The sequence below is a fragment of the Peromyscus leucopus genome, chromosome 3 (assembly GCF_004664715.2).
Source record: "Peromyscus leucopus breed LL Stock chromosome 3, UCI_PerLeu_2.1, whole genome shotgun sequence".
Lineage (NCBI taxonomy): Eukaryota > Metazoa > Chordata > Mammalia > Rodentia > Cricetidae > Peromyscus > Peromyscus leucopus.
Window position 1 is genome coordinate 18,590,308 of NC_051065.1, and position 72,089 is coordinate 18,662,396.

Here is a 72,089-nt window from a genome sequence, read left to right on the forward strand (position 1 = left end):
AGAGATCCCACCTTCAGGAATATGCAGTAGGCAGGGAAACTTACTTATCTGGAGTCCATTTGACCTATGACAGATGGATCCAAGTCTCATGACTCCTTAAAGCTTACATAAATTTTTAGGAAAAGCATTTTTAAGTCTATACTTAGAAGACAATGAAAGGAAATTTATATCCTGAAATACAATTTACAGCACAGTTTTAAGAGATTTTTTTTTTTGAGAGCAGAGAATAGAGAAATAATAGAAACAAAAGAATTTTAAGAGTGGGAAGTAGAAAAACCTTAGAGCAGTGGTTCTCAACCTGTGGGTCATGTCCCCTCTGGCAAACCTCTATCTCTAAAAGTATTTACACTATAATTCATAACAGTAGCAAAATTATACTTATGAAGTAGTAACGAAAATAATTTTATGGTTGGGGGTCACCGCATCACGAGGAAGAGTATTAATCAGTCGCAGCATTAAGAATGTTGAGAACATTATTTTTTTTTGAGATGAGGTGTTTAGAAGGTAGAGCAGGACAAATTCAGACATAAGAGATTTGGGGATCATTTGTTTGTGCAGTGGCAGAAGTTGTTACCATAGCAGAGGATTTGAAAATCGAATGTGCCAATCTTTGGCCATTGATCGGGACTGAGTCAAGCAGTAGTCTGAGGAGGAAAGAGGGAGGGAGGGTAGCAAAATGAAGCTCTCCTGGAGGGGATTTCTCTAAGCAACAAGGGGAGCTGAGAGAGCACAGCGGCCCAGGGACTTTTAGGAGGGAGCTGAGAGACAGAGACCATGGTTGCAGGGGACTGCAGTGGGAATGCAGGTGATCTCCCGAGGGGATGCAGGGGGACTGCAGGGGGGAATGCAGGAGAATGCAGGGGGGATGCAGGGGGATGCAGGGGGGATGCAGGGAGGATGCAGGGGGATGCAGGGGGATGCAGGGGACTGCAGGGGGGAATGCAGAGGGACTGCAGGGGGAACACAGAGGGATGCAGGGGGACTGCAGGGGGGAATGCAGGGGACTGCAGGGGAATGCAGGGGAACTGCAGGTGACCTCCAGAGGGGATGCAGGGGGGAATGCAGGGGGACTGCAGGGGGAATGCAGGGGATTGCAGGGGACTGCAGGGGGACTGCAGGGGGAATGCAGGGGATGCAGGGGAACTGCAGGTGACCTCCAGAGGGGATACAGGGGGATTGCAGGGGACTGCAGGGGACTGCAGGGGGAATGCAGGGGATGCAGGGGGACTGCAGGGGGACTGCAGGGGGGAATGCAGGGGATGCAGGGGGACTGCAGGGGGACTGCAGGGGGGAATGCAGGGGATGCAGGGGGAATGCAGGGGGGCTGCAGGGGGGATGCAGGGGGACTGCAGGGGGACTGCAGGGGGTGCAGGGGGAATGCAGACCCAAGGTGAGGCCAGAGAAAGAGCTGAGTTGAAATGGATAAAGTGTGATGATAACTTGGTGTCCCCAAGTGGAATGGGAAACTTGTCAAAGAGAAATGTTCCAATCACAGAGGAAAGGTCTCCCTTGTCTTTGTGACTGGGGTCCAGCGGGGGCACAAGGAGCTTCCTAGCATACCAGTGTGGCTTTTGTAGTAGTAGCAGACAAAGCAAGCCGCTCCAGGATGACATTACCCAGTAGACAAGGAGAGAAGTGGCTATAGCAGGTAGAGAAGAAAACGTCTGGAGAGGGAGACTGGAAGAAGGTTTTGAGGAAGGGGAGGATTTTACAGAGGGATAGGAAAGCATCTTAGGATGGGGAGGTGCCCAGATGGGTGTCCAGGAGCCAGAGAGACTTACTGATAGTGGAAGAGAGTTGGAGGATTAGAGCAGGTGCAGGGGCAGGGTGGGGGAGAGCAGGTGAAGAACTGGACTCTAGAATTTGGAATAAAATTTGGTGGGTGGCAGAAGCCAGCAGAAGCAAATGATCCATACACACCTTAGGAGAGTCAAAACCGCAGCTTGGTTTGGAGTGGCCGAGTCATTGGAAGGGAACTTGTTGATTCCACTCCCAAGTTTTAACAACAGATGAAGGAAAAAAGGAAAAAGAAGGCGGGCACGACTGCTTCTAAGGGGTTGAAGGTTTTTATTATAGATACAAGAAAGAATGCAGGCAGTGACAGAGACATTTGAGAGAGTCCACAGTGGACATGACCAGCAGACTGGACCTGGCCATGTGAGGCGATGAAGAAGGGGGAGGGGACAGAGAGAAAGGGGAACATGGAATCAAGAGACCAAGAGACCAAGAGACCAGAAAATGACTGATAGCCAAAATGGCTGAGATATGGGGAGGAGCAGCCTGGTGGAGGGGTAGCCCAGTCCCTGGGCTGGAAAGTTCTGGGTACAGGGCTGGGTATGCCAGCCAGAAGGATCCTGTAACAGGTAGGGACTGAGGGATGATGGGAGACTCTGAAGGGCTAGCATCCACTTTGATACGTTAATGGGCACCTCAGCCATTTGTCCCTGGTTTGAGACCTACACAACCAAGTGTTAATCTTTAATATAAAAGTAAACAAGCATATTCATCTCATAGTGTGCAAATTTGTTTTAGTTTTTAAATTTTTATTACATTTTGTTAAATTTATTAATTGAGTGTGTGTGTGTGTGTGTGTGTGTGTGTGTGTGAGAGAGAGAGAGAGAGAGAGAGAGAGAGAGAGAGAGATCAGGAGGGTGAGATAAAGAAGACAATTAATATTTTATTATGAAAAAATTTAGGCATAAAGATGAAATGGCTGTGGAACCTTTAGGAGGTGAAGCCTCACTGGATGGAACTAGTCCCTGAAGGCTAAACTGGAGCCATAGTAAATGTTTTCTCTCTTATTTGCTTTTATTAGGCATTTTGCCATAGTAACAAGAAAAGAAACAAGTACATTATTCTATTGTTATGTATTGCAGATCTGGTGCCTACATGGAAACACCTTTGATTATTATTCCTATGTATTTGCCAAAAGTGACATGGTAAATGTATTTTTCAAAAAACTTTCTGATACTTATTTTCATAGAAAATTACTTGCTTTATCAAAATTTTCTAAATTTGCCTCATTTTTTTGCCAATAGCGAGCAATCATTTATGATTTTTATTGTTCTTGTTTGATTGCTCATCATAAACTTGGAATTTTGAAATGAAAGATTTTTACAACCTTCCCAAGCAGCACTACTATCTGGGACCATACATTCAAACATACGAACCTATGTGACATTTCTCATTCAGACAAATGGATGATCCCAATAAATTTCAAATGCATAGATAAAACAACTAAGAGTTTGAGATGAGCACTACAGTGTTATCAAAACCTTATATTCACCATACTTTGTGTGGATATACCACATAAATACACATACATACATACATACATACACACACACACACACACACCATGCATGAACACAATAACATATAAATAAAATTTTAAGTTAAAAATAAGATAAAAATGAAATCCTAAAGTAGTTTGATTTGCAATGGCTAAGGATGTTGAACTACTTTGAGATTTCATCTTATACCTATCAGAATGGCTAAGATAAATAAAACAAGTGACAGCTCATGCTGGTGAGGATGACAAAAGGCATTCATTTGTTGTTTTTAATCTAAGTTGTTCTATTTATCTAAGACTCCATCCGAGTCTTTATTGGTAATAGAGGAAAACCTGCTAGATCAGAGAAGCCAAGAAGCAACCAGCTGGCCTTCCGTTTTGGCCAGAGACACAACATAGCAAGAAAGCGCCTCTCCACATCATCTCAAATCAAAATCTAAGTCCCCTCTTCTCCTTCCTGTGTGACTCTCTGTTTTCCCAGGTCCTCTGCACACTATATAGATAATTCTTGTCAACTAGTCACTGGCTCCTCCTGATCCAAAGTTAATTTTATTACCACAGTTTCAGAGTTTCACAGTGCTATCAAATATCCTGAAACATCCATTGCTGGTGGAGTATAAACTGCATAGTCACTATGGAAATCAGTGTGGTCTCCTCAGAAAGATGTGTATAAATTACCTCAAGATCCACTCTTGAGCATATACCCAAAGCATGCTCCATCTTACCACTTGCTCAAGGGGCACTTGCTCAGCCATGTTCATTGCTGCTCTGTTCATAATAGCCAGAAATTGGAAACAACCTAGATGTCCCCCAGGAAAAGAGTAAATTTTAAAAGTGATACATTTATACAATGGAGTTTTACTCAGCTATTAAAAAGAATTAAAGTTACAGGTAAAAAAAAATCATCCTGAATGAGGTATCCCAGACCCAGAAAGACAATTACAGTATGTATTCACTTATATGTGGATATTACTGATAACCAAACTACAATCTATGGAACCACAGAGGCTAGGCATAGAGTAAAGGGCTACAGGGGAGAAATAGACCACTCTAGGAAATGGAAGTAGACTAGTTATGGATAGATACGGGGTGGGGAAGGGCTTGACTGAGAGGATCAAGTTGGGAGGGGAGAGGGAGATGAGGGAAGGAATATGGAGAGAGACAGCTAAAATTAAGAGCCACTTGGTGGGTAGTATGGAAACATAATACAGAAGAAACTTCCTAAAATATATACATACACAAAGGTGATCTAAGTAAAATTGTCAAATAATGGGGGGAGACAAAACCTCAACTGGCCATCTCTTGTCACCAAATGAAACTTCCAGTATTGGAACTGGGTTACATCCAATTGAGTTGTAGGCATAATGGCGCCGGAACAATAGATTGTCTTCCACAAACTGACACCAAGGCCCTGTTGCTGAAGACAGCACCCACACAACTCATTGAAAATGGGGTAGAGCTGATGCATATCTAGAATCTTCACCTCTACATTCTAGCATCCTTGGTGCATGCTACCGAAAGAGAAATGTAAATTCTCCAAGCCAGCCACAAACCCCTTGGCCTATAATGGTGCACCACCTACAAGAAATGCCAGGGCAATGGTGGTACAAAGCTTATGGGAGTAACCAACCAATATCTAACGTAACTTAAGACCCATTCCATGACATGGAATCCAAACTTGACATCGCTTGGGTGACCAAGAACCAGAGACTAGATATCCCAGAGACCTAGGGTAACAACAAAACAAAACAAAAACATAGTGATAAATGTTTCCTAATGACATTCTGCTCTGCTCATAGATCAGTGCCTTATTCAGTTATCATCAGATAACCTTTCTCCTGCTGCAGATGGTAATATGAGACCCTGACTTTACACAGAGTGTGAGAAACCCTGGAACACTCAACTCTAAATGGGATGTCTCCATCAAATCTCTCCCCTCAGAGCTCAGGGAACCCTGCAGAAGAGGGGGCAGAAACAATGTAAGAGCCAGAGGGGTTGGAGGTTACCAAGAAAACAAGGCCTTCTAAGTTATCACGAGCAAAGCTCTTATGAGCTCATACAGATGGAAGCAGAATGTGCAGGGCCTGTGCAGGTCTGTATCAGGCCCTCTGTGTACATATTATGGCTTCTAGTTTAGTGTTTTCACGACATTCCTGAGTGTGCAAACAAGTGGGTTTCTGATTCTTGTGCCTTCTCTTGGGCTCTTTTCCTTCTGTTGATTTGTTTTGTCTGCCTTTGATGTGATAGTTTGTATCTTACTAGATTTTGTTTCATCATATTTAATTATTATCTCTTAGAAGCCTATTTGTTTTCTAATGAGAGACAGAAAGGGAGTGGATCCAGAAGGGAGGGGAGGTGGGGAGATACTTGAAGGAGTAGAGGGAGGGGAAATATTAATCAGAATATATTATGTGAGGAAAAAAACTGTCTCCAATAAAAGGAAAAAGTATAAAAAGAAAAGATAAAAATGGGATTAGCACAGAAAAATAGCCTGCTCCCTATAAATGACAAAATCTGTTAATTTTTTTCCCATATTAAAAGTTTAAACGATAAAATAAAACTACTTCCTTGAGGTGAATCTGTGATGTTATATACATGTACAATGGCTCTTTTTTCTATATTTATGTATATATGTATCCTGTTTTGAACAAAAATGATCTATAAATTCTAAACATGATAGGGCAGTTTGAATATGGGTAAGATAGTTTACGATATTAGGAAACTGCTGCTAATTTTCTTGGTGATAATGTTGCGGCCATTTAAGATAATCTTGTTAGGAGATTCACATTGAAGGGTTGAAAGATAAAATGTCATATTTAAAGCTTAATCCCAAATTACTCATTAAAAAACTATATGTAAAAAAATCCTACCTGGGTCATGCATGTACAGTTGTATTATTTTCATCTTTTATGTCTAGATTTTTTTAGTAATAAAATTTATAAAGTAAGTAACAATGGAAAATTTGCAATACAGTTTTGATTAGTATTACATTTGATGCTTTCTCTTTTTTTGGTTGGTTTAAATAATTGGATTTTCACATTTAAAATTTTTACCATTTGTAAGTTTTTTTTTTTTTTTTTTTTTTACTCTTTACATTCCTTTATTGGGTCAAGATTCCTGATGATACATCGATGTAGTTACTAAGCAGAGTCCTGTGCAGAAATTACACATTCTCCATCTACACACATTTTAGTTACCCTTTGTTCATGGATGGAGTGGTTCCATTTATAAAGTTCTATAAATCAAAAAGCTTTGACTTTGATCATTCTATTAGTCATCTCTGAAAAAGTCATGTTGAATTTTAGCTCTTTTTTTTTTTTTTTTACAGCATTAAAAAGCGTATGCCTCAGATAGCTTCCCCAAACAGTATTATCTGCAGAGTGTCGTGGAGGACAGAGCTCTTGATCCACCCAGATTCATTCACAGAGTCACTACTGAGAGCTTCTGCTACATACCGGGGACAGAGCACTTCTGACCACATCACAGACTGCTTCCTCTGACAGCCCACCCACCTTCTTGGCCAGTTCCCACTGCCAATGAAGAGATGTTAGCAGCTGTCCTTCACACAGATGGCAGTAGAGGAACAAGTCTGTGACACTGGGAGTAGGTGCTGTCATAATGTCCAGGTAACTAAAGGGACATTAAAAAATATCCAATTGAGATATGATACAAATCCCTTTAACTCAATCTCAAAGCCCTGAGGTCATCTTACAAACTATGCATCAGAAAATATGACATTATGGAGACAAAGTTTGACATGATGTCATTAGGCAGGTCAAACTTGGAAGATCATGTTGAGCATCGACCCTCCTGACAGAGAAGCATCTAATCCTTTGAGCACACAATGGTTTCTTATACACTTCAACAATTAAAATGAGCATTATTTCCTTACAGTAAAAGGCAAAATAAATAAATAATAAACTTACAATAAAGAATGTTAACTCTAAATAAAACCCTACAGGTTCTGCTGATCCTCCCAGTGAGTGGCAAGGCTCAAGTCATCATTAGGGAAGAATTTTATTTTAAAACTGTCATCTTATAAAGCACAGGGACAAATAGCCCAACGAGTGGAAACACATGAACTATGAACCAAAGGCTGAGGGGCCCCCAACTGGATCAGGCCCTCTGAATAGGTGAGACAGTTGATTGGCTTGATCTGTGTGGGAGGCATCTAGGCAGGGGTACCAGGTCCAGTGCTCATTGTATGAGTTGGCTGGTTGAAACCTGGGGCTTATGCAGGGATGCTTGGCTCAGTCTGGGAGGAGGGGACTAGACCTGCCTAGACTGAGTCTACCAGGTTAATCTCAGTCCTTGGGGGAGGCTTTGCCCTGGAGGAGGTAGGAATGGGGAGTGGGCTGGGGGGAAGAGGAGAGGGGCAGGAGTGGGGAGAACAAGGGAATCCATGGCTGATATGTAGAACTGAATGGTATTGTAAAATAAAATAAAAGGAAAAAAAAACCTGTCATCTTAAACTGCAAGGATGCGGGTGGGACATCACAATCAATGTGCTAAAGGCGAAGCCATGTTGTCACAGTGCCCACTCACCTCCCCCCACCCAGGCACCTCAAACCCACCCTTGCTGACCTTTTACACCCTCTCTTTTCTTTTTACTAAACAAGAGAGAGGAGACAGATACATGCTGGTAAATGCTAACCGTATTCACATAGAGACACAGTGTGATCTGTGAGACCAATATACAGAGAAAGGAAAAAAGCTAGAATCCAATGCACTACTTCAGGAGCCTGGCACCCTCCACCCTCCAACAGAGCCAAGGTGGCAGGAGGGCTTTTATTCTTTCCCACAGAGCACAGTGGTGGTGTTGAATCTACAGTTTTTAAGACAAGAAAAGATCAAAATGAACTTAGAAAAGTGGAGATTCTTTTCCCGTTGTATTTTGCTCAAGGTGTCCACCCCCCCCCCACCAAAGCAAGTTGAGAATCATGGTGTTGAGAGAGACCTCAGAAACAGGGTGACTGAGCACTAGAGGGATGGGGTGGGAATGACTGCAACTTGCTCCCAGGGACTGGAGAAAATTAAAAAAGAAAAGCAAAAAGATGGGAATGCATCAGTCTTCTGTGCTTAGTCATCTTTGCCTTCATCCTCCTCTCCCTCCTTCCTCCTCTTCATCATCATCTTTGTCTTCTTCACCTTCATTCTCATCCCCTTCATCAATATCTTCCAGTCCTTCCTCCTCCTCCTCTTCTTTTTCTCCTTCTCCTTCTCCTTCTCCTTCTCCTTCTTCTTCTTCTTCTTCTTCTTCATCTCATCTTCCATCTCTCCTTCCTCATCATCCATATCAGGAACCAAATGGTACTGCTATTTGACGACCTCTCCTAACTCATCTGCACCTGATTCAGAAGGGTCAGTAAACTGGTAAAGCCGCTCTCTGGCTCTGTGTGCTGTGTCTTCCTGCTGGCCTCATTCTGCATCTGACTAGAGCATTTTGTCAAATCCTTACCAGACTTCCATTTGATTTCAGTGGACTTTGATGATGGGTTGCCACTCTGAATCAGATGAAAATCTTTGAACAGAACTTCATTTTCAAAGTAAGGATTTCCATCAAAATGAAAATCTGTTCTGTAACCTGATTTAGTGTCTTCAAATTCTGTTGTGTCTGTTATTTGGGAAATTGGACGTCTTATAGCCTTCTGGAGTTTGTAGCCGTCAGCATGAGAACTCACGCGTCTTTGTCTTGCCTTTGTGCATGTGACCTGCACCTGTGGAGGCCTAGGTCTTCATTTTTCTGTATACATTTACTTCTCTTCTGGTCCAATAATGCAGGACCTCTTAGTCTTCTTCCCCAAGCGGTGCAGATACTTGTGGATGGCTGACAAATGCTGTTACCACCAAACTGGGATTTGGTGATCAATTCTGACCTCTTTTGAAAAAAAAAAAAATGGTTGGCAGAGTTTGTTATAATTTTGTTCTACTTTCAGAATGTCCTCACTGGCTTGTTCATCAAGTCTGCCTCTTTCATGTTGTACTTCATCCATATGTTCAGTTGCTTCTTGCTGTTCTTTTCCCCCTTCAGCAGGCCAGGAGAGGCCGGTGTGTCCTCCAGCTTCAGGGCAGGAGCCTGTCTGGGTCTCTCTGGCTGAGGCAGGAGCACAGATTGCTGTTGTAGGGCATGGCACCAGGGACCAGCCAGAAGCCAGAGGGCAGAGGCCAGTGTTCTCAGCAGGAATTCACTCACGGGAACTAGTAAATAATTCTTAGTAACTTGTTCCTGATGCTCTTTAGGATGGTTATTTTTGTTTGTTTTTTTTTTTCTAGCTTTTTAGGCAGGATATTTAAATTAGATGATTTTTATTATTAATTTAATTTAAATTTAATGTAATCAATTTTACTGTGGTCAGTGCCTTAATTGTACCTGATAGATTCTGATATGTAGACTATTTACCAATATTCCTTAGAAACACTGAAATTACAAGTGTGTATTTTACTTTGATCCAAGAATTGTATAACATGGCAAGGTTATATATCCAGGTAGAAAGTGTTTACATTTCTAGTGTGAGCAGATGGCTTACTGTGTTGAGATTTGGGATATATTTGTTTATCTCTACGTTGTCGAGACTTTGATTTTCTTTGTGAAAAGAAAAATGATGTGTGCACTTGGGAAGCAGAGTGATGTTATATAAGTGTTTACCATTCTTGCTTCTCTTACAGCTGCTAAGTTTTGAAGGCTGTTCTGTTATTTGGGAAACGAGGTAGTCTTATAACTTTTTGTAACTCATAGCCGTCAGCATGAGAACTCACGTGTTCTTGTCCTGCCTTTGTGCATGTGACCTGCACCTGTGCTGTTGGAGGCCCAGGCCTTCAGTTTTGTTTGCATTTTTCTAGAATAGCTGTTTCTCCTTGAATCTTCCTGAAGCTCCAGCTTTTATGAATCACCTTAAGTGTGTCTTGTGTTTAAAAGTATGTTTTGCTTCCTCGTGCATCAATGTGAGCATCTGCAAACACTTTTTTTAAATTATAAAAGCAGTGTGTGCTTCTTTAAGTGAGGCAAATAATAGCTACACTGCCCACAAAGGAACCCCCAAGCTCTTCTAGTTCTGCTCTGCAAGGACAACTGCTGTTAGCATTATGCTGTATTTCATTTGGTTATTTTCTGTCCCTTAAAAAGTTCGGTATGCAATAGTTCTACTTTTTGTCACCTATTTTAAAAAGAATATTATTTTTCAGGGCATAAATTCCACTTTCTACATGTTTTCAGAACCACTCAGCTCAATATATTCACATTTTCTGTGTTCCCACATCCAGCTATTCTTAATATCCACTCATGTATTTGTACTAAAGTTCAGACTAAAGGATAAAGAAAAAACCTCCAACTAGATTTTTTTCTCTGAAAATTTCAGTTCTGTAAAGTTTGTTGTTACACAGAATATATTGTCTGCTCTGGTTTGGCTAACATGTAGCTCAAGATGAGCTGGATGAGCATATAATGTAGGCTTTAACTTGGAATATTGGAATGAAAGGAGAGCTATTAATATTTATCTCAGGATAACAGACTTTAACTGAGGGTGTTTTGAGCAAACTAGATCTACATGTGGGCTTCCATCCTCAGGACCCCTGTAAGGTCTCTCTCTCTCTCTCTCTCTCTCTCTCTCTCTCTCTCTCTCTCTCTCTCTCTCTCTCTCTCTCTCTCTCCCTCCCTCCCTCCCTCCCCCATCCTTATCTAGCTAGCTGACCATTTCATTGAATTAGACAAGAATCTTCTGCTTGCTTTCAGCATTCATCTTGCCTTGGTGTTCTTCAGCTTCATGGTCTTCATGATGAATGTAGTTTGAGTCAATCTTAAGAACTAACTGGTGGAGCTGGAGAGATCAGTGGTTAACAGTGTTTGCTGCTCCTGCGTACATCCCAGGTGTGGCTCCTAACATCCACACCAGGCAGCACACTGCAACTCCATTTACAGAAGATCCATCATCCTTTTCTGGTGCACATAGTACTAATAGTTAAAATACCAAAGATTAATAGGAGTATCAAAGCATGGATGGGCCAGCTCTCTCAGATGTTGTCTGGACATTTGTACACAGGCCACAACTTTCTCAATGTTGATGTTGTGATTTATCTTCTCATTATTGAGGAAGTCCTGAAAAAGCTTCTGATTGGTGAATATGGGCAGAGTCACTAAAATGGGATGGGCCTATGATTTATCTTTTTTTTTTTTTTTTTTTTTTTTTTTTTTGGTTTTTGAGACAGGGTTTCTCTGTGTAGCTTTGCGCCTTTCCTGGGACTCACTTGGTAGCCCAGGCTGGCCTCGAACTCACAGAGATCCGCCTGGCTCTGCCTCCCGAGTGCTGGGATTAAAGGCGTGCGCCACCACCGCCCGGCTCTATGATTTATCTTTATTAACACCATGAGGAGATTTCACCACAGAGTCCATCATACCACAAAACATATCAGCATTCAGGTATCAAAATGGGAATGAGCAAAAAAAAGCTAGTGAGAAAAAGAATCTCCCAGGTTTTTTTCTGGATCCTGTGAGCATGTGTTTAGGGTATTTAGAAGTGTTAGAGGAAGAGGCTGGAGAGATGGTTCCGTGTTTAAGAGCATTGGTTGCTCCTCTAGATGTTTCTATTCCCAGTGGCTCACAACTGTCTGAAACACCATTTTCAGGGGCTCCCACACCCTCTTCTGGCTTTTACAGTCACCCACCAGGCATGCATGTGGAGCACAGAAAGACATGCAGGCAAAACACCCATATACATAAAATACATTAATAATTTTTTAAGTATCAGAGGAAGCAAAATAGACATCTTGTTATTCCCTAATCCCTAATAATTTTTATTATTTTGACCCTAAGCCTGTCTTAATTATGGTTTCCGTTGCTGTGATAAAACACCATGACCAAGGCAACTTACACAAAATTTATTTTGAGGTTTACAGTGCCAGAGAGACAGGAGCCCATCAGAGCCTGGAGTAAGGGTGGCGGGCAGGCATGATATTGGTACAGCTGAGAGCTCACACCCCGATCTGGAAAGAGGAAGCTGAGGAAATACACTGGGGATGGGAAGAGACTTTTGAAGCCTACCCCAGTGACACACCTCCTTCAACAAGACCACGGCTTCTAATCATTTTCGAGCACCCACCAGTTAGGACCAAGTTTTCAAATAAAGGAGTCTGTGGGGGCCATTCTTATTCTAACCACCACAAGCCAGAAGCTGAATTACTCTTCGACTGGTTCAGGCAAGCCCCTCTACTGGCACAGATACCCCCACCTAAAGACGGGACTGTGGGCAGAGGAAGAAGCCATCGAAGTCCAGAGTGAAGGTGTGTTGGTAACAGGCACACTGCTCCATCAAGGACCCTAGTCTCAGACCCATGGATAAATGGCAAAGGTCAGAAGGATGGCAAGGCCTTCCTCTGGTCCATGTGTGTATTTTGAGAGCATGTGCAGAAAATATTTACCTAGCTCGCTTCCCCTGCCCTGGATATTTATGGCCTGAAGACTCCTTATGTGTGGAGGGTACTCCTACTAAGATTAGCTAAACCTGTTTCCTTCATCCTGCTGTGTACCATAAACCGCACCTCCTTGTTTATCTGTACCTAGTAACTTTGCCACCTTGTCCAGCTGTGACAATTTATTGACTCTGCACTGCTCTTCAGTCGTCTATAGGAAACGCTCTGAGCTTCTCCCCGAGAGAGCCCAGCCCACCTGACCCCAGCCTTTCTGCATCTGTGTGTCTGTGTTTGTCTTTTCCTCATTCCCCCATCACCCAGTGAGGTCTGTCTCTGGACTGTGCAAGGATGTGGCATTGAACACTGAGGATTTCATCTTCAAGACTCAGGACGAATGCTGTAAAAGTGCCGATGAACTCCAGGGTTCAAGGTCAACATGCTGCATCTGGTAGCAGCCATGCTGTCCAAAGCACAAACGATGGCAGTGGCATTGGGCTTGTCATTAGTAAAGAGATCAGGGATGCTTCTGGTATTGTTTTTGCCCAGACAGTAAAAGTTATGAAAGCAGCCGGATGGTGGTGCATGTCTTTAACCCTAGCACTTGGGAGGCAGAGGCAGGCAGATATCTCTAAGTTCAAGAGAGCCTGGTCTACAGAGAGAGTTCCAGGACAGCTAGAGCTACACAAAGAAACTCTGTCTCTAAAAAAAAAAAAAAAAAAAAAAAAAAGAATTATGAAAGCTCTGGTACCATGATGATAATATAGCACACCAAAATTAGCCTCTGTAATTTTATGCATCTCTTCTCACCAAGCTGCAGATAAAATTCTTTCATTTCCTTCTTATGAAACCTTTGGTCTTTGGCCTGATTGGCTTATTAAAGAAACAAATAATCAAAATGTTCTCTAGTCCTACATTTGACAACAAAAGTCATATTTTGGTATTAACTGTAACTGGCAGTGATCCTTTGTATCTGTAAATGTAACATAGCATCAGTGATGGCAGTGAGCTGGGGTCTACTCATGGGAGATAACCTCCCAGGAACTCCTTGTATCAATGCCAACTCTAAGTTTCTTCCACATGACTCAGAATAGACTAATAGCTCATTAGAGACAGACATAGAAGCCAGAGCTACTGCTGTATTCAACAAGCAGTATTATTATTTTAATACATAGAATGTGGAAACAGATTTCCTGTTCCCTACTGCGGCTATCCTTTAAGTTTGGTATAATGAGGCTCTTCATGCTCTCAGTCTTGCTCTTCTTCCTTCTCCTGTTTTGGAATTCTTCTGAAGTTGAACCAGCAGTGACTTGGATGCTTTCTGATGACTGGTCGATAGTGAGGCTGCGAAGACAAGCCTTTGATAATAACACCAAAGTTAGAATTGGTGACACACACCTGGGAAATAACCACCCTGTAGGCAGGATGTTGACTTTCAACCATGCGTTCTTGTCCTATATTTCCTGTGGGATCAAAATTTTATGTTCCAAGGAAATGATGTTTTCTTATTGCCCAAGATCCATTGCAGACCAATGTTGGATAGCTGTTATAAACTCCAGGTGGTTGGCTTTGTTCAGAGGCTTAAGCTCTCATCTCTGGTGCCTTCTGGAATGAATAGGTGTGATGTGAGTACCTTGAGTGACAGCTCTCAAGGAACAAAGGAAGTGCAGCCTCAGCTTCCTTATGAAGTGAAATCATAAACTTGATTTAACACTGATGCCTGTGTTAAGACTTTCTTCCCCAAGATTCGGGAGCAAGCAGTGCATACTTTTTTGGGGCTCAGTTTCACTAGTAGTTGTTCTGTGTATCCTGAATGAGTAATGGCACATATTGCCTGTTTAAATGCTTTCTGGAATTTGGATAATAGACAACTCTAACATGATATTTAAACTTTCTTAATGAGTTAATTTCAATTGAAATTGCCACTAGAATGTTGTATGTGAAGTTATTATATCTTACGTGGTGATAAGTAAGAAAACAAGATATAGGCATAGGCAAGGACCTTCTTAGTACATCAGTCATTCAGGACATAAAGCCAGCAACTCACAAATGAGACTTGATAAAATTAAACAACTTTAGTACGAGAAAGGAAGCAGTTCACCCGGTGCAGTGACTCTTACAGAAGTGGTCAAGGAGTAGAGAGAGATGGACGAACACTTCTCAGTTTGTTTATTTTATGTGGTCCAGGGTCTCCTGACCAGGGAATGGTGCCACCTGTGGTGGGACAGTCTTTTCATCCCAGTTAACATAATCAAGACAATCCCCTACAGGCATCTCCCAGGACAGTCTCCTGCTGACAATTACTCACTCCTTGTCAAGTTGAGTCTCAAAACTACCACTGTGAAGCTTAAAACCTCCACCTCTTGCTTTCAAGGGCTCAGGACCATTTTATAAAGGGAATTCAGTCCACCTTCAAACATCCTTCAAACTATCTTTAAAAATTCCGGAGTCTAATTAGTGAGAAAGAGGAGGGTTTATATGAGCGAGAATTGTTGAAGCCAAGGTTGGACAAAGCACAGGGACAAATAACCAAATGAATGGAAGCACATGAACTATGAACCAAAGGCTGAGGGGCCCCCAACTGGATCAGGCCCTCTGAATGGGTGAGACAGTCATTTGGCTTGATCTGTTTGGGAGGCAGCTGTGCGGTGGTGCCGGGTCCTGGGCTCGTTGCAAGAGTTGGCTGTTTGAATCCTGGGACTTATGCAGGGACGCTTGGCTCGGTCTGGGAGTGGGGGACTGGACCTGCCTGGACTGAGTCTATCAGGTCGATCCCGGTCCTCGGGGAGACCTTGATCTGGAGGAGGTGGGAATGGGGGTGGGCAGGGGGGAGGGGGAGGGGGCGAGAGGGGGAGAACAGGGGAATCTGTGGCTATTATGTGGAACTGAATGGTGTTGTAAAATAAAAATAATAATAATAAAAAAAAATTCCAACACTTTAAAAGTCCAAAGTCTGTTAACCATGAGCTCATATAAAAGTAAAAAATAAGTTACATACTTACAAAATCACAATAGCACAAAATAAACATCATATTCCAAAATGGAAGATCCCAGGCATAGCATGGATCAGTCATACTAAATCCGACAGCTCCAGGTTCCAGTCCTCCAGCTCTGCTGCCCTCAGCACAGTTTTTCCTGGGCTGGCACCGTTTCATTACTTCAGCTTTCCTTGATGCATGTGTGATGGTCCTGGGATCATCATAACAGCTCTCCTCTTTTCGTCGAAGCTTCACACAATTGGCCTCTCTGATACCATGGACCTGAGACTCCTGGACCCCATCAACCCTTTCTCTTCCATGCTTGCAAAACCACAGGGATCATGCTGCCAACCTCAGGCCGCTCCCGATGCAGCCTGACGCAGCTGGCCCACGGGTGTTTGAGCTTCTGTATGCAGACCTTGATGAAACACATTCCTAGGCAGCTGCTTTGGAGGAGCTTGGAATCCCTTCCGTTTAGGTTTCCTTCTGAAATGAATTCGGGTCATTATTAGGTAGCCTCTGGATGGGTGGGGTTTTGCCCCGGGAATAGCTTTTTTGTTCTCTCGGTGCAGCACAAAAGGCTTCTTTTTAGTGATTCTGACCCTTTAAAATAATTGCAGCTGCTTTTTCAGCACTGATCTGAATGTTCCCCTGTCTTGAGATTTCACCTGGCCAACACGCCAGTCTATTCTTTTTAAGTTCAACTTGACTTGGGTTCTCAGGACACAGGAAGAGTGGAGGCAGATTTTTAGACATCGCAGGATGACACTGGCCCCGAGTCCAGTTCCCTTTAGAGTCCTTGTTCTCCTTTGAAAATCACGTGTGGGGCTGCCACTGCTGTGTTTCAGTGTGACTGTCTTCTATCACGGGGGTGGTGGGAGTGTCTCAATGCACTGTGTGTGTGTGCGCGCATGTGTAAGTGCACATGTGTGTGTGTGTGTAAAATGCCCATATGTAACATAGTATTGTATAAATTGAATATACACAATGAAATAAAAAAGAAGGAAAGAAAGAACTACAGGGCAAACCTGACTTTGAAATTTAGTGTTTATTGCTTGGTATCTTCTACTTGGGTTTCCCACTCAGACTTCTGTTGATCGGATTTACCTGTAGTGATATGTGTGGTCTAATACATTCACTGTGTCATAGCCTTATGTTGTTTGAATAGATCCAAACTAATTCATTTCCCCATTTTTATAAAGATATGTTATTAGGATGTTTCCTTTTTTTATTACAATGAACAATGCTGCTGTGATCATAAAAGCAAAGATAAATGCATTAATTATATTAAAATATAAACTGCATTGAAAAAGAATCTTAGGAAAGCAGAAAAGGCAATTTGTGAAATGTATTTTCAGTGCATACGACAAACAGAGGGCTGGTATTTGGGAATCTTAAACAACCTATATAAATCAATAGGAAGACTATAAAGACAATAACAGTTAGAAATAGTCATGGGATGATTTACTGAGGAACAGAAGAATAAACCTGAGTGGCCAGTAAACAGTAACAGATGTCTCACAGCACAAAAATGCAGATTAAATTTACAGTAGCTACACCTATTACTCTGTAGGAAGAAGAGAAAGAAGGCATGCTTAGAAGCTGTGGGTTGATGAAAACACATTTTTTCATGGCTTGGGAAAGTGTAGATTGGTACAATTATTGTAGAGAACAAATTGACACAACCTGGTAAAGTCAAAGGTATATATACATAGAGAGAAAACTCCCACCTGGCTGTCTGCAGGGGTGTGTGAAGGACCTCCAGGTCTACGACTAACTTGGATCGTGCAAGGCATACTACGTTAGGGTGATGGAGTTACCGCTGTCTCTGTATCTGGAGCATGTGTTGTCTTTTGTGGGATTTTTGTTTGTTTGTTAATTTTTGCTGGGATTGAACCTTGCATGTTTTCACATTCTGGGCATGTGTTCTCACTTGGCTTTGCCCTGGATTAAGGGGTGAGGGAAGGATCCTGGGTAATGCCTGAAATCTCAGGTAAGTTGTAGATTTTCTGTTTAAGATTCATCTGTACATTTTAAAATATATTTTGTGTGTAAAAAAATACCCTAAGAATTTAAACTGTTCTCCCTTCTCTCTCTCTCTCTCTCTCTCTCTCCACATTACTCCTCCTCCTCTGACATCTATTATGGGCTGTGTAATGTACTGAAGTAAAGGAGGCCCAGCAACTACTGGTTATGACTTTCAAATTTTATTTTTAAAGCTTTTAAAGCTTTTTTTCTTTAAGAGAAAAAAGTCTGTGCTCTTAGAAATATCTCTACCCAGAAGGCAGGTCACAGCTTTTCAGGGAGCATCCCACCATCAGGATTGACCTACCCCATTTCCCGTCATCTCTATCTGGTCCTGCAGAGGCTACTCTGTAATCAGTGGTTGATAGTGACCTGTGATGCACTCCTCACCTGCTCATCTCCTGGGCTTTTATCTGGGAAAGAGACATTAAAGACATCCACTTAGTCACTAGAAGGAAATGAATATACAGATACAGAATGGCTTATGAAATTACAGAGCACAGCCAAGAATAATTCCCCGAGGTTCCCTCTCTCAGCTTCTAAGAGTCAGAGGAAGTAAGATTAAGAAAATATGATGGAAAGATAGTAGAAGTGGCATTTATATGGTTCTCTGTGTGCTCTGATATGTTCTTAATGTTCTTAAACATTTCAGAGGGAAAATAAAATGCATTTTCAAAAGTTCTTCCCCCTCAACCCCCAAACCATTAACACGAAGCTGTAACCCGGATGCTTGAACAGTGAAGGGAGGAAGATCAGAAGTTCAAAGTCACTCTAGATGACACAGTGAGTTCAAGATCAGCCCGGGCTGCATGAGATCCTGTCTTAACAAACAAAAACTCAAACCCCAAACAAATATAAAAGTTTTTTTCCCCACTTATGTCAGACAGGAATATTTTTAAAAGCTTTGAATTTATTCTCTGGAATTTTATACATGAGTACAATGTATTCAGATCATATCCATGCCCACTCCCTACCTCAGTCTTCCCAGATCCCTTTCCCAATCTGCTTCTCCAAGTCATGTCCTCTTATTAAAAAACTAACACAGAAACGAATAGTGATATCATTTGGTTTGTACATATCACATATAGTATCACATATGCTGAGAAAAAAAATCTGAATTTTACATTCCACATATTCACCCAATTTGTGAACACCTCTTTCTCAGTTAGAAAACTGGATCTTAATCTGATAAACGAGATTTCAGAAGGTGCTGTGTACAGATGATCAGACTCGCCAGTTTTCAACCCTGCAGGCAAGCAATGTCTTCTATAGTTTATATCACTCCATTATGTATAAGAAAGTTTTTCAACAGTTTTGGAAATAAGACCTCAGACTGAAGACATCATGAATTCTCTGCCATGATAAAATGATGCCTGTGTGTAGAACACCTGGTTCTACACACTTTGCTGCCTGAATTTTTCCTTCCTTGTGGGGGAGCAATGAGACACACATGTTCTTCCTGCTTCAGACTTTAGTGATGGCCATCAGAATCTGGAACAACAAAAACTGATAAGCATGCATGGCAGAGAAGAGGGGGAAACTGAGCAGGCAGCACTTTCCTAAGCCTCCCTAGAATATTTTGATTGTCTACCACCTACTGAGACCTCTAGTGCCCTTCCCTGCCAAAAGAACCTACTATACAGAGCCTAGGGAGAACGCGCCTCTTCTGCTCTTACACGTTGCTGCCGCTCAGGAGCTGGGCCTCCACCCAGCATTTAATTTCGAGCCAAGATTAAGGATGCAGCTCACACACAGGAAGCACAAATGCTTATTACTACATAATGCAGCCCTCTGGGACAAGCAAATTAGCTACAGAGATGGGTAAGAAATGAGGTTCAGCGTGGTCTAAGGTAAGGACTCAGGCCCCAGGACACTGGAGTGCTTACAAAAGCTGCTTTTCTTGGAAGCTTAGGGAGCTGCATTCTGATTGAGGGAAAAGCTGAGGGCTGGGCGAGCTCCCTCTGGGTGTTCCATTTTGTCCCATGGGAACATGGCACACTCCAGGTCTTCTTGAGTGGCAGCTGCAGAACCTGGACAGAAAGGTAGAGATCTACCCACACTTGCAGGGCTTCAGCCATTGTGCAGCTAAAGGGAAAGGCAGGCTCTTTGTTCAGGGGTGTGAAATTGAGGAAACCCAAACCTCAAACACTGGCACCAGCACCCCCCACCCTCTTTCTTAGCTCCCTTTTACAGCATTTAAAATTTCAGAATCAAAAGTTCATTTATAGCCTAGAGAGATGGCTCAGTGGTAAAGAGCACCAACTGTCCTTTCAGAGGACCCTGGTTCCATTCCCATCAGCCACATGGTGGCTTACAACCATCTGAAAATCTGGTCCCAGGGGTCCAATTCTCTATTCTGGCCTCTATGGGCACTAGGCACTCAACAGGTGCACAGATATATGTGCAGTGTAAACACACACACACACACACACACACACACACACACAAAAAATTAAAGTTCATTTATTTTGATTCAAGCTGATGCAAATGTCCATGGCAGCGTGAAAGCTCTTCTTCCATCAGCCACTTAAGGAGAGGATGCACTTCCATTGTGAAAACGGAGTAAGTTCTTACAGAAGGGACCTGAGCAAGCTGTTTTAAGACAGCCTGGAAGGAAAGAACACGTTCTTGATATAAAGAAATGCTCAGCGAGCTCAAGATCAGGTAGAACCACCATGGCAATTCATTCTAGCAGGCATCAAAATGGGATCAGAGACACAGGAGATGGAGTTATTGGAAATGAGAAGGGAAACAGGGAAGGGAGGGGAGTCTGTGGTCAGAGCAAAAGCTCTGGGCACATCAGAATTTGACTAGTTAATTACCCCAGCAATCACATCTTTGATTGGGTTCTTTTCTGTTTCCAGATTATTTTAAAATATTTATTCATTATTATTTTATGTGTATGAGTATTTTGCCTGAACATATCTAAGCAAACCATGCAGCAGCCAGAGGCCAGAAGAGGGAGCCAGATAAATTAAAACTGGAGTTATAGACAGCTGTGAACCACCATGTGGGTACTGGGAACCAAACTTGGGTCCTTTGCAAGAGCAGTAAGTGCTCTTTGATGTCTCTCCAGACCCTAGATGTACATTTTGTAATTAACTTTCTAAAAAAAATACATTTTAAGAATGTCATTTTAGGTTATCTTTGTTCTTTTAGGTTAGTTTCTCTTTTGGTCTGCATATTGAGTGTGGTAACATCACTCGGAGTGACTAGAACTAAAAATTTCCCTATAAAACATCTTTGCCACTTTTCAGAGAATCCAACTTTCCCCCAAATGAAGGCATCCTTTAGCAGTAATGGAGGAATGTTAGGCAGCAGAAACTTCCTGAAGAGGATGCATTATAGCACCATTCCAGCAAGTGCTAGTTCAGCTCTGGGTATTGTGCACAGAAAACACGATGAAATAGCTCCACGGGTGGCAATAAAAACTTGGAGCGGTCTGTGCTTCACTATTGAACAGAGTTGTAGATATTTAGGCAGAATGTCAAATAGGGAAGCTAGAGTTACACACGAATAAGTGCTATTCAAGGAAAGTCACTCAGCAGACATCATCGGAGGCTCAGTTAATGAGAACAGTCAGTAAGTGCTCATGCTGGGAGAGATGTTTTATTAATACCGTGTCATTGGTTGTTTCAGGAATGCCTGAAAAATGGCTCTCAAAACATTCCATAAAGCCAAGGTGTACATGCAAAAAGTGTAAATAACAGATGCCGGGTGTCTGTAGTCTCCTTTGGCTGGTACCCGGCTGAACAAGAACCCACAGTGGGGTGGGTGTGGCTGAAGAAGGTTTAGAGGACATGGCACACAGGGACTGTTGTTATTTGAAGATGAAGATGACGAAGGAGAGGCAGGGCTCTAGGTCAAGGATGGAAGACTGTAATGGGAAGCAGGGCCTTGGCACATCTGAAGGAGTCTGCCCTAGGTGTGGTGGAGGGTGATAGAGCCTTGCCCAGGGCTTCAATAACATTTTGTTTTGTTCACAGCACTCCATTATAGATACAATATACTTTATCCATAAATAAGAAATATTAGAGGCATGCAAATGCAAATGAGATTTAAGAGTTTGATAGAGATCCATATTCACAAAGACAAGCTTAAGAAATAATGTACATACATGTATCTCCAGAGGTAGACACCACACTGAAAATGTTTACTATTGCTACTTACATTGCCATGCTTCTGTGATATATGTGAATGTTTATGCACAGCATCTAATATTGTTTCACACTTTTCAAAAATTTCATTAAGAGTATGTGCTTTCTGGAAACACATGAACTATGAACCAATAGCTGAGGAGCCCCCAACTGGATCAGGCTCTCCGGATAAATAAGACAGTTGATTAGCTTGATCTGTTTGGGAGGCATCTAGACAGTGGGACCAGGACCTGTCCTCAGTGCATGAACTGGCAGTTTGGAACCTGGGGCTTATACAGGGACACTTGGCTCAGCCTGGGAGGAGGGGACTGGACCTGCCTGGACTAAATCTACCAAGTTGAACTCAATCCTCGGGGGAGTCTTTGCCCTGGAGGAGATGGGAATGGGGGGTGGGCTGGGGGAAAGCGGGAGTGGGGGTGGGAGGGGGGAGAACAAGGGAATCCATGGCTGATATGTAAAATTAAATTTAATAAATAAATTTAAAAATGAAAAAAAAGAGTATGTGCTTTCTGCAAGGCTCTTTTTCTCCTTCAATGGCATGTTCTTTTTTTTTTTTTTTTTTTTTAGCTTTATTTACTTTTTTTTTTATTTTACAATACTATTCAGTTCTACATAATAGCCACAGATTCCCTTGTTCTCTCCCTTCCTGCCCCCTTCCCCTTCCCCCAGCACACCCCTCATTCCCACCTCCTCCAGATCAAGGTTCCCCCCCCCACCAGGACTGGGATCAACCTGATAGACTCAGTCCAGGCAGGTCCAGTCCCCTCCTCCCAGATTGAGCCAAGCGTCCCTGCATAAGTCCCAGGTTTCAAACAGTTGACTCATGCAATGAGCACAGGACCTGGTACAACTGCCTAGATGCCTCCCAAACAGATCAAGCCAATCGACTGTCTCACCTATTCAGAGGGCCTGAACCAGTTGGGGGCCCCTCAGCCTTTGGTTCATAGTTCATGTGTTTCCATTCATTTGGTTATTTGTCCCTGTGCTTTATCCAACCTTGGTTTCAACAATTCTTGCTCATATAAACCCTCCTCTTTCTCACTAATTAGACTCCCAGCGCTCCACCAGGGGCCTAGCCGTGGATGTCTGCATCCAGATTCCTCAGTCCTTGGATGGGGTTTATGGCACAACTATTAAGGTGTTTGGCCATCCCATCACCAGAGTAGGTCAGTTCAGGCTGTCTCTCGACCATTGCCAGCAGTCTTTTGTGGGGGTATCTTTGTGGATTTCTGTGGGCCTCTTTAGCTCTTTGTTTCTTCCTTTTCTCATGTGGTCTTCATTTACCATGGTCTCCTATTCCTTGTTCTCCCTCTCTTTTCTTGATCCAGATAGGATCTCCTGCTCTCTTTCCCTCGGCCCTCGCCCTTCATTGCTCCCACTCATGTCCAGGCTGTTCATGTAGATCTCATCCAATGGCATGTTCTTATGGCTTAATCATTTTAACTATTATGAACTATTTCATTGATGAAATATCCCACAATTCTTTCCTTATCTTTCTATGGGTGGCAGCACATGGACTTTTCTAGGACAAAGGTTGAAGAGAAGCCATCCTGAATCACTGAATTTGTGTGCCTAGAACTTTCCAAGCTAATTATGTGAAAGGAGTTATTAACTTACAGGGGTTATTTTTTTAGACATTAATCCTTATCAGCTATATGCATGAAAAATCAGTCATTTCTCTTTTATTTTCATGATTTCATTTTATTAGCCAATAGTGTTCGATGGTACTGAATTTATTGCTACATTCTGCTATGTTTTTAAACTTCAAAGACAGTCTTACATCTTCTCTTCTTAAGTCTAGAGTCTCAATTTTCCAATCATATATTAAACACTCAGTACATTTGGAATTTGTTGTTGAATAGAATGCTGAATCTCAAGCAAACATTTCTTTTTTTGGTTGACCAACTGTCGCAACAAGATAGCTGGATCCATTCTCCCTCCACAGATCTGTGAAACGGCCTGTTTCTATGCGGTGTGAGTTTGCTGCCACTGTCTGGACGATGCACTGTATACTTGTCTATCCCAATGCCAACACTATAAGCTGTGTTTATTATAGCTTTGTAACAAATCTTTATATTGGGGTGTGTTTTATCTGAGATCAAATGAGCTGAGCTAGAGGATAGTGAAGAAGTAAGGAAGGCAAGAACCTTAGCAAACATTTCCCTCTAAGTCAATTTCCTTTTTGAAAAATTATCTTGGTCACTATTTGCCTGCTGCTTTTCTGTATAAGTTTATGAGATTGGAAAATTCCTTAAAAACCCATTGATAAAGAGTTGGTTTATAGTTAGAGGCCATCATTAATCATAGAAAAGGGTATGAGCTAACAATGCAGTGCATTTAGGAGGGCTGAAAGCTAAACTGAGGATACTAACCAAATGCTGAGGATGCCGGGCTACATGAGCTCTCATTCAGTGCCGGCAACAAAAGATGGCACAACCACGTGGCTATTTTTTATGAAAATAAACACCCATCAACACAGCCAGTAACTTCACATCGTGGCATTTACTCAAAGAAGTTGAAAACATGCTCATACTGAAAAACAAACAAAACAAAATGAAATGAGTTAAAACTTGGGAACAATGAAAAGTTGATACAAAAATAGAATGTTATTGGCCTGCAAAAAGACATTTTTTTCAAGTCGTAGTAGAGAAAACAATCCATTTCTAATACAAAATTAGAAAAAGCTGATATGGTCTGTCTTTAAATACAAGTGAAGGAGGCACTGAATGAATGCCAGATGTTTTCCCCTAAAAGCTAGATCCATATTATTTGCCTTTCAATGTAAGATTTGCTAACATTTTTCAAATTCACTATGTTAGGAGTACAGCACAGTTTTAGAAAATAAGTTCATGATTTCCTCTTGAACTTCAAAAAACTTAGACTTTTTTTTTTTGTTAAAATAGCCAGTCTTAAAAAGACTACGTATTGTATGGTCTCATACACTACAACAGATGACATGCCGGGAAAGGCAAGACATGTGACAGTGTGAAAGATCAGTGGTTGCCACAGAGCGGGGGAAGTTAGTGGGATGCACATAAAAAGATTAATGGAAGATTAATGTTTAGAATAAAATAATGCGATGGAAATCATATATAAATATATTTATAATAAATATACTTAATGTATTTATATAAAAACTATATTAAAACTTATATAGTTACATAAAAATAACTTTCAGAATAAAGAAAAGTAATGTATGTCCCTATACATTGGCTAGAACTTTTCTTACTATAAAACAATACTCAATACAGGCTACTTGTAAATAGAAGATTTCTTTGTTTATGTTTTTGTCTATGACTTGAAACACTATGCTGTTTCAGTCACCCCCCCCCACCAAGAGCTTTTTGTTGTTCTCTAGTAATCTCTCTTTCCCCACTGCCCAACCAATCATTATCATTTCACTTCGAGACATCAACAGACACCATCATGAAAGGAACAGGACAAGGTACTAAGGGGAAAACTGTTTTCAGAACTTAGTTTAGCTCATGTGATGGCTAGTCTTTGTTAGCAATTGGACTACATCTGGAATTAACTAAAATCCAAAAGTGGAAGGCACACCTGTGAGAGATTTTTGGTTAATTTAAAGGAGGAAGATCCACTTCTAATCTGGATCTTGAGGCAGAAAGACAAAACTTTAATCCAGATCTTGAGGCAGGAAAGCACAACTTTAATCAGGGCCACATCTTCTGCTGGATTCTTGGACTTTCCATTCACAGCCAACCGTTGTTGGCTAGCTGGACTGCAACCTGTAAGACAGCCTAATAAATCCCTTCTCTATCTATCTATCTATCTATCTATCTATCTATCTATCTATCTATCTATCTATCTATCATCTATCATCTATCTGTTCTGTTATTCTAGAGAATTCTGACTAATAAAGCTAGTAAGCAGTTAGTATTCAGTTGGGCATGGTAGTTCATGCTTTTAATCCCAGCACATGGGAGGCAGAGGAGGGGGATCTCTGAGTTCAAGGCCAGCCTGGTCTACAAAGCAAGTTCCAGGACAGCCAGAGTTACACAGAGAAACTCTGTCTCAAAAAACAAAACAAACAAACAAAAAAGTTAGTACCCACAAGAGAGGAAGTGTTTCTATGAATAAATCAGAAAAGAACCAATTTGGTTGAGGACTCAATAAGTCAAAGGCATGCTATTTAATACTGCGGAGAAATTCCTGAAGCTGACAGGCTGGAAAGACTGCCAACAAAGCTTCCAATACTGTAGAGATGGTGTGATGGAATTGTGCAAACTGCTGAAGACCAGATTGTATCACCCAGCAGAGTTATGTATGACTAGACTTGATGAACGAGGCAGTTTACTAGAAAGAGATTCTTGGGAAGATCCTCACACACTAGGAGGCAGCATTTGCCAAATGCTAACAGCAGCCTTGTTCACAATAGGAAAAATGCCAGCAACTCCAGTTGTAAGTCTCGACAGTAAGTCTCATAGATAAGTATGGAACATTTATGTAGTCAAGTATTGCACCACAGGGAGAAGGAATCAACTTAGAACACCCATCAGTACAGATGGTCTCCAAGGCATAAGCTTGAACAAAAGAAACTGGTTACGAAAGAAGATGGAGTAATCCATCGTGAATGTTCAAGCAGAGGGACTCATGGGTCATAAAGACAAAACAAACAAAACCAGAGGAGATTACAAATGAGTGGAGGGTGACAATCACTTCCAAGGGGAGTAAGATGGGGAGTTCTGTCACGGACCAGAGTGGCATCTGGGAATGGTGATGTGCTATGTTTTGGCCTGAATGGAAAGTACATAGCGCTTATTTTATCGTGGTTCTTTATGGACTCTCAAGCTGCACTTTATAATTCTGACAAAGCCCCTGTAGGTGGAGAAGTTGACTCCCGTAGAGCTAAGGTGCCTTAACTTGCTCTTCCTGCTGTTAATTTTGCTGTTTCATTTCAGGCCCCTCCTTCCTTTCATTTCCCTCTCTGCAAGCTCCTGCTTCTTTACCTGTCTTCAATAATCACCGTCCCCTGCTTCCTTTGTAATCTCCTCTTATGTTATATGTGAACCAGGCTCACATGCCTTCCTCTCGGAGTCCACCCCAGTGGTAGCCCTTCTTTGTCCTGGATAGCAAGAAAGTGCAATACGCCCTAAAGAGACGATTCTTATTAGGCAAGGACAGAATTTAGTGGCTTTGTAAGTAACTAAGTACATAAGCTCATTTCTAACAGAGACTTTGTGAATCACACTGTCTGCTAAGCATTGCAATCCAGGCCTTATCCTAGACCAGGGGCCACACACCCCATTACACCTTGTCTGCCAAAGCTCATCAACCATAGAGGATGCCACTGGCAGGGCAGTTTTAGGAAGACTTTCCTGTGAGCCATAGAGAGAGAGAGAGGTGGCCAAAATCTAATCATGGAATCCAAATAGGAAGGGTGGAAAGCACAGGAGCCAATTCTAGAAGTGCTGTCTAAATGCATCGACATAAGTGTGTGTGTCAAAATAAAACAGACATTTTTAACAACGCTCGAGGAAGTCAGAGTTTGTTCAATAAACTCATCCTGTGCAATCATTCTCCGCTGAACTTCCCTGGTGAAGCCTGTGTTTCCCATTTATTCAGCTTTAAAGATGAACCCATTTATCTTTGTTTGTCTGTTCGATTCCATTCCACTCTAGTATTAGCTTGAACTTGCACTGCTGTGTCCTATGGGAATTAGAACATAAACTTGTATGCTATATGTCTGGAAGAATGTTCATCTGACTGTCTTGTCTGAGGTCCTTTCAGCAATAGGATTGAATCAGGTGGTTAGTAACACTTAAAAGCAATGGCTTGGAGTGAACCAGTGAACTGCTGGCTTAGCTAAATTGGATAGCACATATTTCTTTGAAGTAAAAGCCTGAGCTACTGAGATTCTAACTTGTAAACTTTATAGTGATAAGCTTAACAACATGTGTGGGAAAACTGCAAATATTCAGTATTTAGATGATTTCTTCCTTATGCCTTTTTATGAATTCTGAATAACATGGCAGTGTTCTTTTTATAGCATCCCACCTACATGGTATAATTTAAGGTAAGTGCCATATTACATATTTCAAATATAGGTTGTCATCTTAAATACCCTTTATGTTATTGCTAGAAGTAGTTAGATACTTGTGTACATTGTCAAGCAGCATTATGACATCATCCTCTTCTGTTTCAAGGATATGCTTCCATACAGACAAACGTAAACAGAAAGCTAAAGATCTTCACCACAGAGAAAGCATGTGATCATAGTGTGGTTTTAATATGCTATACAATGTCTCTGGGTTTTGATAGAAGATTGAGATTTGGGGAAGAAATGTATTCTATAATGAAAATAGAATTAAAATTAAAACAATATGTTTGAAAACTTGAGATATTGAAATGTTACAAAGAAAAGTATCTATTAGTTCTCCATACTTCCGGGGCATTTTTTAGTCCAAAAGGCCAAGCTTATGAAGGGCCATCCGCTCTTCTGTGGCTCCAGGTATATCTAGGCCCATCTCAGGTTTCCCAGGACTATCTCTATCTCTGATTGTCTACAACAGGCAAACCATTCATTCTACTTTTGAATTCAAGGTTTAAAGAAAAGTTTCCCTAGGAAAATATGACAGTGATTTAATATCGAACAAAGACCTCTGATACTGTAGCTAGATTCTTACTTAGAGCAACTTGTGGTAGATGTGTACAGCAGAGGGGTGCAGGAAGGAACAGATAAATAAAAAAACAGTACAGAATGTCCAAAGTGAAAACCATTCATGTTACGGTATCTTACTCATGTTCAATGGTCAGTTATTGCCTTCCAATACCTCGATGTCATGAGTGAGAACACTGAGGGGAGAATCCCTATGACTGGTGGCTTGCACAACACCTTCCATGCTGTGACTCTTGCTAACACTGAGGCATGTGGAATGGCGAAAAGGAAGAACACTAGTTCCTCCTGCATGCTATGACAGTGTCAGGTGGAAATCAAGATAAATCCTGGTTTTCTTTGGGAACTCTGTTGGAGAGAACCTGAGTGGTGTCTATGCCAATATTATTACACCTGTGCAAACACAGGAATTAGTGTCACAACAGCATAGCACATATCCTATGTGTTTAGCATATGATTAGATTAGTAGAGCATGTGATAAGTAAGAAACAGTTTGGTGTCACTTGTATAATAGACACTGTGGGTTTAAGGATGTCCCTTATGCTTGCTAAAATATTGGAAAAGTTGAAAATGAAATTGTACTTTCTACAGCATACAGAAAAACAATGTAAGTCCTGTCTAACTTTCAGAAGGACAGTTCTAAAGTATGTATTTCCGATATAAAAATGTACAAAGTCCACTGATTAGGCCAAGTGCTGTTTAACTGCATGTAAGGAGCACACATTTTTCTTGGCCAATTAAATTCTGAGACACACTTCTCAATATTGACTTTAGGAGGGAAAGGAGATGGTATTGGATTTTTCTACAGAGAGGAATTAAGATCAGATACCAATTAAGGTTGGTAATGACACACCTGGGTGTATGGATTTAGAGAAAAGCATGGACTATAACCATCCTGACTACTCATATTTAGACATAGCTAAAAAAAAAAAAAACAGTGTTAGATAGTGTCCTTAGAACTCCTCTTGTGCTTCAGTGATCCCTGGAACACAGTTGAAACCAGGGCAACAGCAGGAACCCAAAATTACTCTGGAGAACTGACTTTTCCCTTCACTTTGCTTAAAATGATGCACAGTAATAGAGGTGGCCAAGGTAATATTCTTATTAAAATGGGCAATGCACCACCAACTTAGAAAGTGAATAAAAGAAGAGGTCAGTGTACATTAGCATTTTAGGAGAAATGTATGGACATGATAATAGAATGAAAAAGAGTTGCATACTTTGCAAAAAGAGAAAAAGTAAGAATCAAGCATCAAGAAAACTATCACAGTAAATAAAGAAACAAACAAAAAAAGGAGCAGAACTCAACACAACCAACCAACCACAGCCATCACTAGCAACAAAAGCAGGCATCTTGGGGATGGGAGAAGGCTCAGTAAACGTGAGGCATGTGTTTGGTTCCCCAGCACACATGTGAAAAAGCAAGGTGTGGTTGTGGGCATCATGAAGGTGAGTGGGGGGAGGCAAAGACAGGTGAATCCCTGGAACTTGCTGGCCAGGAAGTCTAGCCAGTCAGTGAACCCTGGGTTCAATGAGAGATTCTGTCTCAAGAGAGATCAGTTGAGGAAGACACCCAACATTGCCCCCTGACCTCCATGTGTGCACTCTCACACACGCACACATGCATGCCTACGCGAGTGAGCACACACACACATTTCAGGGGGGAGGGAGAGAGAGGCTTGCACATTTAGGGGCAATTCTTTCTAAGAGCATCAGCCAGGTCCTAACAAAAATGATGGTAAATGCAAAGGTCTTAGCTGGGGAACATTTCCTGAAGAAACTACTTACTAAAAACTTATGAACGTGGTGAAGCACCTTGATTAGCATCGAGCTATTCCCTGAAAGGAGGGGTGACAGGGGAGAGAAATGTATTAATGGAGTCAGGTGTGATCTGCAACTCTCAAAGGGTTTAGATCTGGGTGAGGCTGTGATAATGGAAAGATGCAGCCATTGCAAGGCCACGACAAAGCAGGGAAGAGTGAGAGAATTAGCTTGACTCTTCCATGGATGTTTACTTAACTTCATGGAAATACTTAATAAAACATTGAGTCTGATGAATAGAGTTTGAAAATAACATCCTGATAGAACAGAAGGAGATGCAGAGAAATTTGAAAACCCAGAGGAACATTTTGAGGACCAGAATCTCATAACCACAGATTAAATGTACAGAAATGTCAAGTGCCAGAACTAGTGTCATTGACGATGGGATCAATATCAAGGAGAAATAGATGACCACTGACATTAGTAAAAAGACAAAACAATTAAAACTGAGTACTCACAATGAAGATGATCCAGCACATGATACCAAGGATCTTCAGTAGAATAGAAAAAAGAGAAGATAAAAATTGCAATGTGAAAAAAAAAAATCCTTGTAATGGAAGCAGAAAAAATTCAGACTAAAAATACATGATGCATCAGGCATCATGGCACATACCTTTAACCTATGATTACTTACTGTTTAAGTCCCTGAAGCTTGGTGCTGCTCAGCAGTCCCATGTGCATATTGCTCTTCCAAAGGACTTGAGTTGGATTCCCAGCACCCATGCCTGGCAACTCACAGCCACCTGTAACTACAGCCCCATGCGGTCCAACTTGCTCTTCTGCACCTTTACTTGTGTGCACACATATGCAGCATTTAAAATAAACCTTTAAAAAACACAATGTTCCTGCTGCAACCAGTGCCCAGTATGTGGTATTCCACAGTGCATCTCCACTAGTCTCTCTCTATTTTACTTATTGCTGAGCCTTATCTCAAGTGTTAATTTACCACCAAAGACAAGAGTAAGCAGTCAGTTATATATAGAGATGTCTTTCCAGTGGGCCAGTTTATCGTGAAGCCTTTGCTGTGAGCGAGTTTCAGAACTGATATTCTTTTAATCCAAGTAGAGGATAAGTCAATTTTCTATTGGTTTATCTATTAAAAGATAAGACCAAAAAGCCCATCTTTCACTTAACAAAGCTGAGAGAACCTGCTGTTCAGAAAGCACAGTGAATGAAATACATCTTCCCAAGAAACACAACATCCCTCCCTTCAATGGACTTACTAGCTCATGTGTACACAGAACAAAGCAAAACAAAACCATATAGTGCAGTAAAAGTGTGAGCTGGAAGGAGCTATTGGCTAGTGTAGACAGTAGAAATTTAACACTTCTTAGAGGCAACTGAAAGAAGAAAAGTGGATGGTGTGGATTAATAAGTTGTGTTGTCCCTAGAACAATAGTCATTGAACTTGCTGTGCATGCTAGGTGAGTTGAAGAAGGAAAACAGAGGTTCAGACATGGTGAATATCTAATATGGGGACCAGCAGGAAGATAGAGGGTATATGAAATTGAGCTGTAGCCATAGAAATAAGCAGACAGGGCAACTGCCAGCGTCTCCCGACATATTTTGGTCTATGCAATGAATGCCGAGTGCATTAGTTCAAAAAGGAAACTTCAGATCATTGTAGATGGAGCATTGTCCTCCCGCTTGGCAAAGCCATCATTTGCAGCTCCTTTCATCTTCATGATGACAGGAGAATCAGAATATAACTCTTTCATGAGAAGAAAGAACTCTGAGTACTTGATATATATATAATCTCAAACCAGAAATTATGACGTATTTCTGTTTCCCTCAATAACCTCATGTCTTTCAGTCTTGGTAGCTTCCCCTTACATAATGCTTTGTGAGCCTCTACATTTTTTTTGTTCAAAATTTGGTGAGCAAGCCAGCACTTTTGTGGGCATTAGTCTGCATCCCGTAGTCTTCATAAGCAGTGTCTTCAGAAATATGCTGAGTGGCGATGTGCCCTTCTATTTCAGCTCAGTTGAGTGCACAGCTGGGCCAGCAGCAGGGCAGCTGCTGGATTGTTTGGGTTCCATGGAAGTTAAAATTCTAAGGTGATCTGGGCCTTGAATGTGGAGAAGACCTTGAATACAATGACCATTAGGTTATATTAGCTGGCACAGCTGGATTAAAAAGGGTGGTCATTCTGGGCTGGCCTGAGCTAATTATGAGAGCTTTACTAATGAATGCCTTCTTATTGGTAGGGAACAATCAGGGAGATTTGAAGGACAAGAACATTGGGCCTACAGACATCTTCCATCCTCTTCCCCTCTCTCCCCTTCCTCCTCCTTCTGTCCTGGGAATTGAGCCTATGCTAGGCAGGGACTTGGTACCCACATTCTTCCTTCTCAACTTTGAAAATTAGAGGACCACATGGCAAGGAGGAAGGGTAACCTGGATGTTGAGTACATCTCTCAGTCAACAATCAGCAAGAAATGGAGATTACAGACCTATACGTGCAAGAAATGAAAACTGCCACAAATGACCTGAGCTTGGGAAAGGCCCCAAGATCCAGAGGAGAATTTCCTGACATAGCTGAGACTTTGATTTAAGCCTAGGGAGAACTTGAGTTGAGTCTACTTGCTATGCTAGAGATTCTGGCCTAGAAAACTATGTCTTAATAAGTGAGAGTTGTTCCACACTCCAGTTAGTACTAATTGGTTATGTGGTAATAAACATTGATTCAGATACTACACTTTGTCTGGTATAAGAAAAGCTGATTTTTCCTTCACTAGAGACAAATATTTATGTCGAGGACTGAGAGGAATCATGCTCTGTCTTGTTTGTCCCTGTGTCATCGAGAGACAGTGTGATTTCTTTGGATGTCAGACGCCTCAGCTGAGAATGAAGGAGTCAGGTAAGACACCATCTGGGTTCTTCTGCCCCATACTCTATGACTCTCTCGTGGTGACTTGTGTCTGTGGCTGTCGAAGTGAAAGCTGCTATGAGGGGAGTCGTCCACTCTGCTTACACAGAGAAATTCCACCCTCTCTTCCACAAGGAGAAGGTGGAAGACTGACCATCAGTGGAGAAGATGACCCAATGCTGACTGGAGCCACGCTGACATTATTTTTCAATCTCTATACCTCCCGATACTCTCACCTCTGTAGATGTAACCAACCATCTTATTAAATAAGAAACACAGAACCAATGCAACGAAGAAAGCCAAGAGGTCAGAGCTAAGAGCTAAAACCTTACCCTTCCTCCTGCAGTGGTCCTACCTCTCCGAAACCAGAACTACTTCCTGTGTTAAAGTCTTTATATAGAGTTTCTGTTCTGCCTTCTCATTGGTTGTAAACCCAACCACATGACCGCCTCGTCATGGCCTGTCTGTATAGACCTCCAGGTTTTCTATGGTTGGTATTGAGATTAAAGGCATGTGTATCCAATACTGGCTGTATCTCTGAACACACAGAGACTTACCTAGCTCTGCCTACCAAGTGCTGGGATTACAAGCATACTCCACCACTGCCCTGCTTTCCTATGGCTTGCTAATAGCTCTGACCCCTGGGCAACTTTATTTATTAACATACAAATAGCATTTTAATACAAATAAAATATCACCATACACCTCTATGACATTCCTCAGACACACATGGAAATTTGTGGTCTAAGCATTCTGATCAAACATTAAAACCCCTATAGATGGGCTGACACTCCTTGAGAAATTTATGAACATAAATCTCTCACAAGTGTCATGTTACAGGTCAGATCTGTTGTCTCAGGCAATGGATGTAACAGTGTCTTATTTAGAATAAAAAAAAAAGCAAGCCAAGATACACAAAACAAAGAAATAGAAACATGTCAGTTGACCAAAACTGGATAGCTTGTCCATGCTTCATGCAGACACTCAATTCATATTCAGGGTAATGTTCTTCCCATTATTGTAAGTCTTAAAATGTGTGGGATGCGCTTAACAGCGACTCCATGTCAAGGGAGAGTGATGATTCCATGTTTCTTGTTCTGCTTTGAATGCATGGCCTCCTGACTGCCAGCAAACTGGTTTTGCTGCAACTTAGTGGATATTAATGATTAATGGCCTTTAATGATAGCAATTTTCCAACAAAGCTGAATGCAGCTCCAAACTGAAATATATCTAACTCCATTTCACTGTAATATAGGGTGCTGTAACACAACAATTAAAAGAGTAATCCCAGAATTTGTTGCTCTTACCGTTCTTGTTACTGCGAAGGGGAAGAGGAACTGTTTCTCCTTTATTAATTATAGAATTAATTCAAGTTCATTATAGAAACAAAATGCAGTTAAGCATTATTTTATAGTCGTAAATAGGTAAAAATTATTTACTAAATTGTTGATGTGCCTTCTTCTACACTTTTGACATAACATATATTTATGCAAATTGACCCTCCCACCTCCCTTAGCCTGACTGGTCTCAGCCCTTCTCACCCATGGTTCAGTAAACAGAAGCAGAATTTTCCCAATGTGTTTTTACTCAGTCAGTCCCCACTTTCCCTTAAAATGTATTAATGAGTGACTTTGTATTGTAACTGCTAGGAATGGATTCCAGGGCATTGTGTAGCTGGCCAAGCACTCCACCACTGAGCTGTACCCCCAGGCCGATAATCTGCTTTCTGATTCACTCCATACTGAGGCATTGATCCATGTTTGCAGTCTGCATCATTGCTTTAAGTAGTTGTACATTACTTCTTGGGATGCTATGTCATCATTTGTTTAATTCTACGATATTAAACAGCTTTTAGTTTTTCCACTGTATTCAAAGCCACTCTGATAAACATCTTATTTGCAGATATTTGGATCTTTGTCTGAGTCTTTTCGGAGTAAGGTATTCGATGTGGCTCCCTGCTGTGCACATGACTGTAATGAGTGGTTTTTTTTTTTTTTTCATTTTCATCATTCAGCATCTATTGACCCTAGTTTAGAAACAAAAGCAAACAAAACTGTACTCCTCCTCTGCGGGTTCTGCCACCTGCCTTTGTGTTCCATCTCACTGGGACTGTCACACACAAGGTGTCACTCTCCCCAGGCCAGCGAGTGAGGCCGATTGGCTCGTCATTTCTGGTGACTGTAGTTCATGTGGAGGGACACGAGGGCCTAAAAATGTGGGGGATTCTCACTCATCTGTTTATTTCCGTGAGGGTGCACTAGTGGGATGACTGGTTCAAGTTTAGTGTTGCTGTTTGGCTTGGTTCTCCTCCTTCCCTTTTAACTCTGTTTCTCCAGCCAACATCATTCCAACATAGTCAGTTTCTGCTGAAGTCAACTAGAGACAGTGTCTATCATGTTATCACTCCAAGAAAACAAAGAGCAACAATGTTTTAAGGTTCTTTTAGAATTATAAATGATCAAAATGACTTTAAAAAGAGTATCATTTTATATTTTTACCAATGGCATTTTAAACTATGCCTTCTTTAATTCTTCCTCCTTCTTCTCCTCCCAAGCCCTCTTTTTGCCCCCTTCCTTGTATTTTGATGACAAGTTCTTGCTATATCACTCCGTAGCCCAGGTTGTCTCTTGATTTCTAGCTCCTCCTGTCTCGGCTTCCCAAGCATTGGGATTTCAAGTGTGTGCCACCACACTTGGCTCTCTAACTTCCTTTAAACAGTTTATCATGAAATATGTTAATCCTTATGGTCCTATCACTTTTCTGTACTTATCTCTAGTAAGCCTTCAACAGGCTTTCTGTATCCCCAGGATTACAAGATTGATCCGTCTAACTTCTTCTTAACAACAATATTTAAATCTTGAATTTGTTTGAAAAATTATTTGGCATGCCTCTGTTTCTTTAATGGGGATATGTCTTAAGTAGCCCAGGCTAACCTCAAACTCCCTATGTAGTCAAAAGATCTTGAGCTCTTGATCCTCCTGCCTCCTCCTCTGGAATTCTGAGATTATAGATGTGAGCCACCAAACTTGGTTCAAGGACTCTAGTATCCTTGCCTTTGGTTAACCAATGTGTAATGAAAATGCCTTTGCCACCAGCATTCCAATAGCTAGTCTTTTTTCTTTTCCTAGACAATAGAGTGGAAAAGTACATTACTCTCCTTCCCATACCCAGACTCTGTCCCAGTCCAATTTCCCTACAAATTTACCAAAGAGAAAGGTGTGTTAAACTTTTGAACTACTATTATTTTCCTATTGCTTTCTCTCTGTGTTTTCTATATGAATTTCAATGTCATGTGGTGATGCTTTAAAATAAGTATTCAAGAAAGTAATTTCTGTTGTGGATTGTTCATTCTTCACCCTATTCAAATGTTTGTTATTACATAGAATATTGGTATTCATTTTATAATGCTAGGTCTCTTCATTTTTTACCTTCACTTTTATGACTCAGTTTTTGTACATTGTTTTGTTCCTACTTTAAGCTAAATCCTTGTATATAGCATGTAAGTTTAATGATTTTACTTTTCATGGATGAATTTATCCTACTTATGTTTATTGTTGTGTCTATTTGGCTTGCTTTCCGAAATTTTTGCTAATGTTTCCTATTTTTCCTGTTCATTGACACTGAAATCTTTTAGTTTGTTTTCACACATGGTCTCTAATTTCTTCCCTTTGTGCTCTCTTCCCCTTTCTGGCTTGAAAAGTAATTATTACTTTTTTTTAAAATTTATTTATTTATTTATTTTATATTATGTGCATGGATGTTTTGCCATAAGTGTCGGGTTCCCTGGAACTGGAGTTACAGACAGTTGTGAGCTGCCATGTGGGTGCTGGGAATTGAACCCGGGTCCTTTGGAAGAGCAGTCAGTGTTCTTAACCACTGAGCCATCTCTCCAGCCCCGTAATTATTACTTTTTAACCCTCTTACCAATCTCCTCTGCATCTTTCAAAAATTTATGATTATTTCTTTCTTACTATTATTTCAAATAATTACTATTTACTGCAATCCATCAATGTTAAGAGTCAAACCGTATTTCTTGCCTTTTCCCCAAAGAAGTAATGATGAATGATTTCTGTGTTAGCCTCCTGCCTTCCATACACACTGTTTGACATTTTCTGCAAAGTTCAACCTAGTCTATTATGCTTAAATTGTTCTTATTTTACATTTGTACTGTTCCTTCAAAGACTACAGAATTACACCGTGTGAATACATTATTTGGACCTGAGTGGTCATCAACAATCTCTTCAGAGTGTGCCTTTTCCAACCACAAAGTCTTTATTTTGTCTTATCTTTCAACTGGTTGGGTAATGTTTGAAAATATATATATTTTTTTCAAAACGCATGGTCATTAAAATCCTCATTTCTTCACTTAGTGAGACTGTCTTTCTCTCTTTTCCAAATGGATGACCTTCTGGGCAGAGCGTGTTCTGGGTGGAAGCCTATTCTGACTAATGCTTAGTGCTCACTGCTGTGGTTGAAGTACTTGATCAACCTGCAGTGACTCTCCTTCCCAGACGTTGCTGCTTTGCTTAGACAGCGTCTCTTTTAATCAGAAAGCTTTGAGTTTGTTATTTTTTAATTTAATTTCTTATTTCTGTGGTTTCATATCAATGTTTTCATGAAAAGCTCCGTCTCTGTGGTTTTATTAGTCTTGTTATGATCAATATTTTATATACATTCTTTTACATGCTTCCTAACAGAGTTATATAGAATTTTATGTAGGTTATATGTCTTTGGAGTGGGATTCCTAGTTAGTACAGTGTATACATGTTTTATTTTACAACATAATGTCAATACTTTTAAATCAATGCTTTTATATTTATATAACATCACATATACAATGTCAATTAGTTTCCAAAGTACTTACCATTTTCCACATGAGACTAATTATATATTTCTTGATGGTGGACAAATATCATACAAGCAGAGATTCAGCATAGCCACTCATTCTTACAAAATTACTGTAATCCCTCCAGAAATAAATGTCAGGTCTGCTTTTGGAATTCAGAGCTCAAATGCACAGTATCGTTGTCTGTAACACACACTGTAGTTCTTTGTAAGTTCATCTCTAAATGCTCACATCTTTACAGACTCATTTGCCAACAGTCTCAGAAGGACAATGGGGTTTGCCTCCCTTTACCTCCCAAATCTTCAATGCACTTACACGCTCAACTCCATTTTTCATTCTTGCAAGTTTTCCTCTGTGGAAAATGGCTTTCTTTCAGTACTTTTTTCATATGACACTACCAGTTTCATACATTTAAATGTGTACATGTATAGTGATTTTCTCTTGCCATCATGGTACATTACTATAAATATTGTGGCTAAAACAACATCCATTTGTTATTGCACAGTTGTAGACATCAGACTTTACAGTTTCTGTAAATGCCACTTCTGAAATGATGGCCTGCTGGTGGCTCAGGTGAGGTCCTCAGCTTTCAGAGGCTGCCTCCAATCCCTAGTCACGGTTTCCTAGCTTCTTCCTTCAAATCCAGCAATGGTCAGTCAGGTTCTCATGCTTCTGGTGTCTTATCTCCCTCTCCCCCAAGATTGAGCCATTTTTTTGTTTTTCCTAATAAATCCAAAAACCACGAGGGAAGCCATGTTTAGCATGCTTTTAAATCATGGAAGGATGCTCTAAGAAACTGAGATAAGGCAAGCAAAGCCAGCTGCAGAATGGGACTCTGGCATGTGATGGCATTTAACAAGCCTTCTAAAGTACCCGAATGCATGCTCTAATTTTAGAACTGCAACTGCTCCCTCAAAACTCTGGTTGCCGGTTCTAATCCTGGAGTGGCTGATGTAGGTGACACAGGAGGGGCTTAGGAATTTGCCTTTTTTTTTTTTTTTTTTTTTATCAAGTAAAGAGGATACTGTTGCTCATGGCCTGGGAGCCAGGCTTTGAGAACCTTGAAGTAGTAAACTAACCGCGAACATAGGAGTCTTGTTCTGCTATCCACTGCTCTTGGGATGTCTCAGTTCTTAGAGGGTCTTTCCATGAGTTCTAAGCACCCGAAAGAAAATGTCTTCCCTTAAACTAGTTAGATGGTTTCAAACTAGATCATTTTGGATTCTTTTTGTACCTCAAGTTGCCTGAAAATGAAACAGGCAAACAAAAATACTTTGTTGTTGCTGGGTTTTGCTTTATTTTTATTTATTTATTTATTTATTTTACCTGATAGACCAATGCCAGTTTCAGTTTCACTGATAGAGTTGTGGGGTTCATGCTTAACTTTTTCCTTTCCTTTCTTTTGAATTTAGAAGCTATGTTAGGATGTTTAGTTGTAGATCAAATACCGACTTTTTAAAGAATTTTCACAGCTTTCAGAGGAGAAAGGTAGCAAGTGTGCTTGCAAACAGCCATTCTCACAGGTCTCAACTGTTCAAAACCTAAAATTTTCTGTTCAGTGTCTCATGAACTAGATCGTGCTAAGGAAATGCACATTAAAATAGCGAAGGTATTCGGTGATTCTAAAAATTTATGATGATGTTTTAGTTAAGATGAAGAACATTTTATAGTTTACCAATCATAGCAAAGAAAATGGAGTAGACTCCTTCCATGTCTCTATAATGTCTGTTCCTGTCACAGTCTGATGCCTGCAGACAATAAATGTGTGGCAAATGATCCCTGTGCTATTAAAGGAACTAGTTGATGGCATGGCAGAGCAGCACTCGTAACTGGAGTATTGGTGTGTCCGAACCAGACTGACAGAACCAAACAACTATGTAAAAGCAGGGCTACAATTCTAAGCCTTTGAAATTTAAAAAGACAAAGATATATTACTTTTGTAACGTGTATCATCTTAGCCTTTCTTTTTATTAATCTCTCTCTGTGTCTTTCTGTCTGTCTCTGTCTCTGTCTGTCTGTCTCTCTCTCTCTGTGTATGTATATAGGCCACAGTGTATGTTTGGGGGTCAGAGATCAACCCTCAGGAGTTGGTTCTCTCTTTCTCCCATCTGTCCTATGGCCCTCCATCTAGGAAACACCCTGGTCTTCTGTTTGCTCCTAGGTGGTTAAAACATATCATGTGTCACATGGGTCATCATGGTCCTTTAGTGAAGTCATATTGAGGACCATTGAAATATGTCATTCATATACTACGAAGACATTTTAGTGTTCTTTATACTATAATTTCTGAAAGTTTACATTTTATTTCTAACTTTCAAGGACTTGAGATTTAAAAGACTCATTTTCTAGCTTAACTGGAAATAGAACAGAATTTTTTTTTACTATTATATATGGTGGAAGAAGCACAGTTAACTAAAAGATACTATGTATAAAATATAGCCTCTCCTAGACATTGAAAGATCCTGGTCTGTTTTCATCTATAGCATTGGCACATAGCGTGTTGAAGATGCGAGGAGTAATTTTTACCATCTAGGAGCAAAGAGAAGAACACTTTCTGAGTCATCTTATGTTTTTGTAGTTTGATACTCCTTTAATTTAGGTATGGTCTATAATACTTTGTTGTTTGAATCTTAGATGGTCTTTTAATAAAAAAAAAAACCTCTGAGATATTGGGGTGAAAGCTGAAATATTAGAGAAGCATAGCAAGCCACTGCCATGGCTCACCTCACCAACTCCATGAATCCTCTGACTGAAATCCTCTGAGTCCTCACTCAAAAGGGTCTCAACTGAACTGCCTTTAGTTCCTATCTCCTCACATCTTATATACCTTTCTCTGCCCTGCCAAATTACTTCCTGGGATTAAAGGCATGTGTGCTTCCCAAGCAAAGGCATGAGATTTCAAGTGCTGGGATTAAAGGTGTGTACCACCACTGCCTGACCTCTCTGTTTAATCTAGTGGCTGGTTCTATTCTCTGATCCTCAGGCAATTTTATTAGGGTACACAATATATCACCACAATACTTAGCTTAAATATATGCAGTTATTTTCCATAGCTCAGGGTACTTGTATAATTTTTAATAATTTTACAAATTCTAATAATCTGTCTATTTTCTATAAAATAATTATTTACAAATGGTAAATGATAAAGTGAGACATGGCCAAGAATGCCTACAGTCCCTGTTCTTCTGAAAGCTGAGCCAGGAGTAAGTCCAACCTAAGTGATATAGTGAGAACCCCACTTTGCAAATAGAGAAAATAACCTGTGTTTCCAAGATGTTGGTCTCACCTTTTGCTGAGCTTTAATGGAATTGCTGGCAATTCAGACGTTCTGGTAGTTAATTAGGACTTCTGTCCCACTGAGCTTTTAAAAACAATCTGTTGCATTATAGAGGGCAGTTGAAGGTTGGTTTTGATAAAATGGCAGTTCAGACTCTCCAAGTGACCCTTATTTCCACTTCATATTCTTTGCTGTCTCTACAATAGAAATGCTTGCATGATCTAGTTTTACATTTAAGGAAAGGAAACAGCTCAACTATCAAGGCCACTTTAAAAAGAGAAGCATGGAGCCACCATATTTTAAAGCAGTTGCTACAGATTTTGAGGACAACTTACAGAAATCTAAGTACTTTCTGAATTGTGTGTGCCATAGAACTGTGTGCTTAGCACCCCAGGGAGACTCCTCTGGAAAGAATGGTATCCATTTGATATACATAGTTCAGTCAATTCCTCCTAGTCCTGGACTGCATTTGCCCTTAACCTCATGGATGATTTCTCAAGGAGTTATTTCATGATTGTGGCAAGGGAAGCCGAGGATCATGCTAAGGTATCCATTGCTGAAAAGGGCTGAGTTAGAATCATCAAAATGGCTCACAAGCATGACTTTGTTGCTTAAAATTGTACAATGCATCTTCCAAGGACCATATTTCTCCACTATTCAAGCTCAGGTAATACAACACCATCTTTTTCATCATTTTTTTCCTTATCCTATTCAATAAACAAGACCAACTGCGATAGGCTAGCACTGTCTTAGTGGCAAGGGCTGACCAGAGAGGGAGAGGCAGGTATCCTTTGCCTACCCAGGGATAATTAGACTTTTTTTTTATGGATGTCTGTTTTGTCAATAAATACAATTTGGTCTTTGGGGCATTTTTCATCTTCTTATTAATCATTAAATGTTTTGATATCACTGTTATTGTGCAGTTCATGGTTATTTTCCCCTGTTAGACTCCTCACAATATTGTACATCTATAAGACAGTCGATAAGTGATGACTGAATGAATGGATGGCTGAATGAATCAGGATTTCTGCTCTATTGTGCCTGAGTATTATAATAAATTTTACCCCCGGAACAAAACAAGCTCAACCTTGATCACTGTGGATTAAAATGATGTAAAATACTTGAGCACCAAGGAAGCCATTACAGTAGAATTGTAGAGCCATCTAAAGTATTTCTGTGGAATTGTAAGATTCATTGTTATAGCCTAACAGAATTGAATCAAGATACAAAAATGGTTTTAAGTGGAGAATGATATATTTACCTAATAGGCTTAGTCTATTTAGAAGAGGTCATTAATACATATTAGGAAAGAGTAGCATTTTCTGAAATTGCAGCAAGGGAAGTTTTTTTTTTTTCATTTTCCTAAATATTTCTTGTTGTCTAATAATAGGTTACAGAGCAAAGATTAAAAAATATCACTTACTTTATCTTAGAAAATAATTTTTTTTGTCTGTGTAAAATATTATGGAAGAAAAAACAGGCTACGCAGAAAACAAAACAAAACATTGTTTTAAACTGAGATTCATATATGCCACGTTTAAAAAAGGGAAGGAACTTTCTGCCCTCTCTTTTTTCTAAGGTGGGGAACGGTTTGGATTGGCTTTACTCTTTTTTTTCTTTAGCTTTTAATTTCTCTCATATTTCTTACCCCTGAATTGCCCTTTTGTCTTTTATTTATCATGAGCCTAAATTATTTTGTCAAGATTTTCTCTCATTTTTTGTGTGTGCCATGTGCATGTGTTTATGCATGTTAGCACGTGGGTGGACATGCTAAATCAGTTGTAGAGCTCCACAGTGTGGGTAGTCTTGCTAGCCGTATTGCTCTGGATATCCAATCTCTGCCTTCTGAGGCTGGAGTCACAGATGGACCCCCATGACCATCTGGTATTTTTGTGGGTTTCTGGGGTGCAACCTCTGGTCCTCTTGCTTGCTTTGTAAGCATTTTGTCTCCAAAGCCACCTCCTCATCCTACTTTTACAAGATTTCTTCTATAAGATGTTTAACTATCAACTCTGTAAAATATTTCTAGCTTTGAAGGCTGGGGGAGCAAAGGGAAGAGACCTCATTTCAATCTTATGGCTTTGTCTTTAAATTTGGAAACAAAGTCAACCAAGGGTGTTGTTCCTTTAGGAGACCAGTTAACACCACGCTGGTATCAGTTTGCAAGACAGGTCAAGTTTTAAGTAATGGAGAAATGAGCATAGTTTTGCTAAATACCATAACCTTTGAAACTTGTGTGTATATGCTTGCATGTGTTCGTGTTCATGTGTGTGTGTGTGCGTGTGTATTGTATCATACAGTATAACACTGAAGAAATATGTTCTGCATGTTCATATGTTTTGGAAAATGATTATGATTATAAAATGGACAAATGTTAGGGAATCAAATATACCCTGTAGTTAAAAAATATCTTTGTGTAGCCTCTGTTTCCTCTTCCAATAGAGGAAACTGACAGGATAATGGTGCTGGTTGTTTGGCGGAAGAGTCACGAGCTATGGTTACCAGAGTTAGAATGGGCTTTATTAGAGAGAAGAAGGGATAGGACAGGAGAAGCCAGGCGCCAGGCCTGGCAGAAAGAGAGGCGGGGGGGGGGGGAGGGAGGGAGGGAGGGAGAGAGAGAGAGAGAGAGAGAGAGAGAGAGAGAGAGAGAGAGAGAGAGAGAGAGACCGGGAGAACATGGCATTGCCTTATAAAGGCCAGGATGCACCTGTGCACACGGGCTCACACACAGAGATCACGCAGTCACGTCCATGCAACTACGTGACCATGTAATCATGGGGCGTGGGTCACGCAGGACGTATGACCCAGAGATGACTAGGTGGAGATGGCTAAGTGTCCCACCGGGCATGCATGACCATGGGGCATGGTTGGAACTCCTATCATCCCAGACTCTTATCTTTTATAAAAGATAGCAGATGAGTGGGTATGGGATGTCATTTCTCCCAAAAACTGCTTCCAGCTGATTTGAAGGGTGTCAGTTGGCTCTTGGGGGTAATAGGGAGGGGAGCTTCCGAGGTAGACAGGTGTTGTGGGATGATGTGCTGTCTGTCATCTGTTGCTCTGGAGCCATGCATCCCTCTTGGCTTGGCACCCTGGCTGCTTTTGTATCTGAAAGGATGCTGATGAGACAGGAAAAGCCTGAAGTAGGTCCGACCTGTCCAGATGGATTTAAACTGGTTTCTGGAGCTTGGGAAAATCTTTGAACATGTTAAGAAGTAGCCATGAGAAAATTAATGACCATATGTGGTGTTTAGTACTCTGTTTGTATTGGTTAGTGTTAATGGGAGAGACAGAGAGATTGGAACATGTAAGTTTTATCAGAGACAGATTATTTAAGGCACCTGTTTCCTTTACTGGTTTGGCATCCAGGAGACAAGTAATCAATTGTTGAGAGCATTTAACAGTAATAGATGGTTATATTAAAGTCTGTTTTTGCAGAGCCCAGATTAAAGTCTGTTTTTGCAGAGCCCAGATACTTTTGGGTCGGGGGTGGTGGTGGTGGTGTAAATACCTTTTAGCTGTTACAGTTTCTTACTTAATGATCTCAGGACTCCGGTTCTGTGGTGGTCCTGTACCATTAGCTGAGCAGTGAGTTAGAACAGGGAACTGGGAAGAGAAAAGCTTGTGGTGCATGAGAACTTATTTCTTTGGAATTAGGGACAAGGCAGAGATCAGGGCCCTGTAACCACAGGTTGGGTGGGTCTGGAGAGAGGCAAAAGGAAGGGAGCAATGAAATGAAAGCTCCTATCTTAGATGGAAATCTTTTCCCATTAAGTAACCCTGAAAGTGCAATTAAGTCTGGTGAGGTGGGTAAGGCTGTCCTTCCTACCCTGATAATAGGAAAATGAAGAGAGGTGACATCCCAAAACTCCCAGGACCGGGTCAGTGGCGGTCCAGAAGGAAAGAAATGATCGCTTTCCTACTGTGTTCTGGATTCCCTGCAAGCCTGTAGCCAAGTCTAGGTCTGCTGGAGGTCTTAGCTTGATTTTCCCATGCCACCTTAGTGCTTGGGGGCAGTCAGCTGACTGGCTGTCTTTCTAGGCAGCACTTTCAACAAGGCTATTGATGGCCTGGCAGGGCACTTGCTAGTCTGTGGCCTTTTTCCTCACTTAAAACAGGGACCCAACAGCTTTCAGAGTCAGCGAGTACCAGCACTTGGCAATTTTGTTCTCGGGCTTTTTATCTCTTCCCTGGCACACCTTCAATGACACAGATGACACTTTCACCTGTGGGGTCAGGAGCCTTCTCTCCAGATGGTTAAGTTTTGGTTGGGGAGGTCTGGGGAACAAGAGACAGATTTTACTCCATGTCTCGAATTTTTTTTTCTTTTTCTTTTTTTCTTTCTTTCTTTTTTTTTTATGTTTGCTGGCTTGAGGACAGCTTTTGAAAGATCTGCCAGGAAGCAGACTATAAACTAATTTCTGGCTTAAGAGTCATCCTGATTACTGTAAACGTATTTGCATGGATCTAAGCCTGCTTCCCAACCTGTCTGTGCCTCTCACGGCAGCTTGAGAATGAGTGGGAGGAGTTAAGGTGAGTTAAAGTGAGCCTGCCCACATAACAGTAGAGAACCCACCCATTGCTGGAGAGCAGAAGGCCGAGGTCAGATAGACAGAGATGGTTGCATGTGGCAGAGAAAACATCAGAAATGGGGAGGGAGAAGGGTACAGAGCTTTAGCAGAGAGCTTGGCGATAAAGTAACTCTTTTCATTTGCCTGTTCGCTGGCAGAAGTTCTCATGAAGCTGTTATGCGGCCAGATTTACTGGTATCTGCCAATTTTACTTGTATCTGCCCCTTTATCCCATGGCTGCAGCCAAGAGAAAAATAAAAAATTAAAATAACAAACCGGGATCCTAGGCTCCTATCCCAAGTGCCCCTGAGACTAGGAGAAGGATCTATGAATCAGCACAAGTTAGCGCCCCCCACTTCGTCAAGGGAGGGCTAAGGGCTGGGGCATACATACCCAGAATACCCAGACAACATCCTATACTTCATCAAGATAAAATGTGTCGTGGTACGCAGCCAAGGACCACCCCCGGGGGATCCAGCACGAAGAATATAGGTCAGGCTGCAGCCGAGGGAACGGTGATAGTGGTAGTGGCTCAGTGGTGGACAAATGCATAGTGGGCACTGTCACAAGCCCTCAGCATAGAGTTCCCCAACACTCAGCCCCGGATGCTGGGTGTGAAGAGAACTCTGAGATCCCCGAAGTCCACAGTACCAATGAAAGGAAAACGGTGCTGGTGGCTGGTGCTGGCTACCATGTGGAAAGGTCACAGTCATGACAGAACCCAGTGGTACCTTTTAGAGCCTTTAATGGAGGGAAGCAGGGGGAGAGGAGCCAGGCCTGGTGGAGAGGAAACAGAAAGAGAGAGAGAGAGAGAGACAGAGACAGAGACAGAGACAGAGACAGAGACAGAGACAGAGGGACCAGGGGAACATGGCACTGCCAGGATGCACCTACACACATGGGCCCATGCATAGAGATCATTTGGTCACGTCCACACGACTACATGACCGTGTAACTATGGGGTCTGGGTCACACAGGACATATGACCCAGAAATGACTAGGCGGAGACGACTAAGTGTCCTGCTGGGCATGCATGACCATGGAGCGTGGTTGGAATTCCTATCAGAAACACCATCTTTTCTTGTGAGTTATGTTAGTTATTTTTTTGGTTTCTTTATAGTATTACCTCTTATTTCATATATCTAATACATGTTGCCTAGTTTTTATTTTTAGCTGAATAAAAAAAATGCAGGATGTGTTAGAAAAGGAGAGAGTGATGGTTAATCTAATTTGTCAACTTAACTTGTACAGCCCCTACACGACACACCGTGGGCTTATCTGGGCATTACCAGAGAGATTTGCCTGAGGAGGGAGACCCCACCTACATGTAGGTGGCAGCGTCCGATAGGCTGGGGTCTCAGACTGCATAAAAAGGAGAAGATAAAGGGAGTGGGGTACTAGAATTCATTTCTCTCTGCCTCCTGATTGGATGCAATGTAACCAGCTCCCACATGTTCCCATCAGCATACCTTCCCTGTCATGATGGACTGTACTCCCAAACTGTGAGCCAAAACAAACTCTTCCTTGTGTGGCTCACAATTTGTCTTAGTTGGGGTTCCTATTGCTGTGAAGAGACACCATGACCACGGCAACTCTTATAAAGCAAAACATTTAATTGGGGTTGCTCACTTACTGTTCAGAGGTTTAGTTCATTATCATCAGGGTGGGATACGGCAGCATATAGACAGACATGGTGCTGGAGAGGTAGTTGAGAGTCCTGCAATCTTGATCCTTAGGCATCAGGAAGTGGTCTGAGGCACTGGGCAGTATCTTGAGCATATATGAAACCTCAAAGCCTGCCTTCACAGTGACACACTTCCTCCAACAAATTCACATGTCCTAACAGTGCCACTCCCTTTGGGGGCCATTTTCTTTCAAACCATCACACAATTCAGGCCACAGTATATCACTGAAGAGAAATCAAGGCAAGAACTTGAAGCAGGCCACAGCACATCTATAGTCAAGAGCAGAAGGGTCCCCTCACAGGGAAGGTGAGGAGGACAATCTCTTATTAGCAAGAGCTCGGCAGCTTAAGACCTCCAGCTTATTTTCTACCATACTTAAGGATTTTCTTCCCCTGGCTATCAAGGAAAGTATAAAGCCATGCTGTGCTGTACTGGATCCATAGTGAAGGAGTCACTTCATTTGCTCTCTTAATTTTGCAGTGTTTAGATAGATTACGTAAATCATTAAAACAGTTATAATTGTGAGAATGTGTGGTGCCTTGATGGTTGCAATACTGATGTAAATGACTGATTGGCCAAGCTTTTCTTTAATTCATTCTTTGCGTTCTTTCACATCATGCCTCCCGATCCCAGCCTTTTCCCTCCCCACCCCAAAAGAAAACAAATTAAAATTTAAGGGAAAAGTGGGAGAAAAATAAAAGGAAGAAAGGGAAAAATCTCTTCAGGGAAGCTGCAGTGGGACACAGTGATTCACACAGTAAGCCCCTTTTTATCCATATATTTTTATATGCAGACATTTGTCAAAAAAGAATCATTGGTCTGGTTCTGGGCCCCTGGTCTCTGCTGCATCATCAACGCTGGGCCCTCACTGGGACTCTTCCTGGACATCCTGTTGCTGCCCTGTGTCATGGAGTTCCTGCAGCCCTGGGTCTACAGGACTCGTCCCTACCCCCACCCCTCCCTTACTCCAGCAGGTCACAGATGGAATGGATGTTGGGGTGGGCCAACACATAAGCCTGGTTCTGGGCCTGGGGCATTGCAGGGTTGATCAGTCCCAGCCTGCCAGCATTCCCCTGATATAACCACCTGGGTGGACTCTGCAGCATTGCCCTGGAAAGTTCACCTCTTGCAGTGATGAGCAAGGTGCGGGGCCAGTTCTCCATCTTTCACATCCTGCTTCACATGTGAGAGGTGGTTCTCTCACACCTACACCTTCAGGGCTTGCTCTACTATGTTGCCCAGTAGAGATGTAGGGGCCACTCTCTGGAGTGCTGCATTTGATGAGGGGCAGGGACAGCTCTCCTGCTTTTACCTTCAAGGCCAGCTCTTCTACCTGCAACTGGTGTTCCCAGAGTGTGCAGAACTCTGCATCTGTAGAAAGAGAAATCCACTTATGAGTACTCTATAACATGTCTCCATCTCTCAGAATAATTAAAGAATCCCATTGTTCTCACTGGGCAACCACCCTAGAGCCTGCATGCTCTCAAGCAAGCCCACTTCTCTAAGCTCATCTTTTGCCACCTGCCCATTTGTAGCTGTGCTCAGATGTTCACACTCCTTGGAACACATCCAGATATTTCACCTTTTGTCTCTGTTCATGGTGCTTGCTGACATTGGAGCTCCTGCCTTCCTGATTCCTCTGGCACACTCCTCATCCTTCAAACCTCCTTTCTCTCTTAACAGGGATTATCCCTCTGGCTTCCTTATTCACGTTCTTCCTGCATTCCTACAATACTTATGTCCTAACACCAATCTCTATCAAGTTACATCTTAATCTTTCTTCTAAACCCATGCATTTCTCCTACTCACTAAAAGCTTTATGAGCTCAAAGACTATGGCTCTCATAATATTTAACTAAACCATAACTTCCTTTTTGTCATCAAATACCCAGGATTCAAACTTCTCTGGCTGACTCACAATTTTTAAAATTAGATTTATGTAGATTTCAAAGAATGCCCATACACTGCACTGGTTGATGTTTCTTATATTCTCTTCCTCCATCTGCTACCGCTTTGTTTTTCTTTGTTTTAAGAAGGGTCTGGGTGCTCTGCTCTAGCATGTGTCCATAGCTAGGCATTCAGAATTATGTTCTTCTGCAGCCATTTAACACATCCTTGTGACCTTTATTATTAGTTAAATAATAATAATAAAACACGTGTTCATCTTTGTTTTTGGCAAGATTATTTACACAATGTACAAGCCCATCAAAAAGCAATAATGACTGGCTTACGTCTCTCTGTGGTCTGAGCAGCCACTGATGACTGTCCCCTGGGTTCATTGCTTCATTGGAGGTGAGGAAACAGTGATGGTTTAATTTTAACATTTCATTTGCTATCTAGAAAACTTGAACAGGGAGAAACTTCTTAACAGCTTTTATAGTAAAGTAGGATGAGTGATTGAATCCTTTACTTTATTCTTACCACTTTTAAAATAATCAGTTGGTTTCCTGAAAAAAAAAAAAACATCCCAAGAATGTATTTTGTCTTTTAATAGCTAATGCTCAGCACAATGTTTATCACACACACACACACACACACACACACACACACACACACACAACAAGTTCATAACATCATGTTTTATGAGTGATCAGAGTCAATACATTAAAAAATGAAATAATAAGCCAGGTGATGGTAGCACATGCCTTTAATCCCAGCACTTGGGAGGCAGAGGCAGGAGGATCTCTGTGAATTGGAGGCCAGCCTGTTCTACAGAGAAAGTTCTAGGACAGTCAAGGCTACACAGAGAAACCCAGTCTGGAAAAAGTAAAAGAAAAAAAAAAGTGAGATGAAATAATATACTAGAGATTGAATTAACATGAACTGTATACAACCCTGTTGTATACACTGCAGCTAAACAATGGTTCCCTTGCAGTAACGGTGGGAAAGATTCAGAAGTCATCAGCAGGAAGTCGTTTGCTATACCACTCTAGACCTTAGTCACTGGCAAGATGTGCTGTGTGCAGTCACATGGAGGATAGCATGAAGCACCAGGTTGTTTTTTAATTGGTTCTACACATGCTTTTGTTTACACTCTGCACTATTCTCTCAAACAAGACATGTCTTAGATATGCCATGGATTACCACGAATGGATTTTTAGTATATTTACATAGGTCAGCACCCCACCATAAGTAATTTTAGAACGTTATTAATATCTTAAAATGAAATACTCTACTTGCCATAAGCATGCTATGCTAGGAATATTGATGAATAATCTGTGTTAATCAGGGTTGCTAAAGGGACAGAACTTATAGAATGAGATACAGTCTGAGTAGTTCAACAATGACTGTCTCACACTGGCAATGCGGAGAACCCAGTAGCTGTTCTCCATATTTGGTTCTGAAGGACTGGAGGATTTCTAGAGAGACTCTGGTCTTCAGTCCACTTTGGAAGCTTGAAGCTATGTCCTACCGCCAGCGAAGGAATGCAGCAGCAGCAGCAGCAGCACAGTAGATCAACTTGTCAGTGAGAGTGAAGGCAAGTAGCCAAAGCAAGACTTCCTTTTCCCATCTTTTTCTGGGTGGCTAGCAGAAGGTGCAAGAAGACTTGTGTTTCTCCGCTTGTCAGAATTTATTCAATAATAGCAAAGTCACCAACTAGAGGTTTCAATGGCAGCAGTTTTCCTGATAATCTTACCTACCTGGGCAATTTGGCCAAGGCAAATCTAGATTCTTTTAGTCCAATCTTAATTATTAATATTAATTCATATATTACATAGCACATGGCAAATCTGTGTGTCTATGTACCTACCTACGTACATATCTATGGGGATACAAGGTTTACAGAATGAATATAGGTTAAAAATATACAACACTCTTTGGGAGGTTTCATAAGTGGGTTGATTGAAATTAAAATAGAGTCTGTATTTACAAAACAAGGATGCAAACCTGCCACAGGAAAGCAGTTGTTGCTGTCAGGCTCCTTGACAGCTTGGAATAAGAGCCAAGAGGTAGTCATTTGCAGAGAGGAAGGACTAGTCCAGAGCAGGAAATGATAAGTCCAGGTCCTAATAGGTGAGCAGATAGGCAGGCAGATGGCAGTTGAGTGAGGAGGCAAGGGACCAAGCTGAGCTAAATCCCCAGGAACAGTGGGTGTTCTCAGGCTTTATTCTCACAGTGTTAGGTAGCTACCGCTTTATGGGGCTCAGGGAAGGAGGTGTAGCTTTCCCTCCATATGGACTGTCTAATAAGTTCTTGGGCCTCATTTTCATGATATGATTTTAATATACCCATAGATCCCTACTGTCTCAATTTACCCTGATGAATCTGCAGGCTAGCACTACTATTATTTTCATGTTCAGCCTGTGCTGTGTGGATGGTGCTGGAGAGATAGTGTTTGTGGGTTTGCATAGGTACAAAATCAACCCCCACTCTTAAAATGGAGCCAAAACTGTTGGGAATGCGATCTCGGGGCAAGGAAAGGCCCGAAAAACCACTGCTTTCCACAGAGAGGCATAACAGAGTAGGACACGGTCTCATTTTAACACTTAGCAGCCACCCTGCATTTTCTGGACCGTTGTGCGCCCTGGAAACTACTCATCTATTGTCTGCCTCTGTGGAGTAGACTATTCTGGACATTTCATATAGGTGGAACAATAACATATGTATTCTTCCACAAATGATTTCTTTCACCCAGAAAAATGCTTGTGAAGTTTATCCAGGTTAGCGCCCACACACCCACATCCACACACCCCCACAGAGGACTTTATTTCTTTTTTCATATAATATTCCATTATTTATGTATACTGTATTTGGTTTGTCCACTCATCAGTTGATAGACATGTTAGTTTCTCCACTTAAATTCTTTAAATTACTTACTATTAATTAATTCTTCCCCAGCTTGATCAATTTCCTCTCCCTCCCCACTTCCTCCCAGTCTCTCCCCCAACCTCCCCTCTGACCACCCCCACTCCACTCGTTTCCTTTCTCTTCAGAAAAGGCACGCCTCCCACGTATATCAGCCAGCCACAGCATATCAAGTTGCAGTAAGACTAGGCACCTCCTCTCCTATTAAGGCTGAACGAAGCAACCCAGTAGGAGGAAAGGATCGCAAAAGCAAGTAATAGAGTCAGAGACAGACCCTGCTCCCTCTGTTAGTGGTCCCACAAGAAGAACAAGTTACACAACTGTTACATATGTGCAGAGGGCCCAGGTCTGTCCCATGCAAGCTCTCTGGTTGACAGTTCAGTCTCTGTGAGCTCCTATGAGCCCAGGTTAGTTGATGCTGTGGCTTTTCTTGTGGTGTTCTTGGTCCCCCCTGGCCCCCATAAACCTTCCTCCCCATCTTCCACAGAATTCCCTGAGGTCTGCTCAATGTTTGGCTGTTGGTCTCTGCATCTGTTCCCATTAGTTGCTGGTTGAAGCCTCCCTGATGACAATTGGTGTAGGCAACGATCTATGAGCATAACAGAATACCATTAGGAATAATTTCATTGACTTATTTTTGTGTTTGTTTTTGCCAGTCATGTTTGGTTCTCTTCTAGGTCTCTGGGCTGTCCACCCTCTGGATTCTGACTCTCCAATCTGTGTCAGGGGTGAGCTCCCTCTCATAGTATAAGTCTTAAGCTGGATCAGTCATTGGCTGGCCACTCCCATAATTTCAGTGCCACCTTTGTCCCAGCACATCTTGTAGGAAGGGCAAATTGAAAACAGACAGGTTGATCAATGAAACCAAATCTAAGACCCAGACATAAATTCACATATCTATGAACACCTGGTTTCCAACAAAGAAGCCAAAAATAAACTGTGGAAAAAAGAAATTATTTTCAACAAGTGGTGCTGGTCTAACTGGATGTCAGCATGTAGAAGAATGCAAATAGATCCATATCTATCACCCTGCATGAAACTCAAATCCAAATGGATCAAAGACCTCAATAAAAATCCAGTGATTAGCCTGGCGGTGGTGGCACACGCCTTTAATCCCAGCACTCGGGACGCAGAGGCAGGCGGATCTCTGTGAGTTCGAGGCCAGCCTGGGCTACCAAGTGAGTTTCAGGAAAGGCGCAAAGCTACACAGAGAAACCCTGTCTCGAAAAACCAAAAAACCAAAAAACCAAAAAAAAAAAAAAAAAAAACCCAACAACAACAACAACAAAAAAAATCCAGTGATTATAGTTGGTCTGACCTACAATTTTCTTGAATTCTTTTTGTTTTAGTATTTTATTAGGTTGATCTTCTGAATGATTCAGGTAGTTTTCTAGGATAAGCCTGGTCCTGTACATTGTGATGGGTAACTAACTGGACCTGTTCTTCTATGTATCAAACAGTTACTATAAAATGGGAATGTTCATTCCTGGAGTTGTAATTGGAATTCTCCATTAAGAGGTTGGGGAATTTATATGTCAGCATGGGGAACAGTGTAGCTAATGACCTATAAATTCTGTCTTAGCTATCAGTCTCATTCATTTAATTTTAAATGTTTTTAAAATCCAGTGGTAGAAAATTGTACTTTCACTGTATATCAAAACATTCATTTAATACAAAAGTTTATACTATCTTAATTTTTTCAAATTCTTATGTTTCCAACAAATGTCAAATTATTCCTCTTTTTAAATTATAGCTTTCTAAAGTGTATCTTTTGAAAGTTTTTTCTTTCAAAGAATGATGTCTATAACTTTGTGTTTGTTCTTACATTTTCTTTGTTTTATTAATATCTGGCTTTTATCTTAATTCTTGAATTATGCTTTCATTGAACTTATTTTGTTCTTTTTAGTGGTGTCTGTTGGAAGCTGATTAGTTAAAAATCAATTATGTTGATTTCAAAAGAACTTCTTAGCAGAGCACAATGGTTCATGCCTGAATCCCGGCACAAGGAGATAGGCAAGGAAGTTCATAAGTTCTAGTAAGATGCTGTCTCAAAAGGAAAAAAAAAAAAAAAGATATACTTTTGTTGTAAACTCTCTCTGAGCACTGTGCTGGTCTGTGTCCAGGCTTTTAAAACGGGTCTGACAGAAGGTGCAGGACTGAATGAATGTGGCAGGCCTGAACCTGTAAACCCGTGAAGACTGGCTTGCCTAGCACTGAGAATAGGCATGGCTGACTGGTTAACTCATCCCTTCCCTGATCCAGAATACACTTTGCAGGATGATCATGGCTCAGTTGACACAGTCTGTACTAATAAGGTGGTTTATGTGGAATGACTGCTTTACTTCTGGGAGTCTGGGATTTGGGCACTCGCTGCCTGGAGAGTGACCATGGACAAGACTTCAATACAAGTCTGGGGGACAGCATCTCTAACAGGCTTCCCTGGGCAGAAATACTGAAGCCATGTTGCTACATTTGTACTGCCTTGAGGAGCGTGTGTTCCATGCCCCTTAGGGAATGGGGGAAGCACAGGAGCGCTGCACACGTGTCTTTAAAGGATCAACTTTGCCATCTTTGTCTTTAGTAGGTCCAATAAAACTATAAATGTGGTCAGGTTTCAGCTGGGTTTTTTTTCTGTCTTTCATTTGCAACCTCTTCACTCTTCCTTGTATTCTTCAATTGTATTTAACATTTCTTCTACCTACTTTGTCAGATATATATTCACAAATTTTGTTCAAATTTAGCCTTTGTACACTCCTACTAGAGAACTATACTTTCTTATCGCTGTGTCTTTGTGGAGATGGCTATTGAGCCAGAGTCTCTGTTTATAGCCCAAGCTGACCTCAAACTCATGGTGAGCCTCCTGTTTTATCCTTCCAAGTCCTAGAATTAGAGATATGCAGCCTGACTTAAAGTCTAGAATACCTTCTCAAGAGGGCAAGAGGTTTGCTGTCCATTATTCTCTTTACACAGGTTCATACATCTCCCCCAACTCCATTAGATATACATTGGCTATTTGTTTCTTTAACACACACAACTAACTTCAACTTAGAAATATTTCTTATGTGATGATTGCTGTGGGACATCTTTCCATACACTGTGAATACGTGTTGCACTAGTTGGCTAATAAGTAAGCTGCTTTGGCCTATAGCAAGGCAGCTTAGAGGCAGGTGGGAAATCCAAGCAGAGATAAGAGAGAAAAAGGGTGGAGTCAGTGGAGATGCCAGCCTGCCACTCTAGGAGCAACAAGATGCTAGATGCCAGCAGACTGGTAATGCCATAGCCACGTGGCAACACATAGATTATTAGAAATGGGTTAATTTAAGTCATAAGAGCTAGCTAGCAAGAAGTTTGAGCCATAGGACTAACAGTTTGTAATTAATATTAAGCATCTGTGTGTTTATTTGGGACAGAGCAGCTGTGGGACCAGGCAAGACACAAGAAAACTTCCAACTACAGATCACTTTGTTCACCAAACTCCTTGTTAACAGTTACTTCTTCCTAGATTTAGTTTCCTATTATTGAATCCATCCTCTAGTAATTTCTTCAGAATAGGTGGGTGTAAGATTTCTGTTTGAAAATGCCCTAAATTTTTTAGGAGAAATTAGATGGGTGAATTCATTCCACAGGCCCAAGCAATATCTGGTGTCTGTTTCTGTTCCTCCCCTTTCTATTTAACCCAAGTTGACTGACAGTTGCTAAAACCTCAGGTCTTATCTTGTGGCACTTACAAACATGTGCTAACAGCAGCCTTCATTCCCATACTTTCTATGAATCAGAACACAGCAGTTCTCAGAATAGCATGGAATGTGAACTGACCTTCATGAGTGTAGTATATAATGTCCTTAGGCAGGATGCTCTTCAGAACTGTTGTCATATTAGGATGGTTTTAATAATGATTTAAGCTAGTCATAGCTAGTTTCTTTTTTATTCCATAGATTTGTCCTCAGTTTTCAGTAATTGACAGGGAAATATTGCTTTAGTTCATGGTTTTGAGCACATATGTCATGATATGCATCATTACCAGGGCAAATTGGTTTTCTTCAAGGACCACTGTCTTGGGCCAACACCTCTCCTGGTTCTGGGTTTCCTAGAGGGTCTTCGCCTTGACGATGATGCTGTTCATGTGTTTGCATTGGTAGGGACTGGCTTCATTTCTGGTCTACCAGAATTCTTTCTACCGTTTTGAATAAACCCCTTTGTACTTACTAATCTTTAAGAACATACTTCAGAAATCACACCTTTATTTGGTTTAAAGGAGAGAATTTAACATATAAAAACAATGAAAATATGTGATTTGTATTATTTGATGTTTGTTTGTGTTAGTGTGAGCCTATATGCTCAGGGTGTAGCTTTGGGCAGCTGGAGGAGGGATTTCACCTCAACTTTCATTTCTTATGTGAGTTTCTGTGTATCTGCTTCCTGTGAACATCACAGAGCACATACTGCTGGGGGTCTGCCTTTCTCTCTCCGAGTGCGCCTTCCCATTTTTTTTCCCCCTGTGCACTGCTTGGCATTGCTGCTTACCTGTGGACCTCCTTCCAAGATCTTCACCCTGTTCTTGGGTTGAGTTTGCTCAGCGGGAGGAGAGCAGGGTGATGGGTCGCCTTTCTCTGCCCCACCCTCCTATATCACACTGTTTGGTTTCCACTTCCTGCCAGGCACCTGTGTTCCCTGGTGACTCCTCTGGCCTGGAGTAGCAGTGACTCTCCCAGGGTGCTAGTGTGGGGATGGGGACCCGAGGGGGACGACACGGGGACCCTTGCTGCTTGACAAAGTCCCAGCGTTTCGACATTGCAAACCGCACTTCTCCAACACCTTTTTACTTTCATTTTTAATGATTCTCACTATGGTGTGTTAAGAGAGTTCCCTTAATGCCTTTTCCTTTGGGAAATTTTGTGCGGGCTTTGAAGGATGAAAATGTAAAAAGTGGCAGCCTCTTTAAAACAAAATAATTCTTCGGAAAAAAAGTCCCCATCACCGTGGAACCAGGAATCCCATTTTGTCTTCTTAATTACACCAAGAACAGGAATGTTAGAGATTTACTAGACACACCTGATCCCAGGGATGAAATGTCTACAATTCAGATCCAGAGCCTGAGGCCATTAATGGCAAGAGGTCAGTTAATAAGCATAGAGGAATCAGAATGGTGCTGTGTAATGGGAAAAGATTAAGACATCAGGACCTTCCCTTTTGGAGTGTATGAGGGGAACAGGTCCATACAGTAAGACTAAGTCACAAAAGGGGCATAATTAGGGGACAGCTCAGTGATTATCCCCTTGAGGAATGAAACTTGCTCTTAAGTTGTAGTGGAGTGTCTGGTCCCCAGAAGTCCTTTTCCCAGGGCCAGGCATTTGGGTAAGAGTCCCCATTCCCTCTGGGGCTTGACGAAAGTGCCAGCTTGCTAAAGCAGTCATTCTCCTTAGCTCTGGCAGGAGGGACTTGTAGCCCTTTCATTGATGCAAGAAGGCTCCAGATAGAGTTTCTGAACCTTTGAGAAGAATAGGCATTTAGCTACTTAATCGCTTTTGTCTCAGGAAAATGCTATAATGAAGTTAATGGCCTCTTTCTGTCCCCAAGTCTACATTCAATCCTGCCTGTGGCTAAGCTACTGAATACAAAAGGTGTATTCCTTTTTCAATAAACTGCACAGGTAGCCATCCCAATTCACTCTCAGATCCTCTGTCTCCTCCTCCCCCTGCCAGCTCCATAACATCCACACAACTTCTTTGGGACCTGAAACCATGTCCCACCCTCAAGCTGGTCTTGTGAGAGCTAAAGTTACATTTTAAGTTTTAATTACAATGCCTAAGAGCTCCATGAAACAAAGATGTCTCTGATCTGCAAGCTCCTGAAATGCTGGAGACTATTGTTTGTAGCAGATAGCAAGCCACGTGCTTTTCACTCCCCTAAACAAGGTTGTTTGACCCATCTGCACAGGATATGCTTGATCACATGTGGGCGGGAGGTTCACAGGCAGGAAATAGGCAGGATGTATGCTTGCCCAATTGGACCTGATCGGAAATATTTAAACCACTGCAAACTGTGACTTGGGCCATTTTTCTGGGAAACCAGAGATGAATCTGGCCAGAGAGTCGTCAACCTGGCCAGTATTTAATTGAAGCTTGCTTCAAATTTGACTTTAAATTGTGGTAGTGGTTTTATTTTCGACTGGTGGGATTATCAATCTCTGGCAGAGAACCACAAACCCTACCCATCCTCAGTACTCACCCCCTTTACAAAACCTACTCAGATACTCAACTTTAGTTAGCATCACATTGTTTGGCCCTCAACGGTGGTCAAGATGAACACAAGTAAGATAAATAAAGTAATAAAATATATAGGTAACTTCTTTATATGGCTTGATCTTTTTGGTGTTTTTTAAACAAAATAAGATAAGCAAGAATGGCAGTGAAGAAAACTTATTTTAGCTAAAGGAAATGTACCATGGGGAGGGGAGCAATAAGAGTCAATGTTTTTTGAGGACCAATGTCGGGCTGAAGTCTCCTTCCATTGCCCTAGTCACTTCGCTGCCTGGGCTCTGGGTCTGAAGGATAGCAGGCATGAGTGTGGTCATGATGAATGCCTGTCTCTCCACAGCACCGGGACTGTGCCCCACAGATTTATAGGATCTTACAGTTAACAGGGGCCAGGGGACTAGCTTAGTGCAGCCACAAACAACACAGAGCACGCTATAATTTGTGGTCTAGCCCTAGATGTAATTTGTGAGGAAAATATGTAAAAGCCACCCCCACCCTGCTGCTGGTTCAATGTGCCTTTGAAAATCTTCAGGGGCTAACATACAGTGCTGATTTTCCCACAGGCGTTTGGGAGAGTAGCTGTGAATGGTAGCAGGTAGCATCTTCTGAAGACATACTGTGTGTGAGAGATTATGCTCCGAGTCTCACGTGTGTCAAGGCTTTATACCATCATTTTGCTCAGTTCTCACCTGAGCTCCACTGAGGTGCCACTTACTGCTGTCATGGCATTTTCACTCAGGAGGAAAATCAGTCAAAGAAAGGTTAAGGGGCGTGCTTGACATCACAAGTGCATGAAGCTGAGCCCAGGTTTCAGCCTAAGCACTTGGACTTTGAAATGCATGCTCGTGCTCATTGTTCCCCTTATTACAACATATGTGTATTATGTATGTATGTATGCATTACGATGCAGAAAGGCTGCATTGTGCCCAATAGCAAACCACAGTTAAGCTGCCATGCTGCTGTTACACACCAATGTCGCTTTAAATTGCTGCATCCTATTCTGCAGCACCAGCATGTTTCGCCAACTTCATTGTTACCTTTTTTGGTCTTGCCATTTCCTCAGTAGCTCCTTTGCAACCCACAATTCCCTCATATACAATCCCCCATCTCAACAGTTACTCAAGCTTTATATTCCCATCTGTAGAATGATTACACTAACAGTAACAAAAATACGTCCCCCCATTGAGTGATTATACATATACATAATATAGCTACTTTTGTGACATGATCTGTTATCATATTACAATAGAGCATCAAATGTTGCTGTTATGTGGTAGGGATTGAGAGATTTTTTGAATATTTAAATATTATAAATGATGACAATGAGATGATAATGAAGTATAACCTGTAAATATAACTATTGAGTTCCAATACTGACACTGAAGTTAAATTACACTTGGGCTTTCCTGCAGATGGGTTCACTGATCAGCAGTCACCAGTACAGCCTAAGTTCATACGGTGTTACAAGACTGGGTGCTGCTGGGCCTGTACTGTTTTATCCTCTCTTAGTATTTCACACTCTGTGCATTAGGAAACCAGATCCAAGGACCTCTGGCCACCTTTCCCCTTGAAGAAGTGCACACGCCCTTTCCTTTCAGTGCTCTGCATTTATTCTTGATTCATTTCCTCCAAGCTCCTGCTAAAGGATCCTGTGTGTCAGCCATGCAACAGCATCCCACAGAAATGCCCAAAAGGATTTCTTGCCTTTATTATGACTGGGCAGTCCTCAGATGTCCACATAGTCTTCTGAGCGTCTGGTTTGCTATCCTGATTCCTGTGCCACCCAGGCGCTAGTGTATTATTTATGTGTGGGTTTTAAGCAGACATAAACCTGTAGTGTGCTGATGTGATATTTTATTCAACAAGGAACTAAAACAGCCAGTGAAACTAATTTTGAAAACAGAACAGATTATTATCTGCAACAAAGAGTCATAGGCATATTTGGCTTTTACTCTTTGTATCCAAAAGGAAATTTCTTTATTTAATATCTTTATTTTATTTCTTTATTAAAATGACTCTCCCCCCAAAAAAAGAAATGTGTGTTTGGGAGGGGGCATGTGTGTGAGTGAGTGTGTGCATGCACACATAAAAATATCTGCATTTGTGTATTGGGAAGGGGGGTGGAGAAAGAATGTGTTTTAACCAAAACAGCTTTGAACATACTTCATCTAGTAGAATAATGATTGTTGATTTGACATAAATATTAATGAAAGAATGTGACAAAAGTCCTGAAGATATATTCTTTTATTTAAAATGGTAGCTATCACAACACATCATACAATGAATGAAGACCAGAGAATCACACTGAAACTTTTAAAAACATCTCTATACAGTCACAGAACAAGAAACATGCTGCTAGGATACCAGTAGAGTCAGATACCAAAGTTTCTATATTATCAGCGTAAAAGCAACCGGGGGAAGCACAAGACTGCACAGGAGTTTCTTCGCTGCCAGTGCTAGTCGTCTGCACTGGCTCTTGTTTCCTTGGGAGACTGCCTCACCAGCGAGCTTGTACAATTCCATCGACACTGTGCTGTGCTGAGGTTACTACTAGTTTCTACTTCTGAGGGGTCACCACATTAGAATTACAACACTTATTGGCACAATATGAAAAAATAAACACTTTTTTAGTTTTTCCATTCATAACATTTGTTATTAAATAAATAATTATTCCGCATAGTGCATGTTTTATTTTACCTTTCTTCGCTCATTGACACAAATGAGGCTGAATATAGATAGTGTGTTACAGAATTCATTTACGTCTTCTCTCGTAGTTCTGCATTGCACTTCTTTCATATGCCACTGAAAACAAAGAGGAAGTAAAAAGTGTGTTTTAAGGGGATTTACAGAGGGCATGAATGAAGTTCAATGCCTACACTAAATTACTACAATATCGTAATGACTTTTTCCCCTAGAAGAAGTATTTCTAAGATTTTTTTGTACATCTTTCAAACGTGTCTGACACTGTATTCTGCTTAGAAGTGTTCTAGCCACAGCATTCAAGGCTTATTTTGTCATCTGCTATACATGTGCTATTGTAAAGTACAGCAGTGTGTTTCTATGATTGAGTATGATGTTCATTCTCAGCAACTTACTAAAGGACTGGCGGCACTCAGAGTAACTGGAGAGTAACATGTCTACCACAGCCATGCGTTAGGAGGATAAAACAGAAATGCGGAACTTTCATTCGAGGATAGAGGTCAATAAACTACAGGCCATAGGTCAAAGGTGCCCCCCATTTGTTCTTATAAATATAGTTTTATTTAGACACATACATACTCAGTTCATGTGTATATTGTCTATGGTTGCTTTGGTTTTAAAATGACAACTTTGGGGAGTCACTACAGGCCAACATAGCTTAGGAAGCCTAGAATATTTAGGGCCTTATTCTTTTCAGGCAAAGCCTGCCCAACCTCTGTTCTAGGGGAACCTAATGGTATGAGGGTCTCTTTTCTCACGGATGCCTTCTAACAGGTTGGTTGCCCTTGATACTAAAGTCACTCTTACTCTCTGTAGGCATGCCACTGAAGTCACAAATACACAGCACAATTTGACTTACCTCTTAACATCTGGGGGCCTATGAAATGTCAATTGCTACTTCCAAAAGTACTTAGCACCTGACTGCTAAGCAATTTAAGTAATGTGACTCATTCAGGCTAAAAAAATGCTGAGATGCATTATATTACACCATATTAGATATAATTTCATAGGATCTGTAACCACAAAATGTTAAGGATCAGAATAACTGTCTATGTATGGGTATTTCATCATCTCTGCCAGCATTATTACTTAGATTGGCATTATAATGAAATGAATGTGTTTGTGGAAAATGCCCTACATGAAATACTTAATTGAGAGGAAACAACATATTTGTAGAAGTCACGCTGCTGCTGTGAACAGTTTCCTAGTTGAGAAAGGTTTAGGATAAAGTGGAAGGCACCAGAGCTATCAGTTCTGCTTTCCCAGGACAGCTCACTAAAAGCCTGCCTCCCTCTATGAGGATCATGAGCAATACACTAAGTGTTCAACGTCAGTTCTGTGTGTAAACCTGAGCTAGAGCAGACTGCACCCCAAACTGGACACTTCTGATGGAGACAGAAGTTGGTTTCTCATTCTCTTTTCTCAGGAGGGGGATGAGTAGCCTGAGTTTGTCTCCAACAGGCTTTTTTGGGTACCAAGACTCTGTGGCTCACAGAAGTGAGACAAATGCTAATTAAAACAGCCAAAGTCAGCTTGGCAGTGTAGCTGGGACACAGTGGTCTCCTTCAGGGAAGCAGACTCTAACCTGGTCCTTGAACTCTCTGAAAATGTCTACCAGCCTGTGTGCATTGGAGCTGGTGAGAATCTCTCAGTTTACCAGATTGTCAAAGGTGTATGTGACCTAGAGATAGTAAGGATCAGAAGGAGAGGGTGACTTTTAGAAACATTTTGCTTATTATATCTATTTATTTTTATATTGGAAGATGTTTTTATATTGCCAGATGTAACATCTTATGAAAATTTCTTATTACTTCAGTCATAAGTGAAAAGCTCTCACTTCTCCCTAAGGATCCAGTATGTTTGACTGAGAATATCTATGAAAAAGAGTGTCAGATCAGCTCAAAGACTCAGGGTATGCAATGACCAACTGGGACAGATGCTGGAAGAGCTGGTATTTTGAGAGAAATATACTAATACTGTGGTGGTATTAGCTTAAGCATCTAACAATGCATTCTTGGCTATAAACACTACTATAAAAATTTATCTACAGACATGCTCATTTTAAGTCAATTACTCCTTTTTCAGTACTTTGAAAACTATGCTTTATAAAAATAATAGAACTGGATTTGCATATTTCAGACATTATTTTATACATACCAGGATTTAAAGCTCTTTTTCCCATTAGTCCAACAAAGGAATCTGTTTTATGTCCTGGAAAATACATTTAGGGGTATTTTAGTATGTATGTCTTTGAAGAAATAAACTCATAACTAGTACAAAGTATAGCAAGCTTCTGAATACACACCTGTGTAATAAATATACTCCTACTTCACGTACTAGTGAGGGAGCCCACAGAAGATTTTATATAAGCTTACAAATCACACTAAAACAGCTCATCACAAGTACTCTTCTCAATTCTATATCCAGACATTAGCAGGCTCTTTGATCTGTATTCTATTTCATCTATTATGAAGTTTTAAATACATTGCATTTCTCAGCAAGTGAACCTTAAGCCAGATCTCTATCCTTGGTGACTGGAATCTTCAAAGAGTTTACATTTACTGGATTTAAACCAAAAAAAAAAAAAAACTCCTTTGGTGAAAATATGTTGGCTTTGACATTAATAGGATACATTTATTTTTATTATATATTTCTAGCTCTATAACCCACACTCCCTTAAAATTTAAATCCTTACAGGGTAAATACAAATAAAGTTTTTTCCCCCAAAGATTAAGTCCTTGGGAAAGGTTATTATCTTATTTCTACTGGGAGAATTTTTCTTGGTTTCCATTGTGTTATTTGAGACCAAGGTGCTATGGGTTTGGTGGTGGTGGGGGGTCTACCCTGCCACTGGGTAAGTCCATCCATGGCACTCACAGAAGCACGCCACACTGCCAGGGGCCCAGGGGACGTCCTGCCCTCCCTGGCTCCTGTTAACTAGGAAACATCTCTAAAGACTCTAGCGCCCACCCTTCTACGATCTTCACTGTCCGCTATCAGGTTTCCCTGTCAATTATGGGATCAAGGGGGAAATAGCCCATCTCTATCTGTTTCCACAGTTTAAGTGGATTTTCTGCTCAAATATTCACCCACTCCACTTAATTAGCAGCTGAATAACCACCTTCCTTGCCATTATAGGACCCAGTTCATGAATATGAGTTAGAAGATACATATAAGTGCTTTTTCCTGTAGTGTTCATGGAGGGTGGGTGGGTGGAGATGAACGCTTGTGATGGATGTTTAACTGTACAGTTGAAATTCTACAAATAAAAATATACAGATCTTAATTCTTTTTCCTTTTTAAATGTAATACATGCTTTGGCACTGCAACATGCCTACACAATTGTTTAGTCATAGTGATTATTCATCAAATCACATTCTGGATATGTCTTTTCCTTTCCTACATTGTCTTAATTAAAATTATTGGGCCCTATGTTATGCCTTAAAAGGTAGCATGAAGCAGAATTCAGTATCACCAACATTAGCATTTGATAAATGCCAAAAATAACTGTGAACTTACTTTTGTGAGAGATCTGGCCATGTCCTAGAAGAAAAGAAAAAGAATTAGCACACAGAAGTATTTCTTTTTAAAAGCTAATTTATATCTTTTGTGGAGAACTTCAAGAATTGATTTTCAAATACTTAGCATTTCCTATTTACGTGCCTTCTTTAGGAATAAAGTAGAGGAATGCTAACCAGTTTATTAATGAAAGCCAACTATTTTAATAATCAAAGGAATGTTTATTGAATAACCTTTTGGGGCCATGGGTTAAAAGGCACAATGGTGGGACTTGAACAATGCTATGTAAATGTACTGACTTCAAGATTGGTCACATGTTCAACACACACACACACACACACACACACACACACACACACACCCCTCTTAATTAGGCTTAGTTGTATTTCTTACATAAAATACTTTCTTACATGACCATTCATAATAGTAAAACGAAGATTTATAGGGATGTTTACCATAAAGAGCCTTTAACAGGGCCACTTGTTTTTCAATTGAGGAATCTGACAAGAGATGAATTGGCATTAACTCTTTACACACTCCACTGATTGTGCCATCAACTAAAGGCACCTGAATGCTTCTCTCACTGTAGCAAGGGGTCACCAACTCGAATCCAATCCCAGAAACACATAAGCATCTTTCACCCTGAGCCTGAACCATCCGCGCCTGGAAGCCCTTGTAATTTGCATCTTTAGTCAGGGAAGTGTTTAGCTGATGTTAGTTCCCAGTGTGGGTCCCTTTGGTGCTGTGAAACGCGAGAAATGGGTCTTGCCCCCTCCCACCCATCCACCCTCGTGGGCTAGTGCATATGTTAGTGCAGTGCAGATCAGAGTCCTTCGGGAATCACAAGTCTTTTGGCGTGTAAATTTATACTCGCAGGGCAAGAGACGCCTGGGTGCTCCAGGAAGGAGCAAGCATGCAGATCGGGTAGCCTGATAGACCTAGTGACTACTGCTCATCTCACCAGCATCCCGTTTGCCCATTAATCCAAAGAACTGCTGAGGCTTGGGTCTCCGGGCGATTCTCTGCAGAAGATGCTCAAAGGGCTCTGGCAGCGCCTCCTGGGGGACAAACCCGCGTGTAGACAACATGAGTGAACAGGGGCCAGCTCCACCGTGCGCCCCAGCTTCTCTCAGAGCTACAGACCCTCCTCCCCCAGACCAGAAGCTGGTGGGCTCGGCACCAGTCCTGCCCCCACAAAATCTGCCCAGCACTCTCTCTTACTTGGCCCCGCCTGGGACTTCCTTCTCCCCAAAGTCTATCCTGGGTGCCTCTGTCCAGCATCACAACACCTTCAGGTCCTATGCGTTTTCTACTCTTTGTCCCACTAGAAAACTCACTCATGGTCTCACTGCCACCTTTGTCTGCCCTCAGCGAGGCTTCAGAGACCCCACTCCCACCCACTGTCCTATGTGCACACAGTGGGGGTGGATGCAGAAGTGCGCTGATACTTTACAAGCGACCCTGCATCACCTCACAACTTTCTGTTTCCCAAGGTGTGCTCCTTCGCGCCAATAGCCGAGAACCACGTAAAAGGAAACTTGGAACATTAAATACAGGAGTGTGGAGTTTGCTTCCGCCCCTGAGACCCCGCAGCTGATTGAGATTTCGTTTTTGCTCCCATCGACTGGTTTGCTTCTCTGCCCAGCATCTCCAAACGCCCAGTGAACATAGCTGAACCAAAGCCCCTGAGATCTCGTAACTAGGGACTAAAACTACGTGAGAGGTTTCCAGCTCGGTGAGGACCCGGCTCTTTAGAGAGCATTGCTCCTGCAGGAAGGACCTTGAACCAGGACGCAGCCCTCCTGCAGGGAGGAAACTTAGTTCTGGGAGCTGGGCGTGAAGCCTTGTACAAGGACCGGGGCTCTTTGCATTTCATTGCGCCTCTCGGGGTGCACTGATCAGGATGCTAGCACAAGGAGAAGGGAACAGCATCCATGCCCGGTTGGGTCTCACCTTGATCTGGTCACTGTCGGACCAGTCGGACCAATAATTTAGATCATCGTTGACACCGATTTCCTCTGCAAACAGTTGAGTGGAAATGAGGAAAAAGACCGCCAGGGCCACGAGGATTTTCATGTTGGATTTCTGGGAGTAGAAGAAAAGAGAGGAGACATTACACACACCTAAGCGGTGACCACCCAAGAGTTAGAGCAGCAGTATTTCAGTGCCACTAGAAAGGAAAACATGTCCCGCTAAACCAAGATAAAAACAAATCAGGGCTAGCATTTCTCCATACCCGTTAGAAAGGAGGATGACGCTTCAAAGAGCCTCAAATCCTCCTCTCTCTGAGTCTTAGGGTCCCAGACCCCCTGACCCTCACCCTCAAGCCCGGAGGCTCTGCAGGTGGGAGACAAAGAGGGGCGTTGGCATTTGCACAATCTCCCCCCCCCAGTCTGTGGCTGCAGCGGGAGCAAAGCCAGGCAGAACGCCACCTCCGACCGAGGCACGACGGGCAGCGGGCAGCCACAGCTGGCAGGCGGGAGAGGTACTCACTGCGGTCAGCTCGGCGGGGATGCTCGGCAGGTGCGCACTCGCTGGGTGCTCCGCTGGGTGCTCCTTGCTCTGCTCTCCTCGGTCGGTGCAGGAGTGGAGCAGGTCGGAGTGCGCTCTAATCCCTGCTCCTGCTTCGCGGTATTTATCGCTGGCGTGACGAGCCTGGAGAGCCACGTGACACTCTCCCCACGCGACTTTGTGCTCAATATTTAATTAGCCGCCCCCTCGCCTTTTGCTTGCGTGATGGAGAGTTTCCGAGACGGTAACCCGTCTGTGTCCATAATATCTGGACCCAATGGGGTTCGAAATGACGCAATTTTAGGGAAGTCGAGGTCTCGCCACCCAATCCAGAGAGGACTGTTTTCTTCCGTCTGCAAATCTGACGCCCCCTCCCCTCCTCTTCCGAACAAGGTTCAGTGACACCTGAGATTACTCATCAAAACTGAGCGGAGTGACTCACGCCTCGGACTTTGAGAACTTTTCTCTCAAGAGACTTCAGGAAGAGTTGCGCTTTTTAGAACGGCCAGATAGCTTCAGCATTAAAACCTTGTCTCGGGAAATCACACTTAGACAAGGAGCGAGCACAGTAGTGGGATGGAGCAAGCGGTTTTTTCCTCCCATTTTTATCTCCATGTGTCTTAAGGGTTTGTGAGGCATTACATTTAAGGTTGGAACAGCCCTCCCTCCCTGAACCAGCCAGAATATTCTCCCATTTCTCTAGCATTGCAAAAGAGTTTCAGTTCAGTATTTCAGAGGATGAAAGCAGATTTGTTTTACGATAGGGGGGAAGAGAAATTTAAACCTGGCGTCGCATGTAGAATTTACTCCTCAGCCATTCGAGGACATCTTTTGTTCCCCAAAGCTTTTCCCTTGTCATATTCAGACGGGGCCGGAAGAGGATAACTGTGCCTCTCACCTCCTTATTCTCGCTGGAGAACTACGGATGCGGGATGCTTACCTTTTGTAACCATAGGGCCCTGCAGGTGGGTCAGAGTCAGACGTCATTAGCCAACATGGTTTTATAGATCACTTCTGTCGGAGCAGTGTAACACTTCATCTTTCAATGAACTAAATGATGCAGTTTGTTTGGTTTTGATTTTTAGACTAGGTCTCATCATGTGACTTCAAACTGGTTATTCTCCTGCCTCAACCTACCCAGTGCTGAAATTATAGGTGTGTGCCACCACAACTGGACTGATGTTATCTTTTTGGGTAGAGTTGTTTTCTCTTGGGAATTATATTTTTCTACTATGTTTTTAGTATAGTACGTAAAGAAAATTAGTGTTTGCAATCCAAATCGATGTTTCACCTCCAATGTTTATTGTTTTATTTTTAACCCTGAATGTAGAAGTTCAGATGGATTTCATAATGTGAACATTCTATTTTTATTTTCAAAACTTTTAAAAGGAGAGATTGTGAGCACAAATGTCGAGTCATTCACCTGAAACAATTTGTAAATTTCATGTACAGCCTCCAGTTACCCTTTACCTGGAATATTTTAAGCAAATTCTCACAAGTGAAAGAAACTAAGTATTTCAGCCCAAGGTAAGGATTTTCAAAATGAGAATATCAACAATACTATTCTGTCTAAAATAATGTAGAATAATTCTGGTATCATTAAGTATTTAAATGTTCTCTAAAAAAAAGTCCTCATTACCTCATGCAGTTTATTGGTTAAAATCAGAATTATAATGAATCTCATACATATACCCTGTGTGAATCAGTCTGGACAGATACAGATAAATACCACGAACCTGGTGACTTACAAACAACACATTGGTTGTTGTTGTTTTGTTTTTCTCCTCACAGGTGTGAAGACTGGCAATCTGAAGTCTGAAGTCAGGTGTCAGGGTAGCCTGATTCTCATGAGGGTCCTCCTCTTGAGAGGAGAGGTCCCAAGGAGGATCCTTATGAAATAACATTCCTTGTAGAGTCCTGTATGGCAAGGAGAGGTCAAGGAGGTCCGTTGGGTCCATTTTAAAAGGGGTCTACTCATATTTATGAGGGCTCCTCCCTCATTACCTATTTTTAAACGACATTACCTTGGGTGTTAGATTTCAGCTTATGAAGGGTTGGAATGACAGGAACTCACTCTGTGTCTCTTAAAGCTCTTCCCTCCCTTCTCCTGAGCAGTTTATTGACGAAGCAGGTCAGTAGAGTGTACAACATTCTGTGTTTTGCTGACTCTTCTTCACCTTTCCCTTTGTTCTATGTATTTCCTGTTAATTGCTCTTGTAACATCTAGAAGCTTGACTTAGCCTTTATGCTTACTTTTGACAGGTCTTTTTTCTGTGTGCTTTGTAGCTCTTTTGAGGCACATGGTATCTGACTGTTCCTCTTTCTGAGCATTCATCAGCATTGACAATCATTTTGTATACCCTTGACTCCTTCGGAGCTGCCAGGTGGAGCTCTTCAGTCAGTCATTGTTTATTGGCTGGGCTGTTGCTTCCACATACAGAGAAAGTATTTCCTCATGAACTATGTAGTTATTCTGAGGCATACTATAGGAAATATGAAATAAATACCTGATTTCTTCCCTTTACCAACTTGCTACAATTGCTAATTTACCACCTTTCCAGTATAACCTGTTTTTTTAAGACTAGGACCTCAGAGATTTAAACATACTCGAAACATTTCAATGCAAAGCAGATACTCTTCTAACTGATGCTCAAATTATGACATTCTTGGCTAGCAGATGACTCTTCCAAGGCTCTTGGCATGCCTTTAAGAGGATGTGATAATATTCTTGGCTGCGGTCTGAAAATATTCCAGGTTGAAGCTTTGTGTTTCCTGTCTCAGACTCCTAGTCTCCTTCTAAGGAGCCTTCACTTCCATGGGCTTAGAAATGATAATTAGAGACTGTAATCTGGGTATTTGGGCATACATTGCTGTCAAGTTCCTTGCTTCAAGATTATTCCAATGTATAGAGTTAAGGGATGGTGGGTGTTGTGTGTGTGTATGTATATGAGTGTGTGTGGGGGTATGTATTCTGTGTGTATGAGTGTGTATAAGTATGTGTTAGTGTGCTATGTATGTGTACTGTGTAAAATCACGAACATGTGGATACTTTCTAAACAAATGAGGATATCAGTCTTTATCTAACCTTGTCTATTTTACAACCTTTTCAATACCAAATTTTCCACTTGCCAATCACATCCACATGACCACGCATCCACACAATTGTCAACATAATCAACAGCATCATATTGGAAATAGATAAAAGTTTTTGTTTGTAATTTTGTCAGTCTTTAGGGGCATGTTGCTGTAGGCATGTCCAATCAAGTTGCTGCTTTTAAAAAATATTTTTAAAATGTCTGTAAGCAGTTATGCTGTGCTGCCTTATTTACTCATTTTGCTCTTAAGATTAGGAGTTATTTTTAATTTAATCTTACGATTGTGTAATATGCACAACTCTAAAATGCAGTCTTTAATCTCAAACACTAACAACAATATATTCAAAGTATTGTAGCTTTGGGCCTTGCTCTTTCCTCTCTTCCCTTTGGTAAACATTTTCCTTTGCTGGAGATTGAGTGTGGTTTGTTCCCATCAGTTCATGGGCTAGACACTTGGTCAACACTGTGGCCATGTTGATAGGTGGGGAGACATTTAATAGAGAAGTTTTGGTGTTGGGTCAGCAATCATTGGAGGTGCTGGCTTTGCAAGAGATTGGCATAGATTTTGTGGGATTTCTGCTTGGTTCCTGGGAGAAGTTGTTATGCCAAGCAACCAGGCTCTTACTCAGAGTTGTATTCTGTTTTTTGACTAGGACCTTCCTCTTGAATGTGTCCCCATAGCTGTGATGCTATCTACTCTGAGATCTTAGCCAAATCCCAGTCAATGATAGTACTTAAACCATTTTCCATTTTGTTCATGACATTTATTAAGTGCTCCTTAATTTTCTTATTAATTTCATATACTTTCTGACATATTTTTCCCTTGAATATAGCAGAACTGAGGATATTTGCATTAGTAACCACTGCATTTCCTAGAATATTAGGTCTTTAAAATATAAATTGTAATAAAGTACAAGTGTCCCTAATGCATACTAAGTTCATGAGTACTAGAACAGAATGGTGAACAAAGTATTTAATGTATCATATTTTTGAATCTGCCAATTAATCATTTATAGGAAACTATAAAGAGAAGCTAGAGAGATAGCTCAGTGGTTAAAAGCACTTGTTACTTTTGCAAAAGATGGGTGTTCAATTCCCAGCACCCACATAGTAGCTGACAACCATCTGTAATTCTAGTTCCAGGGGATCTGCTGCCCTCTTTCGTCCTCTTTGAGCACTGCATGCACATGGTCCACACATGAACGCATGCAAAGCACCTAAAATAAAAATAAATACATCTTAAAAAAAAAAAAACCCAGAAAGATACTGTTGTCTGTTTTCATGTAATCGAACATAAATCACTTTTAAGCTTTTTATATTGTTTACAATTTTAAAGGGAAAAAAAAACTCGTCAGATTATTTCATAAAATACTCTACAAAAATGAAAAATCAAGCAATGTAGCAAAGTACAATAGTTTGCTTTAAGAAATTGTTCCTAGAGGCTGAAGGGGTGGGGGAAGGGATGGGAGGAGAGGAGGGAGGGAAACTGCAGTATGTGGTACCTCGTTCTGTTATTTGACATCATTAAGGCTCTTAGCGCTCACCATCAGTTTTCATAGCAAATTGTCAAGTGAGTTGTCTGCTCTTCACACTTTGTTTAAATGGAGTCACAGTTCCCTGCCAAATCTTTTAACCTAACTTGGCCATT

The 72,089-nt window shown here is 41.4% G+C and overlaps 1 protein-coding gene and 1 pseudogene across 2 annotated transcripts; both read right to left on the reverse strand.

Annotated features, from left to right (window-relative positions):
- Positions 1 to 8,371: 8,371 nt before the first annotated feature.
- On the reverse strand, positions 8,372 to 57,151 carry LOC114693490 (annotated as a pseudogene).
- Positions 57,152 to 60,842: 3,691 nt separating this feature from the next.
- Positions 60,843 to 67,665, reverse strand: Tac1 (tachykinin precursor 1). Of its 2 annotated transcripts, XM_028869840.2 has the most exons (7): positions 67,329 to 67,665; positions 66,789 to 66,920; positions 65,797 to 65,893; positions 65,291 to 65,335; positions 64,836 to 64,859; positions 63,474 to 63,527; positions 60,843 to 61,418 (listed from the first exon to the last, which is right to left on the reverse strand). In XM_028869840.2, the coding sequence occupies exons 2-7, from the start codon at positions 66,909 to 66,911 to the stop codon at positions 61,369 to 61,371; spliced, it is 393 nt and encodes a 130-aa protein (XP_028725673.1). In that variant the 5' UTR covers positions 66,912 to 66,920; positions 67,329 to 67,665; the 3' UTR covers positions 60,843 to 61,368. The 2 variants fall into 2 exon arrangements, with proteins under 2 accessions (XP_028725673.1, XP_028725674.1); XM_028869841.2 differs by lacking the exon at positions 65,291 to 65,335 and having other exon boundaries at positions 67,329 to 67,655.
- Between the last annotated feature and the right edge of the window lie 4,424 nt (positions 67,666 to 72,089).

What these genes read in the sequence shown, in the direction of transcription:
- Tac1 (XM_028869840.2), bottom strand. Translation starts at nt 66,911, where the DNA reads ATGAAAATCCTCGTGGCCCTGGCGGTCTTTTTCCTCATTTCCACTCAA. An exon ending in AATGGGCAAACGGGATGCTG is followed by an intron (nt 65,336 to 65,796) that starts GTGAGATGAGCA and finishes ATCTCTTGTCAG; the next exon opens with ATTCCTCAATTGAAAAACAA. An exon ending in TGGCCAGATCTCTCACAAAA is followed by an intron (nt 63,528 to 64,835) that starts GTAAGTTCACAG and finishes TGTATTTTCCAG; the next exon opens with GACATAAAACAGATTCCTTT.